Source organism: Rutidosis leptorrhynchoides, chromosome 5 (assembly GCF_046630445.1).
Source record: "Rutidosis leptorrhynchoides isolate AG116_Rl617_1_P2 chromosome 5, CSIRO_AGI_Rlap_v1, whole genome shotgun sequence".
Classification (NCBI taxonomy): Eukaryota; Viridiplantae; Streptophyta; class Magnoliopsida; order Asterales; family Asteraceae; genus Rutidosis; species Rutidosis leptorrhynchoides.
The window spans coordinates 50,917,093-50,989,181 of NC_092337.1; the positions used below are offsets into that span (position 1 = coordinate 50,917,093).

The window sequence follows — 72,089 nt, forward strand, 5'->3', positions numbered from 1 at the left end:
CATTTCTTAATACGCACGTCACCAAACCTTGCTCCAACTTTGAGCATACGAAGGATTATAACCTATCCTTAAATACTCCGAACGAAGAGTTTACCACAAATTTCACAACTTAAACCTTGCAATGCTCCAATTGCTCTAGCTTGTCAAATTTCCACCTAGTCACTCGTGTACCTAAGGGTTTCTCCCCGGTACCCTAAGTACAATGTAACCGCCACACCATCGGAGTCGAACACCACGCCAGTAGGTATGAAAGAGGCACCTAACGTTGCGTCCCGTAGACTCCATTACCAACATTCATCTAGGCCAACACTTGATCTCAAGGGTTCCATCCACCCGACGAGCCTCATGGTTCATCAACTTCAACACGAAAGCGAACACGCGCTAACATTCGAACACCAAAGCCCATTTCCATGGCTTGGTAGAAATATTTCCCAAAACATTAAGGAATGCTTAGTTGCACCAAGTCTTACGCCCTTCGCCGTCCATCAAAAGTCGCCATAGGGTAATTCCATCAGGAATGTCACCCCTAACAATGATACATATGAAGCAAAGCATTCAACAAACCCAAACTCAAATCAGCACGTAATAAATATTTAAAGGACATATTTATTAAAAACGAAAAGTGCCTTAACGCCTTCTCGCTACACCCGTCCCTGCTAACTCGGGGCACTCCGACTTTCGATGTCCCTTTTGTTTCTTCTTGCAATTGAAGCACACCGTGCCATCGCCTTTTGGTAACGAACATTCCCAAAACTTGTGACCTCTCACACCATAATTGTAACACTTAGACACACTAGAACCCGATACGCCTGTCCATATACCACCCGTGTTCACACTTGTAACCTTAGTTTCCTTAATTGGAGCACCATATGAAACAACTCTTCTCTTACTCGAAGGTTCACCAATTATCGATTGCGAATGCGATTCAAAGCCCCTAGCCACGGCGAATAACTCTGCGAACGAGTTCGCTTGACCAATGCTAATTTTGTTCCGCAGGTCATCATTCAAAGTTTGACAGAAATCTTCCATCAACATACGATCATTCCCAATATACTCCGGGCAAAAACGAGCCTTCGCCATAAAGGTCGTCTTGAGAGTATTCAAATCCATAGAACCTTGTTGCATATTTCGCAACTCATTACGCAAATCCGACAAATCAGCTCGAGTCCGGAATTCCTCGAAGAATTCCTTCTTAATATCATCCCACGATAACCCCATAAATGCTTCACCACCCACAATGTTGATCTTACCATCCAACCAATCTCTTGCCCTACCCCGCAACAAACTAGTAGTGAGCCTCGTCCTCTTCTCGGGAGGGCAATCAATAGTACGAAAACACCCTTCGACATCCGAGATCCATGTTGTGCTTATAATAGGATCCGGGTTCCCGTCATACATCGTAGGTTTAGTCCTCATGAAGCTCTTACGACAACGTTCAATTTCACCACTACTTCGAAAATCGGAATACATCCTACCCAATTGCTCCGCAACGGCGGCCGCAACTATAGCATTAAGCTCAACGTCATTCGTCTCGATCTCAATTCCCGTCGCCATTTTAAGGAATGCAAAGATTAGATCATGAACGTATAGAACCATACATGCAACCTCGCCCCATCTTGCTCAATAATCGTCTTACATCACTCGTTAGACACGATTTTCACCCGTATTAATGATAGCTAGTCACTAATACGCGAACACGTCGCATCCACTCGTTATTACCACGACCATCTTGCTCGATGATTTTCGCAAACACAAACATAAACACGAAACAACGCATTAGTATATTAATAACATCCTCATATTAATATAAACGTTAGTCCACCTATAATCTAGGTCACTAACCAAATTCCCATTCCGACCCGTAATCCTACAAGTCCCGCAACAATTAAGCACACACAAAAGTCTAAGTCTAGGCACCTATCTCAAGTCACCTAAATCTCTTAGACCATGCTCTGATACCACTTGTAACATCCCAACCTGTTATCCAACCAAATACGCAGCAATAAATTTTTTTTTTTACACACAGTGTAGTGCGCCGAGCGCACCCCACCCAGTGCGCGGCGCGTACAGTGGCCTGGGACAGGTCTGATCAAATTATTCGTTTTACGCGAAAAGATCTACCACTTCCCGACACTTTTAGACAAAACGCTTTTAACAACATAATACCATAAGTAAAACTAACACGTTTTGATAATAAACAAGTTTTACGACATCGGGCCCACATCGGCCCGTTTTACGAATTAAGTACGAAATACAATTTTCGACCACATGTTTCTAACACAAAATAAAAGCCGAGCATGGCGATTGGGGATACGCTACCCAATCCTAATCAAATCCAAAATCAAGTCCACTAATCCCCGCGCTCACCCGAGCCACCGCCTCCAATGCAAATCTATAAAAAAGTAAACAATGAGAGGGTAAGCTAACGCTTAGTGAATGCAATAATTATACATATACATATATAATATACCTACTTGCAAACACTCACACAAATACCTCATACACGCTAGCAAATTTACATAGCATACCTTCGCAAGTATAACTCTAAATTCTTCAAGACCACAAGCTAGCACAACATCAACATATATATAACTCGAATAATATAATATGCTACACTACAACACACATCCATGATTAACCATTCGTACAAGGGAATGGTACTTCGAATTTCCCATTGGTGTTCCCAACAACCGTTAGTGTACAACGAATTATATCACTAACCCCTGGGTGGTATCGAACGCCCGAACTTTAAACTCACCCGTCACGTGTAATGTGGTATCGAACGCCCGAACTTTAAACCCACACTACACGCCCACACACACATATATAACATGGTATCGAACGCCCGAACTTTAAACCCATGTCATATATTGACCCGAAGTGGTATCGAACGCCCGAACTTAAACCCACATCGAACCTCGTACAAGTAAATACATTATATACACACATGTATAATCATTCCACTCACCTTGTCGCCTTAATGAAATGCTACCGAATAATCCGCAACTCGCTGATGGAATGTACCTATTCCATCATCACAAATACAATAACACACTTAGAGTGGATTTACAAACCAACTCAATTCGACCCCTAGTGCAAATTCGACCAATTGCACTTACAAACCCAAAACGCGCCCAAACTAACCAATAATCACTAACACAAGTGAAAATGGTCTTATTATGCCAATTGAACCCAATTTTAAGTGTTAAACACTTATCATTCTCAAAATCAACCAAAACCCCAATTTTGAATCATTTCCAAAATTAGTCTTTCATATACACAAAATGGGTTCTAACACTTCCATAATCACTAATCCTAGTGATTAAACCCAAATACAAGTCCTAATCATGGCTAATTTGTTCACCAACCCAAAATCCACCAACAACAACCAATAACCCGATTACTAGCATCAATAAACTCACTTCAAGAGTTTAAATGGGTTTCCTAACAATTTAAGTTCAAACCCTAACTTGAACTAGAATGGCGAGAAATAAGAGAGAAAAAGAGTTCGTTGAAAAAGGTCGAAAAAGAAAAATGGTTGAAAAATAAAAGGTGACGAAAAAAAAATAAAAAATAAATAAAAGAAACTTATAAAACTTAAAAATACTTGACTAACCTAACCTTATTACTACAACTAACTTAAAATTATAATCGCAAATTGAAATTACTAATTGGAATGATAATTGATACATAGTAAAAGGTGTCTAAAAATATTAAAGCTTACAGGAAAAACTATATCCCAAATGGAAATAACTTAAAAAGAAACTAAAACTTAAAAAGGCGTCGCAAAACTCTAAAGCATCTAAATCTTAGTCTAAAGAAAAAGCACTTAAGGAATTTTACGGCAAAGCCTAAAAATCTAGAAGTAAAAATAACTATGGCAAAAACTAAGTTTAAAATTAAATATGAGCGAAAAATACAAATATTACGCTACAACGATTAAAAAGGGACAAAATATAAAAATATACAAAAAGTTGTAAAAAGTACAATTTTTATAAAAATATTATTTTTATATTATTTATTTATTAAAACTATTAATTTTACAATTTAATTAAACTAATTTAACTAAAATATAAATTAAATAAAACTTAAATTAAAAATAAACTTAATAATAATAATAATAATAATTAGGGTTAATAATAATAATAATTAATAATAATCCGTAATAAATGCTGAATTAGGGCTTCTGTCGGCGTGTCAGAGCAACTCCGCGAGTTGCGGTAATTTATAAAGAAAACCCCGCGAGTCGCGGGGTTCAGAAATTCAGATGACAGCTTATTAAATTCGACGCGTTTTTCTTTATTTTTTTTTTTTTTCTGTTTTCTGTTTTTATATAAATAAAAGATATTTAAATAAAACTTATATTTTTATACACTAAAATAAAAATAAAGAAACTTATAAAACTTAAATATTTAACAAAATCTTAAAAATACTTATATTTTTGTTTTTCTTTTTATATTTTCGAATATTTAAAACGTATTTTTACAAAAGCGAATTTTAATAAAAGTTAACTAAAAATCTTTTTTTTTTATATTAGCGTTGCGCTTCCGGCGTTTAGAAAGTTCCCCGGCAGCGGCGCCAAAAATACTTGATGTCAAAGCTAAGGGGTATAAAATAGTTATTGAAGTTTACAACGAAACACTATTAAATAGGATACAATTTTACACAAGATATTTATTTATTTATAGAATGGATATACTTAAACCTTGCTACAACACTTATAGGCAGTGTACCTAATCGTAAAGTAGTGTAGTTTTTAGTAAGTCCGGTTCGTTCCACAGGAAAATCTTTAAACAAAGCTTAACGCTATATTAGTTTACTTTTATAAAAATACAAATATATATATAAGTAATATTATTATTATAAAGGGGGGTTTTTACCGTTTAATGACCGGTTTGTCGATTTTAAAACTTTAGTCGCAGTTAAAACCAAATGTAAAATATTAAAAATAAATACAAGACTTAAATTAAAGCGTAAAGTAAATAACGATAATGAAATTGCGAATAATAAAAGTGCGATAAAATAAAATTGCGATAATTAAAAAGTACGATAATTAAAAGTGCGATTAAATAACAATAAATAAAAGTGCGATAATTAGAAGTGCAATTGAATATAAAATAAAGGAAATTAAATATTAAATAAAAGAATTATGCTTATTTAAACTTCCGTAATCATGATGTTTGACGTGTTGATTTTAGTTTTATGCCCATGGGTTAATTGTCCTTTGTCCTGGATTATTTAATCTGTCCGTCTGGTTTTTGTCCATAACAGTCCATCAGTCATAAATATAAAGTGCGAGTGTCCTCGTCAAATTATTATTATACCCGAAGTTAAATATTCCAACTAATTGGGGATTCGAATTGTAACAAGGTTTTAATACTTTGTTTAATGAATACACCAGGTTATCGACTGCGTGTAAACCAAGGTTTTACTACTTTGTTAACAATTACACCAATTACCCTTGAATGTAATTTCACCCCTGTTTTAATTATTCTAGTGGCTATTAATCCATTCCCGTGTCCGGTTAAATGAACGATTATTCGTAGATATAAATACCCCGCCCATCGTGTCCGATCGAGTGTATATGGTAATTTATAGGGACGCCCAATTGTAAATCTTTATATTAACATTAACAAACTATCATTTAGTTAAACAAATATAAAGCCCATTAATAGCTCATAGTCTAATTTCCACAAGTGTCGTTCTTTTGTCCAAACCCCAATTATGGTACAAAGCCCAATTACCCAATTTTAGTAATTAGCCCAACATCATGATTACTTCGTTTTAAATAAGCATAATAATAACTTAGCTACGAGACATTAATATAAAAAGGTTGAACATAACTTACAATGATTAAAAATAGCGTAGCGTTACACGGACAGAATTTCGACTTACACCCTTACAACATTCGCTAACATACCCTTATTATTAGAATTATAATTAAAATTAAAATTAAAATTAAAATATAAATATAAATATATACGATATATTGAGAGAGAGATATATATATTTGGTGGTTTTTTACGATCAGAATGCGCGAGCTTTATAGGGATTTTCGATTTTTGGGGCTCCGCGACTCGCGGCATTTTTGCCTTCAAACTCCGCGAGTCGCGGAGAATGAAATTACAGCTCAGTCCCTTTGGAGTCTTTCTTGCCGACGGTTTTTAATATTTATTATAATATATAAATAATTATAAGAATTATTTAAATATTATATTATATTTATGTGCATAGTTGACTTGTAATTTTTAGTCCGTTGCGTCGAGCGTTGAGAGTTGACTCTGGTCCCGGTTCCGGATTTTCGAACGTCCTTGCGTACAATTTAATATCTTGTACTTTGCGTTTTGAATCTTGTACTCTTGTAATTTCGAGACGTTTCTTATCAATAATTGGAACCTTTTTTATTGTCTTTTGTACTTTTGAGCTTTTTGGTCGTTTGCGTCTTCAATTCGTCGAATCTGTCTTTTGTCTTCACCTTTTATTATTTAAACGAATATCACTTATAAATAGAACAATTGCAACTAAAAGCTTGTCTTTCTTGAGGAATAATGCTATGAAATATATGTTCGTTTTTAGCATTATCAAATATTCCCACACTTGAGCGTTGCTTGTCCTCAAGCAATATCGTCTTGAAATACTAGAATCACTTCTTTATTCTTCACACTTTGTACATCAGTGATTTCTATACGGCGGTATAAACAATGGTAGTAACGATATGGTTTACAGTTCCAAATGACTATAAAAATTTAGATCCATTAAGGAAATTGGATCTTTATGAAAACATTTGATCTTTTGAAAATTAAATCTAGTTTTTACCCTAGATAAGTTTTCCGGGATAACCCTTTACCGGTGTTTGCAAAATATTTTTGTGGGTTTGGTGGGTTTCAGAATTGAAAATTTTAGCTCAAAACTTGCTGTTTTGTGTCACCCACTTGCTAACCTTGTATTTGGAAAGCAACACGTCCAGTTTACTTGTCCCGTATATTACCTTTCGATAAACTACCGTCCGGTTGTAAAGGAAAGCGTTGAATAAGCAACTGTTAAGGCAATGTCCCCTGACATGCTTTTAATTATGGTCTATAACGTGTCGGATGCAATTACTATCCTTGGTAGGAGCAATAGTAAAGCTCACCCTTTTAATTTTTCGGTATGGCACAAGGTCCTGTCTTTGACCACTATGCAACCACCGTTCTTACGGTTGACACCCGATTTAGTTCAGGTGACCTAATGAATTCCAGGTGAATTCCTAGGATTTTACGTTCAATGGTAATGAACGCATTGAAAATAGGGTTTTCAGAAAACAAATCGGTTTATAATTTTGATCAAAATATTTTCTCGTTCAAGCTCGAGTTTAGATATCATTGAATTCCATGAGTTTGAATTCTCAATCTTTAAGGTCAATCTCTAGGATTGAGTAATATCAGTCTTAAAAGCTGATTTTTAATCTTTAAGGAGATTATCCTTTCTGGGGATCTGATTCATTAGTCTTATCCAGCTAATTTGCATGGTGCCCCCCCATTGTACGAGATAAATACTTCTCATGGTTAGGATAAATCTGACCACTTGGCGACCCTGTTTAATGCTGAGGTCCGTGGATTTCCTGCTGATTTTAGTGATGACTTTTCTAGATTTTTCGTCAACCTACAGCTGGTCTGGACGACAACTTCATGACCTAAATCAAGAAGCGCGTTTCTTTTTTCGGAAGACTTTACTTCCTTTTAATGATGGAATTGATTCATCGTGTAGATACATCTCTTCTTTTCTTTCATCGGGTAAAACAGTTTAGTTTAGTCCAAAGCAAAAGTATTTTCAGTTATTTGTTACAGATATATGTGACATATGTTTAAGATAACTTGGTAAATTTTCCCACACTTGGCTTTTATTTTCCTTTTTATCGTCCTCTATTCCATTTTAAATGAATTTTAACATTTTAGTTTGTTTCTCAATTTATGTCCTTTCTGAGGTAACAATAATTTCGGTGTTAAAACCTAGTTTTATCGTTCATAAATATGTATAAACATGATTTTGAATTCATTTAATTGAAAATTTTGAAAAATTTTACTAGAATTGGGTAGTCAGTATATAAGACTAGGGCTGTTCTTTTTTATCAGAGAGCACTAGATTCTAATACAACTACTGCTTTACTAGTATTTTTAATGGTAACCAAGTGTTTAAGATAAAAATTTTAAAATCCGAAAGAATTTAACCCCTTCCCACACTTAAGATCTTGCAATGCCCTCATTTGCAAGAAATCAGTAACAATTTAAATTATTGAGGGTGATTTGTGTGAAAATGATTAAATTTTTACCAAAGTTTCCAAATATATTGGCGTTTGTTTGCTGAATGATAAATGGTGCACATCATTTGTTCATTCCGTCTTGTTGTTATTTCACATATATTTTGCATCTTGTCGTCAAAATTAGTTGCTTTTGCTGAACTTAATGCCAGTCTTTGAAAATGCGTTGTTTTACCCTGTTGTGTACATAAGATAAACTGCAAACATATATACATATTTTTGAAGTTTGGTATATTACCCCACATTCAAAAATTATTAAAATCTAAGAATAAAAGTTAGATAATTATAAAAATGATTACAATATTAACAAAAGTATTAAACGTATCAATAATTACAAATTAAAAAAATAAAAATAAGTATACTAGGGATGATACTGGTACCAATAGGGGTTCCAGGCATAACCATAGGTGCTATAGAATGCTTCGGCAGGGTCATACGTAGGATATGGTGGCTGCATCTCTATAGACCAAGGAGGGAAGATGGGTTTCGGTGTAGGAATATAGTTTCTACCTATATGTTGGCAATGAGCTATGATTTGGTTCTGATGAACTTGCCAATCTTCAAATGCTCTCTGTCTAGCATTTTCGTATTCCTGAGAAGCTATAAACCTATGCATTTCTTGCATCTCATTCCCCCCTCCTACATTACCTTGTTGTTGGTTTCTCTCCACCTGTGGATGTCTACCATGGTATCGTACTGCGGCGTTATTTCGCCTCTTCAAAACTTTCGCACCATGGTATACATTTAAACCTATAGTATCGCGGGGTTCCGGTTCTTCTACTAATAATCCCCCCCGACTTATATCCACACCGAGATATTCACCAATCAAAGTAATAAAAATACCACCTCCTATTATGCTATGCGGTCGCATCCCCCGAACCATAGCTGATAAATAATAACCCACACAATACGGTATACTTACAGCGCTTTGTGGGTCTCGAATACACATATGGTAAAACAAATCCTGTTCATTTACTTTTTCCTTGTTCTTACCCCTTTGTGTAATCGAATTAGCTAAAAACCTATGTATCACTCTTAATTCTGCTCTATCTATATCCAAATAAGAGTAATTTCCCCCTTTGAAATGGTGATGGCTTGTCATTTGACTCCACACACCGTGTGTATCAAAATTTTCATCTATCTTTCTACCGTTTAGTATCAATCCTCTACAATCGGCAGACGCTAACTCCTCAGGCGTATATATACGTAAAGCCTGAGCCATGTCCAGTAAAGACATGTGGCGCATCGAACCGCCTAACAAAAATCTAATAAAAGAACGATCGGTTAAACTAGCTACCCGATCATTCAACTCTATACTACATAACAATTCTTCACACCATACTTTATATACAGGTCTACGCATGGTGAATAAACGTACCCAGTCATTAAAAGAAGAATTACCATACCTCTGTACAAGTAATTCCCTAATTGGCCCGGCCAATTCTACAGCTTCTAAGGGTCCCCATTCTATGACCCTCGGTACCTCAACAACCTTAGAATGAAGAGTATGCAAACCCCTTTGATATTTTGGATAATCTATCCAAAGTCTGTCAAATCTCAGGTTCGGGTGCAACTCTTCCAAGTGCATATCGGAAAAGGTCATGACTGGATGAGGTATATCCTGCTTGTAGTAGTTATCCACCTCCTGTTGTTCCATATTCTCAGCAGGAGCATTGCGGGCTTGGGATGAAGATTCACCCCTTTCATTCTGCAAAACACATCAAACACAATTTTTGTGCATCCAAATATGCATTAGTGTCAGCAAAATCATTAATCAAAATAATTACAATGACATTATCAATTTATATCAAACTTAAGCTCATTTTCACATTTTTATCAAATCTACACTTTTTCAAATAAGCATATACGAAAATGTTCGCCAAGTTCATAAGCATTTAACTCAAATAACATGTCAAAATAATCATTACTAGCAATTAAACAAGTCTCAAATGGCATTATCTTTCAAAAATCAAGTTCATGAATTTTAGACTTGAAAAAGTCCACTTTAATTCTCAAAATCATATTTAGGCTCAAAGTTTGGATCATTTAACTACCTAAACATGTTACACTACTTAATTTAGCAACAATTCATGACAAAAATCGGCCATAACCTGTTTATATCAAAAAGCCCCAAATTTGCTCAAGAACACAAACCCTAGATTATTCAAAATTTGAAGTTTAAGGCTTCTAATCATGTTAAACAGCATCAATCTAGGTTATACAAGCATAATACATAAACAATTTAAGCCTAATTACACTAAAAAGCATCAAAATTAAATTGTAAAAAAAATGACTCAAGAACACCAAATTTCGGATTAAATGGTGTTTAGGTGTAGAAATTTACCGTTTTTCTTGAGTAATTCTTAGATAGCATCCTTCTCAACATGATTTTAGCAAAAGATTTGATGATTAACGGTTAAAAATTGTGATTTTGGGGTGTATTTTTCGGGTTTTTCGGGGTTTTTTTCGCTGTGTTCTTCGCAGTGTGTTTTTGTGGGGAGTGAACTGATCTGTTTTTACGTTTTATTTTTTTTCTGGGTTTTGGTCCCTCCGCGACTCGCGGCATTTAACCCTTCAAACTCCGCGAGTCGCGGAGTTTGGTATTTTTTTTTTAAATAACTTATTAAAACAATTAATTAATTAATTTTAAAATTTTGTTTCCTTTGTTATTTAGGACGAGGTCGTTTCGGATCGATGTCCTAGTCCGTCCTTCGACAAAATTTTAAAATTTGTCTTTTTGTAGCGATTGTTTTAAAAGCTAAGATTTTTGGGTTTTTTAATGTTTTTGGCATACTTTAAATCAATAAGATTAAAAATAATGATAATAAAAGTTCTCGTCCCTCTCTTGGGTAAAGCAATTTCGGTTCAAAGACCTAGTCTTCAACTTACGAAGAATTTTAAAAATCATATTTTTAACTTAATGAGATAGAGTAAATTTTTGTTTTTAAATTCACACAACTTAAATATAAAATTCAAAATTTATATTAAAAATTCACACCAAACTTAAAATTTAAAATGCATAAAATTAAAAATTTATATTTTAAAAATTAAAAATTCACACCAAACTTAATTTAAAAATTCATATTATAAATTCATACCAAACTTATATTACTTTTTCAAATATTTACAATTTTAAATATATTGTTTTTACAAAGTTTACAATATTAATTTAAGATTTAAATATTAATATTAAAAACATGGTAAGAATAAAATTAAAAATCTTTTTGTCTTTTTATCCCACTTTAATCAATCAAATATTATCAAAAATATGCGCCCCTCTTTTCGGTAAAGTAATTTCGGTTCCAAAACCTAATTTAACTCATGACGAATTTTTGAAATATTTTGGGTTGATTGATTAAAGATATTTATACCTTAAGAATAAACGTTAAATTTCGCAGTGATGTAATAAATTTTTGAATGATATCAATAATTTCGGTCGCCAAACCTAATTTTATTCAATACCAATTTAATACTTTTTAGCAAACAAATTAGCATTTATTATCAAAAGGTTAAAAATAAAAATAAAAATAAAAACTGTACAGACATACCTGTGAAATAGATTTCTTAGTTATATGATCTATCCCATTCATAAGATAGTCGGTTTAATTGGTTTTCCATGGCTACATAGGCGTAACCTCGAGCATTCAGTGTCTTTTCTTCTAAACATATGAATGGTCCGTCTCTGCATAAAGTAACAAATTCGGTATTTGAATAGGTTTGATTATTTGAACATTTACCTCCATGTGACCATTTTCCGCATTTGTGACATCGTTCTAGGTGTCGTGCACTTCTTTTCGCTGCGGATTTTGATTTTCCTTTACCAAATTGTAACTTATTATCTTCGCATCTGGATTCTTTTCTAACTCCGTCCATTCTTTCTCTGATTACTGATACTATTTCACTTGGTAGTATGTCATTATTTCTTTTAGTGATCAAAGCGTGTAGCATTAGACCATGGTTTAGTTCACAGGCAGTCTTCATTTTGTAAAAACCTAAAAAAAATAAAAATTCAGAATGGGGGGAGAAGACTAGTTCTTTAGGGTCTGCTAGGGAAAGACCATTCGGGTTCCATTTTCGAGATTTACACGAAAACAGACAATCTAACTCTAACAGAAATACATATTATCCTTTAAAGACTTGATTCTCCCCACACTTAGTTAGCTGTGGTGTCGAAATTATGATTAACTTCGTTGTCGACTTCCATCGGACCATGTATGTAATGTTTAACTCTGTGACCATTAACTTTAAATTCAATCCCATTTGAATTTATCAATTCTATCGTTCCGTATGGGAAAACTCTTTTGACTATGAATGGTCCAGACCATCTTGATTTCAATTTTCCAGGAAATAGCTTGAATCGTGAATTGAAAAGAAGAACTCTGTCTCCTTCTTTAAATTCTTTTGAACTTCTGATTCTTTTATCATGCCATTTCTTCGTTCTTTCTTTATAGATTAACGAATTTTCGTATGCTTCATGTCTTAATTCTTCTAATTCGTTTAGTTGACTTAATCGTAGACGTCCGGCTTCATGTAAATCAAGATTACATGTCTTCAAAGCCCAAAATGCTTTGTGTTCAATTTCTACTGGAAGATGACATGCTTTTCCATAAACAAGTCTAAAAGGTGTGGTTCCAATTGGAGTTTTGTAGGCTGTTCTAAAAGCCCAGAGTGCATCCTCCAATTTAATGGACCATTCCTTCGGATTTGATCCTACGGTTTTCTCTAGAATACGTTTTAAAGCTCGGTTGGTATTTTCAACTTGTCCACTTGTTTGTGGATGATATGCGGTGGAGATTTTATGAGTTACTCCATATCTTTTAAGGACTTTCTCAAGTTGATTATTACAGAAATGAGTACCCCGATCACTTATTAAAGCTTTCGGTGTTCCAAACCTTGCAAAAAGACGTTTTAAAAAGTTGACTACAACTCGTGCATCGTTAGTTGGGAGAGCTTGTGCTTCCGCCCATTTAGATACATAATCAATGGCTACGAGTATATATAGATTATTATGAGATTTTGGAAATGGACCCATAAAGTCAATACCCCAAATGTCAAATACTTCACATACTTGGATGACATTTTGTGGCATTTCATCACGTTGACTTATTTTTCCGGCCCTTTGACATGCATCACAGGATTTGCAAAGAAGGTGTGCGTCTTTGTAAATTGTAGGCCAATAGAATCCAGCTTCATAAACTTTTCTTGCTGTTAGTTGAGGCCCATAATGCCCTCCTGTTGGTCCTGTGTGACAATGGTTTAAAATTTTACTAGCTTCATCTCCAAATACACATCGGCGTATTATTCCATCGGGACAACTTTTAAACAGATGTGGATCTTCCCAGAAATAGTATTTTATATCACTGAAGAATTTATTTCGTCTTTGGTACGATAATCCTTTTTCAAGGAATCCACAAACTAAGTAGTTTGCATAGTCTGCAAACCATGGGATTTCTTTATAATCTATCTTCAATAGATATTCATCAGGAAAGTTGTCTTGTATGGCTGATTCATTTAGAACTTCTAATTCGGGATTTTCAAGACGAGAAAGATGATCAACGGCGAGATTTTCTGCTCCTCTTTTATCTCGGATTTCAATATCAAACTCTTGTAAGAGTAAGATCCAACGGATTAATCTTGGTTTAGCATCTTGTTTTGAAAATAGGTATCTAAGAGCAGAATGGTCGGTATAGACTATCGTTTTGGATAGAACGAGATATGATCGAAATTTTTCAAAAGCAAAGACAATAGCAAGGAGTTCTTTTTCAGTAGTTGTATAGTTCGTTTGTGCTCCTTGTAATGTCTTACTAGCGTAATAAATAGGTTGAAATCGTTTTTCAATCCTTTGTCCTAAAACGGCTCCCATTGCAAAATCACTTGCATCGCACATTAGTTCAAATGGTAGATTCCAATTTGGTGTTATCATGATCGGCGCATTAGTGAGTTTCTCTTTAAGAATATTAAAAGATTTGATACACTCATCTGAAAAGATGAATAGAGCATCCTTTTCTAGGAGTTTATTCATAGGAGTGGCAATTTTAGAAAAATCTTTTACGAAACATCGGTAAAAACCGGCATGCCCTAGAAAACTCCTAACTCCTCTAACATTGGTGGGATGTGGAAGTTTAGCAATTACATCTACTTTGGCTCTATCCACTTCAATTCCTTCTTTTGAAATTTTATGTCCAAGAACGATGCCTTCTTTAACCATGAAATGGCATTTCTCCCAATTAAGTACTAGATTTGATTTTTCGCATCTAATTAGCATTCGTTCCAGATTAACTAGACATGATTTAAATGTATCACCGAAGACTGAAAAGTCATCCATGAATACTTCCATGCATTCTTCAATCATGTCGTGAAAAATCGCCATCATACACCCTTGAAAGGTTGCAGGGGCGTTGCAAAGTCCAAATGGCATGCGTTTGTAAGCAAAAGTACCATAAGGGCACGTAAATGTGGTTTTCTCTTGATCTTCGGGTGCTATTGGAATTTGAAAATATCCGGAAAATCCATCTAGAAAACAATAGTAACTATTTCCGGCTAATCTTTCCAACATTTGATCTATGAAAGGTAAGGGAAAGTGATCTTTTCTGGTGGCGTCATTTAATTTTCTATAATCAATACACACACGCCATCATGTTACAGTCCTAGTAGGAATAAGCTCATTTTTCTCATTTGTGATGACAGTCATGCCACCCTTCTTAGGTACACATTGAACTGGGCTTACCCATGGACTATCGGAAATTGGATAAATTAAACCTGCATCTAGCAGTTTAATAATCTCTTTCTTAACTACATCTTGCATATTAGGATTTAGTCTTCGTTGGCGTTGCACATACGTTTTATGACCTTCTTCCATAAGGATTTTATGTGTGCAATACGAAGGACTTATTCCTTTAATATCATGAGTCTTCCATGCAATGGCTGGTTTATGAGCTTTCAACACAGAAATGAGTTGTGATTTCTCATTTTCAGTAAGAGAAGACGATATTATTACAGGTAATTCAGATTCACCATGTAAATAAGCGTATTCCAAATGGTTTGGAAGTGGCTTTAACTCTAATTTCGGAGGTTCTTCTATCGATGATTTGTATCGATATCTGTCTTCTTCTTTTAGCATTTGAATTTCTTCTGTTGTTGGTTCATATCCATTAGCTATAAGTGTAGCTAACATTTCAGCTTCATCAATTGGTTCATTACCTTCTCCTAAAGAACATTCTCCTGTTCCTTGTAATTCTGGAAATTCTTTTAATAATTCTGCATGTGCATCTATAGTTTGAATATAATAACATGTATCATCTGCAGATTGTGGTTCTTGCATTGCTCTATCAACAGAAAAGGTAACACTCTCATCCTCTATACTTAGGGTCAGTTTCTTACCGAACACGTCTATCATTGCTTTAGCCGTGTTTAAGAATGGTCTTCCTAATATGAGAGGAACTTGAGAATCTTCTTCCATGTCCAGAACAACAAAATCTACTGGAAATACTAAAGTACCAACTTTAACTAGCATGTTCTCCATTATCCCTCTAGGATATTTTATTGATCTATCGGCTAGTTGTATGCTTATTCTGGTTAGTTTCAATTCTCCAAGGTCTAGTTTAGTGTATAGTGAATACGGCATTAGATTTATACTAGCACCTAAGTCTGCTAATGCTTCTATTGAACTAAGACTACCCAGAAAACATGGAATTGTGAAACTTCCTGGATCAGATAATTTTTCTGGTATCTTATTCAACAGCACTGCTGAACAATTTGCATTCATAGTAACAGCCGAGAGTTCTTCCATTTTCTTTCTATTTGAGATTAGATCTTTCAAGAATTTAGCATATCTAGGCATTCCTGAAATCACATCAATGAAAGGAAGATTTACATTTATCTGTTTAAATATATCCAAGAATTTGGATTGCTCGGCTTCAAGTTTCTCTTTCTTCATTTTACTCGGGTAAGGAAGTGGTGGTTGGTATGGTTTAACATAAGGTTTATCCTTAACTGTGTTATCTTCATTAACATTTTCAACTACCGGTTCTTTTTCCTTATCTTGATCAGGTTGTGGTTCTTGTGGAGTAGGAATAGCTTCATCAGAAGTTACAGGTATTTCAGGTGGTTTAAGTGTTGTACCACTTCTTGTGGTAATGGCTTTAGCTGTTTCATTCCGGGGGTTAGCATTTGTATCACTAGGTAGACTTCCCGGTTTTCTTTCACCTATTAACCTTGCTAGGTTACTTACTTCTTGTTCCAGATTTTGAATAGAAGCTTGTTGATTTCTAAATGCTTGAGCATTTTGTTCATTGGTTTGTTTCTGAGATGTGAAAAACTGCGTTTGAGTTTCAACTAGCTTCGTCATCATATCTTCTAAATTCGGCTTTTTATCATCGGTTTGTTGTGGTGGTTTGTTTTGAAAATTAGGTCTTTGCTGATTGTAAGCATTATTGGATACTTGTTGATTGCTAGGACCTTGTTGGTTGTTGTATGGAATATTTCGGTTATAATTCTGGTTTTGATTGTAAATCGGTCTTGGCGGTTGATAATTATTCTGATAACTATTTCCAGGCCTTTGGTTTATGTATGAAATATTCTCTCTTTGTTCCATTGTTAATTCAATACTGAGACAATCTTTTGTCAAATGTGGTCCTCCACACTGCTCACAACTAATTCGTATTGAGTAAATATCTTTAGTCATCTTTTCCATTCGTCTCTCCACAGCATCTATCTTTGCTGAAATGGAATCTAAGTCATGGCTAGAATCGGCTCTAGCTGCTTTAGATGATCTAACGATATCTTTTTCTTGGTGCCACTCATGTGAGTGGGAAGCAGTGTTATCAATAATTTTGTAAGCATCAGTTTCGGTTTTCTTCATAATAGAACCACCAGCTGCTATATCTATGTCTTTCCTTGTAGTGATGTCACATCCTTGGTAGAATATTTGTACTATTTGACAGGTGTCTAAACCATGTTGCGGACATCCTCTTAACAACTTTCCATATCTAGTCCACGCCTCATATAGAGTTTCATTTGGCTTCTGTGTGAACGTAACAATTTCTGCTTGAAGTCTTACGGCTTTAGATGCAGGAAAGAATTGTTTAAGAAATTTGTCAACTAAAACGTCCCATGTATCAATTTCCCCTTCAGGTAATGATTCCAACCAATCTTTGGCTTCTCTCTTTAAAGTCCAGGGAAATAACATGAGATATATCTGTTCATCCTCCACTTCTCGAATTTTAAATAGTGTGCAGATCCTATTAAAGGTACGTTGATGTTCATTTGGATCTTCCTTCAGCGCACCACTAAATTGGCATTGATTAGTCACCATGTGTAGAATTTGTCCTTTGATTTCATAATCTGGCGCATTAATGTCTGGATGAGTAATTGCGTGACCTTGGCCAGTGCGTTTAGCTCTCATTCGGTCTTCCATACTTAAAGGTTCCAGATTCTCCATAATTGAATTTGTTGAATCGGTATCACTAGATGATTCTGATTTAATGGTTCGTTCCTCAACAATCTCTGTTTGAATGATTGGTGGCTCCGGAGGAAAGTTTAATGGTTCAGGATCTACGAACCGTTCCTGAATATTTTCCGAATTCTCAATTGTGAGGTCGGGTTCAAAAAATGGATTATCGGAAATTTGAACTGAAGTACTTGGTCGACTGGATGATGATTCTAAAGAAAAATCAACGGCGGTTATATTTGCTAAATGTCTTGATCTAGTTACAGGTGGTGAACGTACAAAAGGTGGTGAACGTCTTGCTCGGTGCATTCACTGAATATCCTATTAGTTTTTAAAAGGAAAGAAAAATTATAATAAGTTATCCAATCAATAGACTTTTCTGATTTTGCCCACGTTTCGAATAGCCAAAAGATGCAGCAGAGGGGCAGGATTCGTTTGGTCTCAATATAATTGAGGACTGTTTGGCTCCAATAACCCGGTCCACGTACAAATCCAACTATTACTACGAACCAGAAAATTTTGATGTCTATTAATTTAACCACTTAAAATAAATTTTCGTAATTTTAAGAAAATTTAGATAAGAAGTAGAAAAAATTCTAAGTCCTAAAAACTAGAATGGCGAGAAATAAGAGAGAAAAAGAGTTCGTCGAAAAAGGTCGAAAAAGAAAAATGGTTGAAAAATAAAAGGTGACGAAAAAAAAATAAAAGAAACTTATAAAACTTAAAAATACTTGACTAACCTAACCTTATTACTACAACTAACTTAAAATTATAATCGCAAATTGAAATTACTAATTGGAATGATAATTGATACATAGTAAAAGGTGTCTAAAAATATTAAAGCTTACAGGAAAAACTATATCCCAAATGGAAATAACTTAAAAAGAAACTAAAACTTAAAAAGGCGTCGCAAAACTCTAAAGCACCTAAATCTTAGTCTAAAGAAAAAGCACTTAAGGAATTCTACGGCAAAGCCTAAAAATCTAGAAGTAAAAATGACTATGGCAAAAACTAAGTTTAAAATTAAATATGAGCGAAAAATACAAATATTACGCTACAACGATTAAAAAGGGACAAAATATAAAAATATACAAAAAGTTGTAAAAAGTACAATTTTTATAAAAATATTATTTTTATATTATTTATTTATTAAAACTATTAATTTTACAATTTAATTAAACTAATTTAACTAAAATATAAATTAAATAAAACTTAAATTAAAAATAAACTTAATAATAATAATAATAATTAGGGTTAATAATAATAATAATTAATAATAATCCGTAATAAATGCTGAATTAGGGCTTCTGTCGGCGTGTCAGAGCAACTCCGCGAGTTGCGGTAATTTATAAAGAAAACCCCGCGAGTCGCGGGGTTCAGAAATTCAGATGACAGCTTATTAAATTCGACGCGTTTTTCTTTATTTTTTTTTTTTCTGTTTTCTGTTTTTATATAAATAAAAGATATTTAAATAAAACTTATATTTTTATACACTAAAATAAAAATAAAGAAACTTATAAAACTTAAATATTTAACAAAATCTTAAAAATACTTATATTTTTGTTTTTCTTTTTATATTTTCGAATATTTAAAACGTATTTTTACAAAAGCGAATTTTAATAAAAGTTAACTAAAAATCTTTTTTTAATATATTAGCGTTGCGCTTCCGGCGTTTAGAAAGTTCCCCGGCAGCGGCGCCAAAAATACTTGATGTCAAAGCTAAGGGGTATAAAATAGTTATTGAAGTTTACAACGAAAAACTATTAAATACGATACAATTTTACACAAGATATTTATTTATTTATAGAATGGATATACTTAAACCTTGCTACAACACTTATAGGCAGTGTACCTAATCGTAAAGTAGTGTAGTTTTTAGTAAGTCCGGTTCGTTCCACAGGGAAATCTTTAAACAAAGCTTAACGCTATATTAGTTTACTTTTATAAAAATACAAATATATATATAAGTAATATTATTATTATAAAGGGGGGTTTTTACCGTTTAATGACCGGTTTGTCGATTTTAAAACTTTAGTCGCAGTTAAAACCAAATGTAAAATATTAAAAATAAATACAAGACTTAAATTAAAGCGTAAAGTAAATAACGATAATGAAATTGCGAATAATAAAAGTGCGATAAAATAAAATTGCGATAATTAAAAAGTACGATAATTAAAAGTGCGATTAAATAACAATAAATAAAAGTGCGATAATTAGAAGTGCAATTGAATATAAAATAAAGGAAATTAAATATTAAATAAAAGAATTATGCTTATTTAAACTTCCGTAATCATGATGTTTGACGTGTTGATTTTAGTTTTATGCCCATGGGTTAATTGTCCTTTGTCCTGGATTATTTAATCTGTCCGTCTGGTTTTTGTCCATAACAGTCCATCAGTCATAAATATAAAGTGCGAGTGTCCTCGTCAAATTATTATTATACCCGAAGTTAAATATTCCAACTAATTGGGGATTCGAATTGTAACAAGGTTTTAATACTTTATTTAATGAATACACCAGGTTATCGACTGCGTGTAAACCAAGGTTTTACTACTTTGTTAACAATTACACCAATTACCCTTGAATGTAATTTCACCCCTGTTTTAATTATTCTAGTGGCTATTAATCCATTCCCGTGTCCGGTTAAATGAACGATTATTCGTAGATATAAATACCCCGCCCATCGTGTCCGATCGAGTGTATATGGTAATTTATAGGGACGCCCAATTGTAAATCTTTATATTAATATTAACAAACTATCATTTAGTTAAACAAATATAAAGCCCATTAATAGCTCATAGTCTAATTTCCACAAGTGTCGTTCTTTTGTCCAAACCCCAATTATGGTACAAAGCCCAATTACCCAATTTTAGTAATTAGCCCAACATCATGATTACTTCGTTTTAAATAAGCATAATAATAACTTAGCTACGAGACATTAATATAAAAAGGTTGAACATAACTTACAATGATTAAAAATAGCGTAGCGTTACACGGACAGAATTTCGACTTACACCCTTACAACATTCGCTAACATACCCTTATTATTAGAATTATAATTAAAATTAAAATTAAAATTAAAATATAAATATAAATATATACGATATATTGAGAGAGAGAGAGATATATTTGGTGATTTTTTACGATCAGAATGCGCGAGCTTTATAGGGATTTTCGATTTTTGGGGCTCCGCGACTCGCGGCATTTTTGCCTTCAAACTCCGCGAGTCGCGGAGAATGAAATTACAGCTCAGTCCCTTTGGAGTCTTTCTTGCCGACGGTTTTTAATATTTATTATAATATATAAATAATTATAAGAATTATTTAAATATTATATTATATTTATGTGCATAGTTGACTTGTAATTTTTAGTCCGTTGCGTCGAGCGTTGAGAGTTGACTCTGGTCCCGGTTCCGGATTTTCGAACGTCCTTGCGTACAATTTAATATCTTGTACTTTGCGTTTTGAATCTTGTACTCTTGTAATTTCGAGACGTTTCTTATCAATAATTGGAACCTTTTTGATTGTCTTTTGTACTTTTGAACTTTTTGGTCGTTTGCGTCTTCAATTCGTCGAATCTGTCTTTTGTCTTCACCTTTTATTATTTAAACGAATATCACTTGTAAATAGAACAATTGCAACTAAAAGCTTGTCTTTCTTGAGGAATAATGCTATGAAATATATGTTCGTTTTTAGCATTATCACTACCGTTTTAGCTATCCTCGGTGAGAAATTTTTGCATTGCACGATGCATTAGCTACTGAAATGGTTCGATTTATTAGCTACTATCGGTGAGAAATTTTTGCATTGCACGATGCATTAGCTACCGTTTTAGCTACTATCGGTGAGAAATTTTTGCATTGCACGATGCATTAGCTACCGAAATGGTTCGATTTATTAGCTACTATCGGTGAGAAATTTTTGCATTGCACGATGCATTAGCTACCGTTTTAGCTACCCTCGGTGAGAAATTTTTGCATTGCACGATGCATTAGCTACCGTTGGTGAGATTGTTTTGTAAATTTCTGCTGTTCTTCATATGAATGATTTTTACAGCAGTGAGCAGACCTGCACAGATTGTTTTTGAAATATGAGTATCTTGTGGTCTATTATATTATTGAAAATGATTGATTACGATAAACTAATGAACTCACCAACCTTTTGGTTGACACTTTAAAGCATGTTTATTCTCAGGTATTAAGAAAATCTTCCGCTGTGCATTTTAAAGATATTACTTGAAGACATTCATGGCATATTTCAAAATACGTTGCATTCGAGTCGTTGAGTTCATCAAGATTGATAATAAGTCATTCTTAGTTTGGATATATTATGAGATAGTATGCATGCCTGTCAATTTTTGTTGAAATGAAAGTTTGTCTTTTAAAAACGAATGCAATGTTTGTAAAATGTATCATTTAGAGGTCAAATACCTCGCAATGTAATCATATGTTATTGTATTCGTCCTTATGGATTAGGACGGGTCGTCTCATCGTGTAGGTTTTCCCTCTCAGTCGTGCTTCATCTGCAGGCAAACAGCCATAACCACCCTACCGAGATTGTCATCTCGGCTAGGGCTATCATGGTAACCGGACCGAAGAGTTAACGCCGTTAGATCTAAAAAAACCACCCTTATTGCACTTAAGGCGTGTTTTCACCATTCGGTGAAAATATGCTTGATCAAGTAGATCTTGTCTTGCTAAATTACATAGAGACTATCACAAGGTGCCATGCACCTCCGTACAAGTGCTGCGTACAAGTTCCGGCTAGGATGTTTGGTTTGATTGGGAAAGATTAGACCAATTTGAACCGTTGATGTGCTATCTTATTTTCCAGTAATAAGGTCGATGCTTTTGAAGGGTTATGCATAGTTGATATTAGCCTTGGATGGAGGTATATACTTTTTATGTAAGGAATGACCAACTGGATAACCAAACCAACTTGTAGCATTCTTCTTTCGTATGACCTTACAGTCCCTAAAAAAATCCCTTTCTAAAAAGGGCTTTTCCTTTCATAAGTTCTGTTGTTAGTAGTGAACTTCGAATTATTCCTTTTATTGTATTTCCAAAAGTTTCTCATTGTTGTATTGTAAATATGAATGCATTTAGAGTAGCAAGTTCCATGATGCTATGGTAAATTTGCCTTTCTTGTCTAGTCATACCATATGTCTTAGCAGTAGTAGCTAATTCAGCATTAGTAAAATCTGATCTTTAATTCATCTAAACCCATGAGAAATTGTTTTAAACGCTTTCTTTGATCCCTTTCATCATCGATCTTCCCAATTTCACAATTAGATAAACGTGTACACGTATATGGAGCTTCTAAACAGTGGGGGAACTAGGATTTTTTTCACCGATGGAAAAAAAAAAAGTTAAAACCGTAGCAATTTTTTTAGGCAAAATATGGAGGTTTTGGGGAAAAAATTTGAGGTTTCTAGGCAAATTATGGAGGTTTATGGACAAAATCTGAAGGTTTTTGGGCAAATTTGAGAGTTTTGGGGCAAAAGTTGGAGAAATTTGGGCAAATTTTGAAGGTTTTGGGGCAAAAAAAATCCACTGTGGGCAAAATCGAAAAGCTCAATAATTTTACACTGAAAATTGCAAATCCACTGGGGGCGGGCGCCCCACCCTGCCCCCAAATAGTTTCGCCCCTGCTTCTAAAGCATCTATTTCATCCCAATATCCCTTTAGTTTCTGATAATAGATTTCTATAATGCAATTATCTGGTTTCAAATCAGTAATGTATGTCATTTGTTAATTGATAGATCCTATGCCCATCTAATGCCCATCTAGTTGAGAATAATGTTTCTGCAGTTCTTTCCATAAATATGATATGTTCATATCATTTGTTCTTTCCCGTAGTGCTCTAATGTTCGAATTCACATCAGGTTCTATAAGCTCACTAGTAACAATTTGCAAAGAATTCATTGCTATCATCAAAGATCTTCTCCACGAGTTGTAATTATCAAAACTTGTGAGCTTCTTAGAAATGAGATTCAGACCGGGATGATCGTGTTGATGAAAGAATAATGAATGATTTGGTGAATTGAGATCTTCTTTCATTGCAGCAGGTTTTGATTTGATGATGCACTGATTCTCATTGATAATGAGTTGAATAAGGGAATTTTGAGAATTCTAGATTAACAGATTGGAGAATTCAATCTTTGACGATTGACGATTGATCAGAAAATTAAGACGGAATCAAAATCAGTAATCTGATTTTTAAGCTAGAGTTTGATGTTTTAGTATTTAGATGATCAAAATCTTGATCGGAGTTCTGATATTGTAAAACTAAATTGAATGTAGCTAAATATATTTCATTTCATCAGATTAAGATTCATTACAATGTCTTGAGGCAGCTAACTGATTTATATATGTACATTAAAAACAATATTAACTAAAAGTTCTAACAACTTTTCTAATAGACTAACTAAATAATAGTTAAATAATATTCTTTGATACGAAATGTACTTTATGCCTTGTATGCTGGGATGATACTGATGACGTAGCAGTAGTATTGGTTCCGTTAAACTTCAGCCAGATTACGATTACGATTCTCCTCAACCGCTTTTCGAAATAGTCTCGCAAAGTTGAAAAGGATGAGAGTAGCTGCAAAAACACAATATACCGACGTACTGAATAAACAATAGACAACTATTTTAGTGAGAGGTGGCAAAATGGATGGGTCCGTAAGGTTGGGTCAAATTGATTTATTTATGGTGTGGGCTGAATGAGTAGGGTCGAAACCAGATATGTTAACAAGAAAAGCTTTTCCTACGAATGTACAATAGGACAACCAAAATATGTTATTCCGATAATAATGCTATCTTTAGTTAACATATTTTAGGAGGTTGTGTGGATTTATAATACACTTCGAGTGGTTCATTTAATTTCATCGGGATTTAATCATGCAAAAACAAAGTTGAAGGACTTTATTGCGCCAAACGTTAAAACGCATAGGATATTTTTTCGAATATCCCCAATAATTATAAGCATGTTACCTTGTTCAAAAGGGCAACGAGCAGGGTCTTCACCAAAATAACAAGCTAACGCATCAGCGTTCCTTCTCTGTGTATCAGAAACAGTTCAATTAGAAATACCCGAAAACGCGAATAATACTGATAAAAAAAACTACCGGCATGAGATAATATCGAATTGCACAAAAAATAACTTTCAACCAATTCCTATTTTAGAAAATGTACTTTCAATCAGCATTTATAGACGATAAGTACATTCCCAATAATAGAAAATGACTTAACATTCGTAATAATGCAATTTGTCTAGACTTTGTAGCGAGCTTAGTAAAAATTTACCACGACGGAATAGAAATTTGTTACGCTAGTCACTTCTGCGTCAGCATCATCAATAAACTCCTTCAATGCCTAACAATGTGAAATAAATAATTCATCAAAATTTATAGTCAAAACCATTAAATGAGTGGTTTATTAAAAAAGTTTATTATTTTGTAGTTAAAAAAGTTGAGGTGGCGCTAATGTGACACAATGTGATTGTGAAGACATATGTCATGGATAAGAATATTCTTAGTGTGGTGTGATTTTTATGTTGTAAGAGTTGTGACTTTTGAATTCATATAGATGTTAGAATTGATGTAATAAGGGCGTTTGGTTTATTGTACTTGCTAGCTTATGATTAGTCTTTTAATTTATACATTTTCTCTCAAGAAAAAAAACAAACATATATAACTGATTAGGCAAACCACCACAATTGCCCATTTTACCTCCAAATTTAGCCAAAGACAAAAAAAAAAAAAAAAATATACATTTTTTTAATGAGAAATTGTGTAGAAACTATGAAGTCTACCTACCTGGTGAAAACCCTCGGATACTGGACCGTCATTTGCACATGCTTCTAGTTCCTGTTTGACTTTTTCCAGTCCACTAATAAGGGCTTCCATTTCTTCTGCTAAGATTTTCAATTGTATCTGAACGCTAATCCCGTACGTCATCAGTATTTATAATAAATTAAACTACGAATACAGAATATTAAAGATCAAAGATCAATCTTTGCAAATCAGATTTACTTAAACCTTTGTTGCAGCTTCTAGGCTAACAAGGTCCTCGTAGAAATGTGGTTGAGTGGTAGTGGCCTGCCTCTAATACACTTGAGGTCAGGAGTTCGACTCCACCCGGCTACAACAATTACTTAAATGTAAATGCAACTCTATCCTGCCCGTCCGGAATCACCCGGGGCACCCCTAAGTGGGGTAAAGGGATGGGGGGTTTTACTTGGCCGTGCCCTTGGATCGGTTTCAAGGTTTCCTCCCGGGCAGCGATGGGGGCGGGGTTATTATCGCTGCATCGGCATAGTCGAAACGGGAGATGATCGCAACGGGTGGTTTAGTCCCCCTCGGGTGATCCCAATTTCGCTGTCCTAAAAAAAAAGACTAGGTTGCTTTTGATCAATAACCTGTAGACATAAACAACATATACGGAGTATAATATATACTAACAAGTATAGAAAACTGTTTCAGAATTAATGAAATAAATTCAATATAAGCCTTACAAAATATTGTACCTTGCATAGATAATGCATTAAAGTTATCCTTCTAGTTGAAGATTGTGTATCGTTCAGGTTTAAAAGACTATCTAACTTGAAACCAACAACGGGACCTGCAAAATTTTGAATATCATGATGACTAGAATCTAAAAAAACACTCTTACAGTATCTTCTTTTACGATTTAAAAAGACGTGTAAATAAATACTAATGAATTTTTTATTGATGCACGTCTAATTGTAATTACCTCTCCCAGTTCCTTGATTTAATATATTCCCCAAATGTAAAATTTTCTTCACAATTTCCCTTAATTTTGTTGAATTTCGAACCTAATAAACCAACAAGAGAACTAAATTAGTACATAATAATCAATAGATAAACAATAGATGAGATTATTATTACATAATACACATCGAATATAAATATGATAACAGTAAAAGTACCTCGTCACAAGCAGAGTTTATGATGTTTAGACTCTTCTTAAACTCTGCAAGCTGAAAGAAAAGCCAAGTGAGATACAAAAAAAAAAAAAAAAAAAAAAAAAAAAAAAAAGTATTAGCAGCGCCATTACAAACCTGAGTATTAAAATGAATTTTGAACCAATAACAATTTAATTTTGTCTCCATGCGTGGGACATTCATGAGCTCTAGGAAATACTGCGAGATAGTTAAGAAATTAAAACACCATTCATTGATATAGACATAGACATAATAATAATAATAATAATAATAATAAAAACAATAAGAATTAATATTATTATTATTATTATTATTATTATTATTATTATTATTATTATTATTATTATGGTGATAGTGTTAAAATGCAATGCAAATTTAGATAATATGGAATTAGTAATGTATGTAAATATCTAGATATTAAAATGTAAAAGAAATATCTAGATATTAATGAGGAAAAATCTAGATGTTAAAATGTAAAAATCTAGATATTTTTATGTGGTAAAAATATCTAGATATTTATCCATGAAAAAATCTAGTGTGTAGAAGTTTCCATGGAGTAGTATAAATATGGGTGGTGATTTCATTTGTGAGTAAGTTGTGAGAGTGAAATAAGAAGTGAGTTGTAGAGTGTGAGTTAGCGAAAGTAGAGAAGAGAAAGCTTGTAAGTAATATTATAATTGTAATTTAATATAAGTGTTTTTATTAAGTTTCCCGATCAAGCATTAGTTTATGTTTAAGTTCTTAGTGCACTTTTGTTGTTCTTATTATATGGTCGGCTATGCCGCCTAAGTAATACATGGTCGGTTATACCGCCTAAAGATATATGGTCGACATTGTCGCCTAAGTACATTGTGCACTAAGGATTTATAAAATTAAAGGCTAACCAACGTCAAAGTGTTGGTGTAGTGAGTCTAGTATAGTCTAGGTCCTCTATAGTGGGTGTGTTGGGCTCGTCGAAGCTTCCAACAATTGGTATCAGAGCGGGTCGTTCGGGACCATTTCTAGTGGAGGAAATCGTTAAACGTTGGACGTTTACATCGACTTGTTTTCACCAAGGCTCTAAGGGAGATTATGTCGGAGCACAGTTAGGAACTGTGAAAGCTCATCGGTCAGGGACCAAGCTTATTGGACGTTGGACGTCATGATGGCAGATCTTGCAAGTACGAGCAGTGGAATCAAGAGTCTCAATAACAACAACTATGGTTATTGGCGAACTTGTATAGAATCCTATCTACAAGGACATGATTTATGGGAAATAGTTGCTGGCAGTGACACAGCGCCTCCACCGAAAGAAAATGCCGAAGCCTTGAGAAAATGGAACATCAAGGCCGGGAAGGCTTTATTTATATTGAAGACTACAATCGAGGAGGATCTATTAGAGCACATCTGTGACGAGAAAACACCAAAGGCAGCTTGGGAAACTTTTGATAAATTATTTTCAAAGAAGAATGAAGCACGCCTCCAGCTCTTGGAAAATGAGCTCGCGGGTATCTCACAAGGTAGTGTGTCTATTTCTCAGTATTTCACCAAGGTGAAATCTATTTGTCGTGAGATATCTCAACTTGCTCCTGAAGAGAAAGTGAGTGAAGCAAGGATGAAGAGAATTATCATCCACGGCCTAAGATCCGAGTATAATGGATTTATAGCCATTGTGAGAGGATGGTCTACTCAACCATCATTAATAGAGCTGGAGAATTTATTGGCTAACCAAGAGGCATTAGCCAAGCAGATGAATGAAGTGAGCATAAAAGGCGAAGAAGAAGCACTCTTCACCAATAAGAAGAAAACTATGTCTCGAAGACAAGAAGTGACGAAAGAAAGACATACATATGGAGGCAAAAGTCATCTAAAACCAAAAATCAATGCTTCAGGGGGAGCTCAACAAGGAAGAAGAGATCATCGCCAACAATACGGGGAAAATGATAAGAGAAAGAATGGTGACTGCTTCAATTGTGGCAAGAAGGGTCATTTTGCTCGAGATTGTAGATTCCCCAGAAGGCGAACTTTCTAAGGAAATGTGTCTGTGGCAAGAGATGAGAAGAAAGAGGTCACATTCGAAGCAACCATTAATGAGGAAACATGGGATGCAGAAGCTGGACCCTCTGTTGAAGCTGACATAGATGATCAAGCTCTTGCAGCAACCTTAAAGTCAACAATAAACTACAAAGATGATTGGATCATCGATTCTGGGTGCTCAAATCATATGACCAATGATGAGACGAAGCTGCAAGAAATGGATGATTACAAAGGAAAGAGAGTCGTTTTGACAGCCGACAATTCAAGGTTGTCTATTTCTTACATTGGAAAGACAATAATTCCAAATGAAGGCGGCTCTCATAAGCTCCAACTCGAGAAAGTGTATCTTGTCCCTGGTCTAAAGAAGAATTTACTGTCAGTACCACAATTGACAGCAGGAGGGAATTATGTGCTCTTTGGACCAGAAGATGTGTCCGTATTCAAGTGAGTGAAGGTGGTTGGCAATCCAATTATGCAAGGAAGAAGAATAGAGTCGGTCTATGTACTATCTGCTGAAACAGCATATGTGGATAAGACTCGAAAGAATGAGACGGCTGATCTTTGGCATGAACGTCTTGGGCATGTGGGCTACAACAAGTTAAAGGAGATGATGGTGAAACACATAGTAAATGGGCTTCCTCAAATTGATATCCAAACAGATACAATATGTGCTGGATGTCAATTTGGAAAAGCTCACCAATTGCCATTCAAGGAGTCACAACATCAGTCCAAGACACCACTAGAGCTCATACACTCAGACATCTTTGGCCCAGTGAAACAAACATCACTTGGAGGAATGAAGTATATGGTGACATTCATTGATGACTTCTCAAGGTATGTGTGGGTTTACTTCATGAAGGAAAAGTCGGAGACTTTTCAGAAGTTTAAAGAGTTCAAGAAGAAGATAGAAAGTGAGCTCAATAATAAGATTAGGTGCTTACGCACAGATAATGGAGGAGAATATTTATCGACTGAGTTCAATATCTATCTTGAGAAGCACGAGATTAGAAGACAATTAACTTTTCCCAATACTCCACAACAGAATGGAGTCGCAGAACGCAAGAATCGTCACCTTGCCAAAACTTGTAGAAGTATGCTTCATGGTAAGAATGTGCCAGGAAGATTTTGGGCTGAATGTATGAGAACGGCATCATACGTGATAAATAGGCTTCCACAAACAAAGTTGGGGCATATTTCACTGTATGAAAGATTATGGAAGATCAAGCCAACTGTCAACCATCTCAAAGTTTTTGGATGTGTATGCTACGTCTTCGTACCAGATCACCTACGAAAAAAATTTGATAAGAAGGCAATCCGATGCATTTTTGTCTGTTATGATGAATCAAGAAAAGGATGGAGATGTTGTGATCCAAATACTGGAAAATGCCAAACTTCAAGAAATGTGGTATTTGATGAAGCTTCTTCATGGTGGTCACCTCAAAAGATAGAGCTTCCAGAATCTCATGGATCAGAAGAAGTTCTATAAGAAATAGAAGAACGTAAAGAGCAAATAGTAGATCCAACTAAAGAAGGAGAAGAGTCGTACTCTAAGGAAACGAGTCCGTGGAAAACTGTTGTGCATCAATCTGTATCCAAGGAGGTTCGTCCAAGCCAAATGGATGTCGAGGAGCATGTACAAGAATTACGGAGATCAACAAGACCGAGGCAACCTAATCTGAGGTATGTCAATGCTGCTCATGTGGATGAATCAATACCTATTGAGCCTTCTACTTATGAAGAAGCAGCACAAAGTCGAGAATGGCAGAAAGCGATGGAAGAAGAAATTAATGCACTAAAAGAAAACCAGACATGGAGTTTAGTTCCAAAGCCAAAAGATGTAAAACCAATATCTTGTAAATGGGTTTACAAGGTGAAGACTCGATCAGATGGCTCCATTGAAAGGTATAAAGCTCGACTTGTTGCTAGAGGTTTTTCTCAACAATATGGGCTAGATTATGAAGAAATGTTTAGTCCAGTGGCGAAGATCACAACAATTCGAGCTCTACTAGCTTTAGCCGCTAGCAAATCTTGGAAGCTGTGGTAGATGGATGTCAAGAACGCTTTCTTACACGGAGAACTTGACAAAGACATTTATATGGATCAACCAAGAGGCTTTGAGAACAAAATCCATCCCGAGCATGTCTGCAAATTAAAGAAAGCACTATATGGCTTGAAGCAGGCTCCAAGAGCTTGGTACGAGAAGATTGGCGAGTTCTTGGTACAAAGTGGTTTCACAGTTGCTCCTTCAGATTCTAGTTTATTTGTAAAACAAGATCAAGGAAAACTAGCCATAGTGCTAGTATATGTGGATGACTTAATCATTACGAGAGATCACTATGAGGAGATCCAAAGGACAAGAGAGAATCTGTCTATCAGATTTCATATGAAGGAGCTTGGAGAACTCAAACATTTTCTTGGACTCGAAATAGAGCAGAAAAGAGAAGGATTATTTCTGGGACAACAGAAATATGCGCGAAATCTTTTACAAAAGTACGGAATGCTTAATTGCAAACCTATCTCAACTCCGATGGATCCGAATACAAAACTACGAGCAGATGAAGGAAAAAGTCTTCAAGATGTTACCATGTATCGAAAGATGGTCGGAAGTCTTATTTATCTCACACTAAGCCGGCCAGACATATCTTATGCAGTTGGAGTGGTTAGTTGATACATGAGCAATGAGAAGAAGCCTCACCTTGATGTTGTACGACGCATCTTAAGGTATGCTAAAGGCACTATTAACTTTGGTATTTTATACAATAAAACAAAAGAATGTCACGTGACTGGATATTGTGACGCCGATTATGCTGGAGATTATGATACACGACGGTCAACAACTGGATACATGTTTAGTCTTGGATCGGGAGTAATATCATGGTGCAGTAAGAGACAACCAACTGTATCCTTATCAAGCACTGAAGCAGAATATCGATCGGCATCATCAGCAACACAAGAAATTACTTGGTTGAAGCAACTAATGGAAGATCTTCATCAATCAACAGATTATCAAGTAAAACTTTTCTGTGATAATCTATCAGCTATTCGATTAGCAGAGAATCCAGTCTTCCATGCAAGAACAAAACATATAGAAGTGCACTATCACTATGTTCGCGAGAAGGTCCTTGAAGGGGAGATCAAGATGGTGCCAACAAAGACAGATGAACAAGTTGCAGATATATTCACCAAGAGTCTAAGTAAACCAAAGTTTACAAAATTCAGAGAAACACTAGGAATGGTCTGCAAGTCATCGTTGGAAGAAAATTTGCATTGAGGGGGAGTGTTAAAATGCAATGCAAATTTAGATAATATGGAATTAGTAATGTATGTAAATATCTAGATATTAAAATGTAAAAGAAATATCTAGATATTAATGAGGAAAAATCTAGATGTTAAAATGTAAAAATCTAGATATTTTTATGTGGTAAAAATATCTAGATATTTATTGATAATGCTAAAAACGAACATATATTTCATAGCATTATTCCTCAAGAAAGACAAGCTTTTAGTTGCAATTGTTCTATTTACAAGTGATATTCGTTTAAATAATAAAAGGTGAAGACAAAAGACAGATTCGACGAATTGAAGACGCAAACGACCAAAAAGCTCAAAAGTACAAAAGACAATCAAAAAGGTTCCAATTATTAATAAGAAACGTCTCGAAATCACAGAAGTACAAGATTCAAAACGCAAAGTACAAGATATTAAATTGTACGCAAGGACGTTCGAAAATCCGGAACCGGGACTAGAGTCAACTCTTAACGCTCGACGCAACGGACTAAAAATTACAAGTTAACTATGTATATAAATATAATATAATATATAATTAATTATATTAATTATATATATATTATATATATATATTTAAAACCGTCGGCAGCAGGAAACTCCAAGGGTGTAAAATGTAAATACCTCTCCGCGACTCGCGGAGTTTTAAGGGTATTTGGCCGCGAGTCGCGGAGCCCCAAATTTCATTTCTGGCTATAAAGCCAACCGAATTCTGATCGAATTAAACATCTTTTTTCTCAATCTCTCTCTCAATATATACGTAATATATTTATATTTATAATTTATATTTTAATTTTAATTATAATTCTAATAATAAGGGTATGTTAGCGAATGTTGTAAGGGTGTAAGTCGAAATTCTGTCCGTGTAACGCTACGCTATTTTTAATCATTGTAAGTTATGTTCAACCTTTTTATATTAATGTCTCGTAGCTAAGTTATTATTATGCTTATTTAAAACGAAGTAATCATGATGTTGGGCTAATTACTAAAATTGGGTAATTGGGCTTTGTACCATAATTGGGGTTTGGACAAAAGAACGACACTTGTGGAAACTAGACTATGGGCTATTAATGGGCTTTATATTTGTTTAACTAAATGAAAGTTTGTTAATGTTAATATAAAGATTTACAATTGGGCGTCCCTATAAATTACCATATACACTCGATCGGACACGATGGGCAGGGTATTTATATGTACGAATAATCGTTCATTTAACCGGACACGGGAATGGATTAATAGCCACTAGAATAATTAAAACAGGGGTGAAATTACATTCAAGGGTAATTGGTGTAATTGTTAACAAAGTAGTAAAACCTTGGTTTACACGCAGTCGATAACCTGGTGTATTCATTAAACAAAGTATTAAAACCTTGTTACAATTCGAATCCCCAATTAGTTGGAATATTTATCTTCGGGTATAATAATAATTTGACAAGGACACTTGCAATTTATATTTATGACTGATGGACTGTTATGGACAAAAACCAGACGGACATATTGAATAATCCAGGACAAAGGACAATTAACCCATGGGCATAAAACTAAAACCAACACGTCAAACATCATGATTACGGAAGTTTAAATAAGCATAATTCTTTTATATCATATTTTATTTCCTTTATTTTATATTTAATTGCACTTCTAATTATCGCACTTTTATTTATTGTTATTTCATTTTATCGCACTTTTAATTATCGTACTTTTTAATTATCGCAATTTAATTTTTATCGCATTTTTATTATTCGCAATTTCATTATCGTTATTTACTTTACGCTTTAATTTAAAGTCTTGTATTTATTTTATATTTTACATTAGGTTTTAACTGCGACTAAAGTTTTAAAATCGACAAACCGGTCATTAAACGGTAAAAAAACCCCTCTTTATAATAATAATATTACTTATATATATATTTGTATTTTTATAAAAGTAAACTAATATAGCGTTGAGCTTTGCTTAAAGATCTCCCTGTGGAACGAACCGGACTTACTAAAAACTACACTACTGTACGATTAGGTACACTGCCTATAAGTGTTGTAGCAAGGTTTAAGTATATCCATTCTATAAATAAATAAATATCTTGTGTAAAATTGTATCGTATTTAATAGTATTTTCTAGTAAAATAATAACTATTTTATATACACCTCGCGAAACATCAAGTATTTTTGGCGCCGCTGCCGGGGAAATTCTATCTTAAAAGCCGGAAGCGCAACGCTAATAATAAAAAAAAAAAAAAAGATTTTTTATCTACTTTTATTAAAAGTCATTTTTGTAAAAATTACGTTTTAATCATTCAAAAATATAAAAAGAAAAACAAAAATATTAGTATTTTTAGGATTTTGTTAAATATTTAAGTTTTATAAGTTTCTTTATCTTTATTTTATTTTATAAAAATATAAATTTTATTAAAAATCGTTTATTTAAATTAAAAACAGAAAACAGAAAATAATAAAAAAAAAAATAAATAAAGAAAAACGCGTAAAAAGTTAAACCTGTCAGCTCAAATTCTGAACCCCGCGACTTGCGGGGTTTTCCTCTTTATTTGCCGCGACTCGCGGAGGTCTTCTGACACACGGACAAAACCCTAAAGTTGCATTAATTACGGAGTTTTAATTTATTATTATTATTATTTAACTTAATTATTATTATTATTATTATTAATTTTAGTTTTATTTTTACTTTTTACTTTATATTTATGTATTTTGTTTAATTAGTTTATTAAAATTGTAAAATTAATAGTTTTATTAAATAAATAATATAAAAATAATATTTTTATAAAAATTGTACTTTTTACAACTTTTTGTATATTTTTATATTTTGTACCTTTTTAATCGTTGTAGCGTAATATTTAGCTCATATTTAATTTTAAACTTAGTTTTTGCTATAGTTATTTTTACTCCTATATTTTTAGGCTTTGCCGTAGAATTCTTTAAGTGCTTTTTCTTTAGACTAAGATTTAGGTGCTTTAGAATTTTGCGACGCCTTTTTAAGTTTTAGTTTCTTTTTAAGTTATTTCCATTTGGGATTTAGTTTTTTTTTCTTGTAAGCTTTAATATTTTTAGACCTTTTACTATGTATCAATTATCATTCCAATTAGTAATATCAATTTGCGATTATAATTTTAAGTTAGTTGTAGTAATAAGGTTAAATTAGTTAAGTATTTTTAAGTTTTTATAAGTTTCTTTTATTTTTCCGTCACCTTTTATTTTTCAACCATTTTTTCTTTTTCGACCTTTTGCGACGAACTCTTTTTCTTTCTTATTTCTCGCCATTCTAGTTTTTAGGACTTAGAATTTTTATTCTACTTCTTATCTAAATTTCTTAAAATTACGAAAATTTATTTTGAGTGGTTAAATTAATAGACATCAAAATTTTCTGGTTCGTAGTAATAGTTGGATTTGTACGTGGACCGGGTTATTGGAGCCAAACAGTCCTCAATTATATTGAGACCAAACGAATCCTGCCCCTCTGCTGCATCTTTTGGCTATTCGAAACGTGGGCAAAATCAGAAAAGTCTATTGATTGGATAACTTATTATAATTTTTCTTTCCTTTTAAAAACTAATAGGATATTCTGTGAATGCACCGAGCAAGACGTTCACCACCTTTTGTACGTTCACCACCTGTAACTCGATCAAGACATCGTTTAACAAATATAACCGCCATTGATTTTTCTTTAGAATCGTCATCCAGTCGACCAAGTACTTCAGTTCAAATTTCCGATAATCCATTTTTTGAACCCGACCTCACAATTGAGAATCCAGAAAATATTCAGGAACGGTTCATAGATCCTGAACCATTAAACTTTCCTCCGGAACCACCAATCATCCAAACAGAGATTGTTGAGGAACGAACTATTAAATCTGAAGCATCTAGTGATACCGATTCAACAAATTCAATTATGGAGAATCTGGAACCTTTAAGTATGGAAGACCGAATGAGAGCTAAACGCACTGGCCAAGGTCACGCAATTACTCATCCAGACATTAATGCGCCAGATTATGAAATCAAAGGACAAATTCTACACATGGTGACTAATCAATGCCAATTTAGTGGTGCGCCGAAGGAAGATCCAAATGAACATCTACGTACCTTTAATAGGATCTGCACACTATTTAAAATACGAGAAGTGGAGGATGAACAGATATATCTCATGTTATTTCCCTGGACTTTAAAGGGAGAAGCCAAAGATTGGTTGGAATCGTTACCTGAAGGGGCGATCGATACATGGGACGTTTTAATTGACAAATTTCTTAAACAATTCTTTCCTGCATCTAAAGCCGTAAGACTTCAAGCAGAAATTGTTACGTTCACACAAAAACCAAATGAAACTCTATATGAGGCGTGGACAAGATATGGGAAGTTATTAAGAGGATGTCCGCAACATGGTTTAGACACCTGTCAAATAGTACAAATATTCTACCAAGGATGCGACATCACTACAAGAAAAGACATAGATATAGCAGCTGGTGGCTCTATTATGAAGAAAACCGAAACTGATGCTTACAAAATTATTGATAATACTGCTTCCCACTCACATGAGTGGCACCAAGAAAAAGATATCATTAGATCATCTAAAGCAGCTAGAGCCGATTCTAGCCATGACTTAGATTCCATTTCCGCAAAGATAGATGCTGTGGAGAGACGAATGGAAAAGATGACTAAGGATATTCACTCAATACGAATTAGTTGTGAGCAGTGTGGAGGACCACATTTGACAAAAGATTGTCTCAGTATTGAATTAACAATGGAACAAAGAGAGAATATTTCATACATAAACCAAAGGCCTGGAAATAATTATCAGAATAATTATCAACCGCCAAGACCGATTTACAATCAAAACCAGAATTATAACCGAAATATTCCATACAACAACCAACAAGGTCCTAGCAATCAACAAGTATCCAATAACACTTATAATCAGCAAAGACCTAATTTTCAAAACAAACCACCACAACAAACCGATGATAAAAAGCCAAATTTAGAAGATATGATGACGAAGCTAGTTGAAACTCAAACACAGTTTTTCACATCTCAAAAACAAACCAATGAACAAAATGCTCAAGCATTTAGAAATCAACAAGCTTCTATTCAAAATCTGGAACAAGAAGTAAGTAACCTAGCAAGGTTAATAGGTGAAAGAAAACCGGGAAGTTTACCGAGCGATACAAATGCTAACCCCCGGAATGAAACAGCTAAAGCTATTACCACAAGAAGTGGTACAACACTTAAAACACCTGAAATACCTGTAACTTCTGATGAAACTATTCCTACTCCACAAGAACCACAACCTGATCAAGATAAGGAAAAAGAACCGGTAGTTGAAAAGGTTAATGAAGATAACACAGTTAAGGCTAAACCTTATGTTAAACCATACCAACCACCTCTTCCTTATCCAAGTAAAATGAAAAAAGAGAAACTTGAAGCCGAGCAATCCAAATTCCTGGATATGTTTAAACAGATAAATGTAAATCTTCCTTTCATTGATGTGATTTCAGGAATGCCAAGGTATGCTAAATTCTTGAAAGATCTAATCACGAATAGAAAGAAAATGGAAGAACTCTCGGCTGTTACTATGAATGCTAATTGTTCAGCAGTGCTGTTGAATAAGATACCAGAAAAACTATCTGATCCAGGAAGTTTCACAATTCCATGTTTTCTGGGTAGTCTTAGTTCAATAGAAGCATTGGCAGACTTAGGTGCTAGTATAAATCTAATGCCGTATTCACTATACGCTAAACTAGACCTTGGAGAATTAAAACCAACCAGAATAAGCATACAACTAGCCGATAGATCAATAAAATATCCTAGAGGGATAATGGAGAACATGCTAGTTAAAGTTGGTACTTTAGTATTCCCAGTAGATTTTGTTGTTTTGGACATGGAAGAAGATTCTCAAGTTCCTCTCATATTAGGAAGACCATTCTTAAACACGGCTAAAGCAATGATAGACGTGTTCGGTAAGAAACTGACCCTAAGTATAGAGGATGAGAGTGTTACCTTTTCAGTTGATAGAGCAATGCAACAACCACAATCTGCAGATGATACATGTTATTATATTCAAACTATAGATGCACATGCAGAATTATTAGAAGAATTTCCAGAATTACAAGGAACAGGAGAATGTTTTTTAGGAGAAGGAAATGAACCAATTGATGAATCTGAAATGTTAGCTACACTTATAGCTAATGGATATGAACCAACAACAGAAGAAATTCAAATGCTAAAAGAAGAAGACAGATATCGATATAAATCATCGATAGAAGAACCTCCGAAATTAGAGTTAAAGCCACTTCCAAACCATTTGGAATACGCTTATTTACATGGTGAATCTGAATTACCTGTAATAATATCGTCTTCTCTTACAAAAAATGAGAAATCACAACTCATTTCTGTGTTGAAAGCTCATAAACCAGCCATTGCATGGAAGATTCATGATATTAAAGGAATAAGTCCTTCGTATTGCACACATAAAATCCTTATGGAAGAAGGTCATAAAACGTATGTGCAACGCCAACGAAGACTAAATCCTAATATGCAAGATGTAGTTAAGAAAGAGATTATTAAACTGCTAGATGCAGGTTTGATATATCCAATTTCTGATAGTCCATGGGTAAGCCCAGTTCAATGCGTGCCTAAGAAGGGTGGCATGACTGTCATCACAAATGAGAAAAATGAGCTTATTCCTACTAGGACTGTAACAGGATGGCGTGTATGTATTGATTATAGAAAATTAAATGACGCCACCAGAAAAGATCACTTTCCCTTACCTTTCATAGATCAAATGTTGGAAAGATTAGCCGGAAATAGTTACTATTGTTTTCTAGATGGATTTTCCGGATATTTTCAAATTCCAATAGCACCCGAGGACCAAGAGAAAACCACATTCACGTGCCCTTATGGTACTTTTGCTTACAAACGCATGCCATTTGGACTTTGTAACGCCCCCGCAACCTTTCAAAGGTGTATGATGGCGATTTTTCACGACATGATAGAAGAATGCATGGAAGTATTCATGGATGACTTTTCAGTCTTCGGTGATACATTTAAATCATGTCTAGTTAATCTGGAACGAATGCTAATTAGATGCGAAAAATCAAATCTAGTACTTAATTGGGAGAAATGCCATTTCATGGTCAATGAAGGCATCGTTCTTGGACATAAAATTTCAAAAGAAGGAATTGAAGTGGATAGAGCTAAAGTAGATGTAATTGCTAAACTTCCACATCCCACCAATGTTAGAGGAGTTAGGAGTTTTCTAGGGCATGCCGGTTTTTACCGACGTTTCATAAAAGATTTTTCAAAAATTGCCACTCCTATGAATAAACTCCTAGAAAAGGATGCGCCATTCATCTTTTCAGATGAATGTATCAAATCTTTTAATATTCTTAAAGAAAAACTCACTAATGCACCGATCATGATAACACCAAATTGGAATCTACCATTTGAACTAATGTGCGATGCAAGTGATTTTGCAATGGGAGCCGTTTTAGGACAAAGGATTGAAAAACGATTTCAACCTATATATTATGCTAGTAAGACATTACAAGGAGCACAAACGAACTATACAACTACTGAAAAAGAACTCCTTGCTATTGTCTTTGCTTTTGACAAATTTCGATCATATCTCGTTCTAGCAAAAACGGTGGTCTATACCGACCATTCTGCTCTTAGATACCTATTTTCAAAACAAGATGCTAAACCAAGATTAATCCGTTGGATCTTACTCTTACAAGAGTTTGATATTGAAATCCGAGATAAAAGAGGAGCAGAAAATCTCGCCGCTGATCATCTTTCTCGTCTTGAAAATCCCGAATTAGAAGTTCTAAATGAATCGGCCATACAAGACAACTTTCCTGATGAATATCTATTGAAGATAGATTATAAAGAAATCCCATGGTTTGCAGACTATGCAAACTACTTAGTTTGTGGATTCCTTGAAAAAGGATTATCGTACCAAAGACGAAAGAAATTCTTCAGTGATATAAAACACTATTTCTGGGAAGATCCACATCTGTTTAAAAGTTGTCCCGATGGAATAATACGCCGATGTGTATTTGGAGATGAAGCTAGTAAAATTTTAAACCATTGTCACACAGGACCAACAGGAGGGCATTATGGGCCTCAACTAACAGCAAGAAAAGTTTATGAAACTGGATTCTATTGGCCTACAATTTACAAAGACGCACACCTTCTTTGCAAATCCTGTGATGCATGTCAAAGGGCCGGAAAAATAAGTCAACGTGATGAAATGCCACAAAATGTCATCCAAGTATGTGAAGTATTTGACATTTGGGGTATTGACTTTATGGGTCCATTTCCAAAATCTCATAATAATCTATATATACTCGTAGCCATTGATTATGTATCTAAATGGGCGGAAGCACAAGCTCTCCCAACTAACGATGCACGAGTTGTAGTAAACTTTTTAAAACGTCTTTTTGCAAGGTTTGGAACACCGAAAGCTTTAATAAGTGATCGGGGTACTCATTTCTGTAATAATCAACTTGAGAAAGTTCTTAAAAGATATGGAGTAACTCATAAAATCTCCACCGCATATCATCCACAAACAAGTGGACAAGTTGAAAATACCAACCGAGCCTTAAAACGTATTCTAGAGAAAACCGTAGGATCAAATCCGAAGGAATGGTCCATTAAATTGGAGGATGCACTCTGGGCTTTTAGAACAGCCTACAAAACTCCAATTGGAACCACACCTTTTAGACTTGTTTATGGAAAAGCATGTCATCTTCCAGTAGAAATTGAACACAAAGCATTTTGGGCTTTGAAGACATGTAATCTTGATTTACATGAAGCCGGACGTCTACGATTAAGTCAACTAAACGAATTAGAAGAATTAAGACATGAAGCATACGATAATTCGTTAATCTATAAAGAAAGAACGAAGAAATGGCATGATAAAAGAATCAGAAGTTCAAAAGAATTTAAAGAAGGAGACAGAGTTCTTCTTTTCAATTCACGATTCAAGCTATTTCCTGGAAAATTGAAATCAAGATGGTCTGGACCATTCATAGTCAAAAGAGTTTTCCCATACGGAACGATAGAATTAATAAATTCAAATGGGATTGAATTTAAAGTTAATGGTCACAGAGTTAAACATTACATACATGGTCCGATGGAGGTCGACAACGAAGTTAATCATAATTTCGATGCCACAGCTAACTAAGTGTGAGGAGAATCAAGTCTTTAAAGGATAATATGTATTTCTGTTAGAGTTAGATTGTCTGTTTTCGTGTAGTTCTCGAAAATGGAACACGTATGGTCTTTCCCTAGCAGACCCTAAAGAACTAGTCTTCTCCCCCCATTCTGAATTTTTATTTTTTTTAGGTTTTTTACAAAATGAAGACTGCCTGTGAATTAAACCATGGTCTAATGCTACACGCATTAATCACTAAAAGAAATAATGACATACTCCCGAGTGAAATAGTATCAGTAATCAGAGAAAGAATGGACGGAGTTAGAAAAGGATCCAGATGCGAAGATAATAAGTTACAATTTGGTAAAGGAAAATCAAAATCCGCAGCGAAAAGAAGAGCACGACACTTAGAAAAATGTCACAAATGCGGAAAATGGTCACATGGAGGTAAATGTTCAAATAATCAAACCTATTCAAATACCGAATTTGTTACTTTATGCAGAGACGGACCGTTCATATGTTTAGAAGAAAAGACAATGAATGCTCGAGGTTACGCCTATGCAGCCATGGAAGACCAATTAAACTGACTATCTTATGAATATAATAGATCATATAACTAAGAAATCTATTTCACAGGTATGTCTGTACAGTTTTTATGTTTATTTTTATTTTTAACCTTTTGATAATAAACGCTAATTTGTTCGCTAAAAAGTATTAAATTGGTATTAAATAAAATTAGGTTTGGCGGCCGAAATTATTGATATCGTTCAAAAATTTATTACATCACTGCGAAATTTAACGTTTATTCTTAAGGTATAAATATCTTTAAACAATCAAACCAAAATATTTCAAAAATTCGTCATGAGTCAAATTAGGTCTTGGAACCGAAATTACTTTACCGAAAAGAGGGGCGCATATTTTTGATAATATTTGATTGATTAAAGTGGGATAAAAAGACAAAAAGATTTTCAATTTTATTTTTACCATGTTTTTAAAATTAATATTTAAATCTTAAATTAATATTGTAAACTTTGTAAAAACAATATTTTTAAAATTGTAAATATTTAAAAAATTAATATAAGTTTGGTGTGAATTTATAATATGAATTTTTAAATTAAGTTTGGTGTGAATTTTTAATTTTTAAAATACGAAATTTTAATTTTATGCATTTAAAATTTTAAGTTTGGTGTGAATTTTTAATTTTTAATATTAATTTTGAATTTTATATTTATGTTGTGTGAATTTAAAAACAAAAATTTACTTTATCTCATTAAGTTAAGAATATGATTTTTAAAATTCGTCGTAAGTTGAAGACTAGGTCTTTGAACCGAAATTGCTTTACCCGAGGGAGGGACGAGAACTTTTATTATCATTATTTTTAATCTTATTGATTTAAAGTATGCCAAAAACATTGAAAAAAACCAAAAAAATCTTAGCTTTTAAAACAATCGCTACAAAAAAAAAAAAAAAAGACAAATTTTAAAATTTTGTCGTGGGACGGACTAGGACATCGATCCGAAACGACCTCGTCCTAAATAACAAGGGAAACAAAATTTTAAAATTAATTTCTTAATTGTTTTATAAGTTAAAGATTATAAAAAAAAAAAAAAAAAAAAAAAAAAAAAAAAAAATATAAACTCCGCGACTCGCGGAGTTTTCAGTGAAAACCTCCGCGACTCGCGGAGGGTCCAAAACCCAGAAAAAAAAAATAAAAGAGCTGCTCGACTGATCACTCACACACACACAAAAACACCCAAATACAGCTCGAAAAAACCCGAGAAAACCCACGAAAATCATCCCAAAAACTCGATTTTTCACCGTTAATCTTCAAATTTTTCACTACAATCATGTTGAGGAGGATCTTATCTAAGAATTACTCAAGAAAACAGAATGAAAGGGGTGAATCTTCATCCCAAGCCCGTCATGCTCCTGCTGAGAACTTGGAACAACAGGAGGTAGATAACTACTACAAGCAGGATGTACCTCATCCAGTCATGACCTTTTCAGATATGCACTTGGAACAGTTGCACCCGAACCTGCGATTTGACAGACTTTGGATAGATTATCCAAAATATCAACGGGGTTTGCATACTCTTCACTCTAAGGTTGTTGAGGTACCGAGGGTCATAGAATGGGGACCCTTGGAAGCTGTAGAATTGGCCGGGCCAATTAGGGAATTACTGGTACAGAGGTATGGTAATTCTTCTTTTAATGACTGGATATGTTTATTCACCATACGCAGACCTGTATATAAAGTATGGTGTGAAGAGTTGTTATGTAGTATAGAGTTGAATGATCGGGTAGCTAGTTTAACCGATCGTTCTTTTATTAGATTTTTGTTAGGCGGTTCGATGCGCCACATGTCTTTACTGGACATGGCTCAGGCTTTACGTATATATACGCCTGAGGAATTAGCGTCTGCCGATTGTAGAGGATTGATACTAAACGGTAGGAAAATAGATGAAAATTTTGATACACACGGTGTGTGGAGTCAAATGACAAGCCATCACCGTTTCAAAGGAGGAAACTACTCTTATTTGGATATAGATAGAGCCGAATTAAGAGTAATACATAGGTTTTTAGCTAACTCGATTACACAAAGGGGTAAAAACAAAGAAAAGGTAAATGAACAAGATTTGTTTTACCATATGTGTATTCGAGACCCACACAGCGCTGTAAGTATACCATATTGTGTGGGTTATTATTTATCAGCTATGGTTCGAGGGATGCGTCCACATAGCATAATAGGAGGTGGTATTTTTATTACTTTGATTGGTGAATATCTCGGTGTGGATATAAGTCGGGGAGGATTATTAGTAGAAGAGCCGGAACCCCGCGACACTATAGGTTTAAATGTATACCATGGTGCGAAAGTGTTGAAGCGGCGAAATAACGCCGCAGTACGATACAATGGTAGACATCCACAGGTAGAGAGAAACCAGGAACAAGGTAATGTAGGAGGGGGGAATGAGATGCATAGGTTTATAGCTTCTCAGGAATACGAAAATGCTAGACAGAGAGCATTTGAAGATTGGCAAGTTCATCAGAACCAGATCATAGCGCATTGCCAACATATAGGTAGAAACTATATTCCTACACCGAAGCCCGTCTTCCCTCCTTGGTCGATAGAGATGCAGCCACCATATCCTACGTATGACCCTGCCGAAGCATTCTATAGCACTTATGGTTATGCGTGGAACCCCTATTGGTACCAATATCATCCTTAGTTTACTTATTTTTTTTTTATTATTATGTAATTTGTAATTATTGATGTATTTAATATTTTTGTTAATATTGTAATCATTTTTATAATTATCTAACTTTTATTCTTAGATTTTAATAATTTTTGAATGTGGGGTAATAAACCAAACTTCAAAAATATGTATATATGTTTGCAGTTTATCTTATGTAAACAACAGGGTAAAACAACGCATTTTCAAAGACTGGCAGTAAGTTCAGCAAAAGCAAGTAATTTTGACGACAATGATGCAAAATATATGTGAAATAACAACAAGACGGAATGAACAAATGATGTGCACCATTTATCATTCAGCAAACAAACGCCAATATATTTGGAAACTTTGGTAAAAATTTAATCATTTTCACACAAATCACCCTCAATAATTTAAATTGTTACTGATTTCTTGCAAATGAGGGCATTGCAAGATCTTAAGTGTGGGAAGGGGTTAAATTCTTTCGGATTTTAAAAATTTTTACTTTATACACTTGGTTACCATTAAAAATACTAGTAAAGCAGTAATTGTATTAGAATCTAGTGCTCTCTGATAAAAAAGAACAGCCCTAGTCTTATATACTGACTACCCAATTCTAGTAAAATTTTTCAATTAAATGAATTCAAATCATGTTTATACATATTTATGAACGATAAAACTAGGTTTTAACACCGAAATTATTGTTACCTCGGAAAGGACATAAATTGAGAAACAAACTAAAATGTTAAAATTCATTTAAAATGGAATAGAGGACGATAAAAAAGAAAAATAAAAAGCCAAGTGTGGGAAAATTTACCAAGTTATTTTAAACATATGTCACATATATTTGTAACAAATAACTGAAAATACTTTTGCTTTGAACTAAACTAAACTGTTTTACCCAATGAAAGAAAAGAAGAGATGGATCTACACGATGAATCAATTCCATCATTAAAAGGAAGTAAAGTCTTCCGAAAAAGACACGCGCTTCTTGATTTAGGTCATGAAGTTGTCGTTCAGACCAGCTGTAGGTTGACAAAAAATCTAGAAAAATCATCACTAAAATCAGCAGGAAATCCACGGACCTCAGCATTAAACAGGGTCGTCAAGTGGTCAGATTTATCCTAACCATGAGAAGGATTTATCTCGTACAATGGGGAGGCACCGTGCAAATTAGCTGGATAAGACTAATGAATCAGATCCCCAGAAAGGATAATCTCCTTAAAGATTAAAAATCAGCTTTTAAGACTGATATTACTCAATCCTAGAGATTGACCTTAAAGATTGAGAATTCAAACTCATGGAATTCAATGATATCTAAACTCGAGCTTAAACGAAAAAATATTTTGATCAAAATTATAAACCAATTTGTTTTCTGAAAACCCTATTTTCAATGCGTTCATTACCATTGAACGTAAAATCCTAGGAATTCACCTGGAATTCATTAGGTCACCTGAACTAAATCGGGTGTCAACCGTAAGAACGGTGGTTGCATAACATGGTCAAAGACAGGACCTTGTGCCAAACCGACAAATTATAAGGGTGAGCTTTACTATTGCTCCTACCAAGGATAGTAATTGCGTCCGACACGTTATAGACCATAATCAAAAGCATGTCACGGGACATTGCCTTAACAGTTGCTTGTTCAACGCTTTCCTTTACAACCGGACGGTAGTTTACCGAAAGGTAATATACGGGACAAGTAAACTGGACGTGTTGCTTTCCAAATACAAGGTTAGCAAGTGGGTGACACAAAACCGCAAGTTTTGAGCTAAAATTTTCAATTCTGAAACCCACCAAACCCACAAAAATATTTTGCAAACACCGGTAAAGGGTTATTCCGGAAAACTTATCTAGGGTAAAAACTAGATTTAATTTTCAAAAGATCAAATGTTTTCATAAAGATCCAATTTCCTTAATGGATCTAAATTTTTATAGTCATGTGGGACTGTAAACCATATCGTTACTACCATTGTTTATACCGCCATATAGAAATCACTGATGTACAAAGTGTGAAGAATAAAGAAGTGATTCTAGTATTTCAAGACAATATTGCTTGAGGACAAGCAACGCTCAAGTGTGGGAATATTTGATAATGCTAAAAACGAACATATATTTCATAGCATTATTCCTCAAGAAAGACAAGCTTTTAGTTGCAATTGTTCTATTTACAAGTGATATTCGTTTAAATAATAAAAGGTGAAGACAAAAGACAGATTCGACGAATTGAAGACGCAAACGACCAAAAAGCTCAAAAGTACAAAAGACAATCAAAAAGGTTCCAATTATTAATAAGAAACGTCTCGAAATCACAGAAGTACAAGATTCAAAACGCAAAGTACAAGATATTAAATTGTACGCAAGGACGTTCGAAAATCCGGAACCGGGACTAGAGTCAACTCTTAACGCTCGACGCAACGGACTAAAAATTACAAGTTAACTATGTATATAAATATAATATAATATATAATTAATTATATTAATTATATATATATTATATATATATATTTAAAACCGTCGGCAGCAGGAAACTCCAAGGGTGTAAAATGTAAATACCTCTCCGCGACTCGCGGAGTTTTAAGGGTATTTGGCCGCGAGTCGCGGAGCCCCAAATTTCATTTCTGGCTATAAAGCCAACCGAATTCTGATCGAATTAAACATCTTTTTTCTCAATCTCTCTCTCAATATATACGTAATATATTTATATTTATAATTTATATTTTAATTTTAATTATAATTCTAATAATAAGGGTATGTTAGCGAATGTTGTAAGGGTGTAAGTCGAAATTCTGTCCGTGTAACGCTACGCTATTTTTAATCATTGTAAGTTATGTTCAACCTTTTTATATTAATGTCTCGTAGCTAAGTTATTATTATGCTTATTTAAAACGAAGTAATCATGATGTTGGGCTAATTACTAAAATTGGGTAATTGGGCTTTGTACCATAATTGGGGTTTGGACAAAAGAACGACACTTGTGGAAACTAGACTATGGGCTATTAATGGGCTTTATATTTGTTTAACTAAATGAAAGTTTGTTAATGTTAATATAAAGATTTACAATTGGGCGTCCCTATAAATTACCATATACACTCGATCGGACACGATGGGCAGGGTATTTATATGTACGAATAATCGTTCATTTAACCGGACACGGGAATGGATTAATAGCCACTAGAATAATTAAAACAGGGGTGAAATTACATTCAAGGGTAATTGGTGTAATTGTTAACAAAGTAGTAAAACCTTGGTTTACACGCAGTCGATAACCTGGTGTATTCATTAAACAAAGTATTAAAACCTTGTTACAATTCGAATCCCCAATTAGTTGGAATATTTATCTTCGGGTATAATAATAATTTGACAAGGACACTTGCAATTTATATTTATGACTGATGGACTGTTATGGACAAAAACCAGACGGACATATTGAATAATCCAGGACAAAGGACAATTAACCCATGGGCATAAAACTAAAACCAACACGTCAAACATCATGATTACGGAAGTTTAAATAAGCATAATTCTTTTATATCATATTTTATTTCCTTTATTTTATATTTAATTGCACTTCTAATTATCGCACTTTTATTTATTGTTATTTCATTTTATCGCACTTTTAATTATCGTACTTTTTAATTATCGCAATTTAATTTTTATCGCATTTTTATTATTCGCAATTTCATTATCGTTATTTACTTTACGCTTTAATTTAAAGTCTTGTATTTATTTTATATTTTACATTAGGTTTTAACTGCGACTAAAGTTTTAAAATCGACAAACCGGTCATTAAACGGTAAAAAAACCCCTCTTTATAATAATAATATTACTTATATATATATTTGTATTTTTATAAAAGTAAACTAATATAGCGTTGAGCTTTGCTTAAAGATCTCCCTGTGGAACGAACCGGACTTACTAAAAACTACACTACTGTACGATTAGGTACACTGCCTATAAGTGTTGTAGCAAGGTTTAAGTATATCCATTCTATAAATAAATAAATATCTTGTGTAAAATTGTATCGTATTTAATAGTATTTTCTAGTAAAATAATAACTATTTTATATACACCTCGCGAAACATCATTTATCCATGGAAAAATCTAGTGTGTAGAAGTTTCCATTGAGTAGTATAAATATGGGTGGTGATTTCATTTGTGAGTAAGTTGTGAGAGTGAAATAAGAAGTGAGTTGTAGAGTGTGAGTTAGCGAAAGTAGAGAAGAGAAAGCTTGTAAGTAATATTGTAATTGTAATTTAATATAAGTGTTTTTATTAAGTTTCCCGATCAAGCCTAAGTTTGTGTTTAAGTTCTTAGTGCACTTTTGTTGTTCTTATTATATGGTCGGCTCTGCCGCCTAAGTAATACATGGTCGGTTATACCGCCTAAAGATATATGGTCGACACTGTCGCCTAAGTACATTGTGCACTAAGGATTTATAAAATTAAAGGCTAACCAACGTCAAAGTATTGGTGTAGTGAGTCTAGTATAGTCTAGGTCCTCTATAGTGGGTGTGTTGGGCTCGTCGAAGCTTCCAACAGATAGTGATAGTGATACTAACACTAAGTATTAATGTTAATATATTCCAATTTTTTGATATCTGAAAACCGGATATCCTATTTTTCGGATATATTCAGATTATTCGGGTTAGGAATTCGGATTTGAATATTATGAACACCCCTAATGCATTTTATTAAGTTACGATGGCTTCACCTTAAGTTGCTCCATCTCTTCTTCTTCGACTTGATTGATATTTAAAATTGTTGGAAATTTAGTGTAATTGAGGGATTTAATCGACACTTGTAAACGGGTTAGGAGGTACGGAGTGTACACCCATTAAGTGATAGATTGCCCGGACCCGAAAGTGGTTTTCCATTATCACAAATTTGAGTGATTACGGAAGTATTATTCCTGCACTAGGTGAAACATCTCCATCGTGAAAATAAAACAAACAACTTTATGTAAAGGATTTGTTTTAGATTTGAAAACGATTTCCTTGATTTGGTTGTTGGAAATAAAACAAACAACTTTATGTAAAGGATTTGTTTTAGATTTGAAAACGATTTCCTTGATTTGGTTGTTGGAAATAAAACAAACAACTTTATGTAAAGGATTTGTTTTAGATTTGAAAACGATTTCCTAGATTTGGTTGTTGGAAATAAAACAAACAACTTTATGTAAAGGATTTGTTTTAGATTTGAAAACGATTTCCTTGATTTGGTTGTTGGAAATAAAACAAACAACTTTATGTAAAGGATTTGTTTAGATTTGAAAACGATTTCCTTGATTTGGTTGTTGGAAATAAAACAAACAACTTTATGTAAAGGATTTGTTTTAGATTTGAAAACGAAATTAGTTAGTGAAACATCTCCATCGTGGAATAATACTTATTTTTGGATGCCTATAAATAAGGACTATCATTTATGAGAATAAGATATACGAAAAACACCTTAATACTCTTATGCAAAAGAGTTCTTGTTTACTGCCAATAACAAGAACTAATCTCTGTCTTATCCCAAAGTGATATTCGTGTAACCCAGGCAATAAGGGTCGAATAATTACTTTCGGAAAGTGATACCACGATTCAGTGATTTATCCGGCTATCGATTATTTTACCCTACACGAAATTTCAATAAAACCTCCAACAATCGAAAGTAATTATTCGTTATAATCGATGGCGGCTACGATGAAACACATGACGGCGAATTTCTCCAAACTTGATAAGTTTGAGGGAATTGATTTTAGGAGATGGCAAAAGAAGATGCACTTCTTTCTGAGCGGCATGAGTGTGGTGTACGTACTCAGCACACCAATTCCTGAAGATCATGGTGATGATGCCACTATTGAACAAATTCGGAAAAGGTGCAAGTGGGAGAACGATGACTACATCGCTAGAGGTTTAATCCTCAATGGTATGGCTGATTCCCTTTTTGATATTTACCTAAATGTTGAATCTTCTAAAGAACTATGGGACTGTTTAGAAACCAAGTATATGTCTGAGGATGCTTCTAGTAAAAAGTTCCTTGTGAGTAATTTTAATAATTACAAGATGGTCGATTCTAGACCGGTCTTGGAACAATACAATGAGCTCATTCGTATACTTGGTCAATTCACACAACATAAGATGAACATGGATGAGTCTATTCAAGTCTCAAGTATAATTGATAAACTACCACCATCTTGGAAAGAATTTAAACATTCTTTGAAACATAAGAAGGAGGAGTTAACTCTTGTTGAGTTGGGTAGTCATCTGCGTATTGAGGAATCCCTCAGGTTGCAGGATAATGACAAGCCAAAGAGCAACGAAGTTGCTGGTACGTCTGTTGTCAATATGGTGGAACATAAAAAGTTCACTAGTAATAATGACAAAAAGGGCAAACTTAAACATCAAGGTTATAACAAGGCTAATCCGAACAAGAAGTCTAAATTGACTTGTTGGAAGTGTGGTAAAACTGGACACATGAAAAAGGATTGCAATGTTATTTTTGGTAATAATAATGCCAAAGGATCTAGCACAAGCGGTTCGGGAAATGGTTTAAACAACCACAACTCGAAAGGTCAGAATATATTTAATAATTCAAATGAGAATTATTATGTTTCATATATATCTGAGGCTTATTTTGTGCAGGATGATGATGTCGCGTGGTGGGTTGACTTGGGAGCCACCACCCATGTATGCAAGGATAGATTTTGGTTCAAGACTTACGAGTCCGTGACTGATGGATCAATTCTTCATATGGGAAATGAGTCAACAGCCTCTGTTCATGGACGTGGAAGTGTGGATTTGTGTTTTAGTTCTGGAAAAACTATTTGTTTGTTTGATGTTTTGCATGTACCACAAATAAGAAAAAATTTGATTTCCAGTAGTGTGTTAAATTGTTGTGGTTATAAACAAGTGATTGAATCTGATAAGTTTGTTTTGTCAAAACATGGTATGTTTGTTGGTTTTGGTTATTTATGCAATAGAATGTTTAGACTTAACATTAATCACTTGAATGTTAATTTTGCTTTTATATCTACTTCTAGCATAAATAATTCTACACTTTGGCATGCTAGACTAGGACATATACACTTTAAAAGAATGCAAGATATGTCTAAAGATGGATTAATACCGGTTTTTGACATGAACAATGAAAAGTGTAAAACGTGTATGTTAACAAAGATCACTAAGAAACCATTTCAAAATGTACATCGTGATACTGAAATTTTGGAATTAATACATAGTGATTTATGTGATTTGCATGCTACTCCCACTTTAGGGAACAAGAAATATTTTGTGACTTTTATTGATGATGCTTCTAGATTTTGCTATGTTTATTTGTTACATACTAAGGATGAAGCATTAGATAAATTTAAAATATTTAAAACTGAAGTAGAATTACAACAAAAGGCTTTGATTAAAAGACTTAGAACAGATAGGGGAGGTGAATACATTGACCAATCGTATTTCCAATCCATTGGTATTATCCATGAGACCACAGCTCCTTATACTCCACAACAAAATGGTATATCTGAAAGGAAGAATAGGGTCCTTAAGGAAATGGTTAATTCCATGTTATCCTATTCGGGTTTAAGTGAAGGATTTTGTGGGGAAGCTATGTTAACAGCTTGTTATTTGCTTAATAGAGTTCCTAACAAAAGAAACAAGATTACACCTTATGAACTTTGGAATAAAAGGAAACCTAACTTGAATTATCTTCGGGTATGGGGCTGTAGGGCGGTTGTAAGACTACCTGATCCCAAGAAGAAAAGTTTAGGTGAAAGAGGTATAGATTGCATATTTGTTGGATATGTTGAACATTCCAAGGCATATAGGTTCTATGTAATAGAGCCTAATGAGTTTGTCTCAATCAATTCTGTGATTGATTCAAGGGATGCAATCTTTGATGAAAATCGATTTTCATCTATACCTAGACCAAAGGATATGATTCCAAGTAACAATGGAATCAATAAGGACTGTAATGATGAAGTCTCTGAAAAGGCTGTTGATCAGTCACTTGAGCTTCGAAAAAGAAAAAGAAAAAGGAAACCTAAATCATTTGGACCAGATTTTCAACTATACTTAGTTGAAGGTTCTAGGGATGATGTTTCTACCCAATATTCGTATTGTTTCAATGTTGATGATGATCCTAAAACATATGATGAAGCAATGAGGTCTCAGGTGTAACGACCCGGATTTTTCCGATCATTTTATACCTATGAGATTAATATTTACATAAATTAAACCTTACCAACATGATAAGTAATCTAAATTGTTGAGATTTATGTTTTTAAAAAGAGTTTTACACAACGTTTGACCGTTCAATTTGACCGATGATATCACGAACTATATAACATACGATAATTATATGTTTGTATATATATATGTATTTTTATATATTTAACATGATCTAAGAATGTTTTAACATCTCATTGTGTACTAATAACAATGAGTTATAAGTATATTTTGAGACTACTAACTTAAGTTTTCAAAACGATAACTATATGTGACGTTCTTCGACTTAAATACTTAAAACTTATAATGCTTATACATGTATCGTATAGATATGTATTTTATCACTTTTAAAGGATTTATATACATAAAACAATATAAGTATATTTACAAAAGATAGCTATATTTGAATCCTCGTTCCGTTTTCTCAAGATTTTTATACGTATATCTAGGATATATGTACCCGTATCATACCCAGCTTCTATACGTATTTACTATTGGTATATACACATCACAATCACTTTATTAGCAGCCATGAGTCAGCCAATTTTGGATCTTAGCATGCATGATTAATCAATTTGGCATATTACAAGACTTTTGCACAATATTACAAATTTATACATCTTTTCACCACCATTTATACTCCATTCCATTTTCATTTTTACTACACATTTTCTCTAACCAAAAACACACTCTTAGGAACCTTAAGTGTTCTTCACAATCTCAACAAATAACCATGAAGATCTAGCTTCAAAAACAACCCTTAATCATCATAAGAAAATCCATTCAAGAACACTTCAAAAATCCTTTCAAGTAAACAAGTTTACTTCCAACCTTTCAATCCAACTCCACCACTCTTTTGGTTCTAGGATTTTACTCATCTTTTACAGCAACTTTTTCCAAGTAACTTTAGGTAGTAACCTTGTTCATAACCTTATTCGATTCATATTTATATAGCTATCTTATTTTGTGTTGTAAAATTTTAACAACAAGAACATAGTTTGAATGATTTCAAACTTGTTTGCAAACTAAATAGATCCTTCTAACTTGACTTTTAAAACACTTCAAGACCTGTAATATATCATAATGATATGCTAACTTAACAAGATACAACTTGATTTTACAAAGAACACCTTAAAATTGAATCTACGTCGTTGGAGTGCAACCGGGGGATGTTTTGGGTTGGATAATTAAAAACTATCTTGAACTTTGAATTGGAAGTTTATGTTCTGGAAAAAATGATATTTATTATGAATATGTTACCACATAAAAATTTCATGGTTTAACTCAAAGTGTAAGTATTTTTAGAAAAATGATCATTAAATGTTGTTTTTATGATGGAAAACGATCACTTTCATAAGTTTCACCAAAGTTTGACCTATAACCTGTGATTTCGAATAGAAACTAAGGTATTATCAGTTCATATTCTTAAAATTTGACTCGATCCAAGGAAGTGTCAAGTTGAACCAACAAAAACGGAGTTGTAATGAAGAAACTACGACTAAAACAAGATCGGGTATCCGAAGCTAGTTTAGCTACGAAAATATTTGGAGAAAAATTAAATTAATCATATATTTTCTAATTAATATGATATTTTATATATATTTACTTATGATTTGATTTTATATATTTCAGGACCACCCGTAAACAACACGAGAAGATTAATCATAAGACCTCATGATTGTACGCAACACGTCATTTGACAACACGGTACTTTATGTACGCAACACGTCACTTGACAACATGGTACCATGGGTCGAGATTAATTCTGATCAATACGAATACGATGGGGTCTTTATTTATTTTATTTAAGCAACTAATTGTGGACCACTAACATCGGACTGCTAACTACGGACTAAGAAAATATTAAAAGTATTAAAAGTATATATATATATATATATATATATATATATATGTAACGATTACTTGAAAAGAAAATATGTTGATATATTATATATATGGTTAGGTTTGTGATATCTATCGGAGACCAAGTCGTGATAAATACCTTCAAGGCAAAAGTGAGTATATAGTCCCACTTTTAAACTCTAAATATTTCAGGATGAGAATACATGCATTTTATGATTTACGTTATGGACACAAGTGATTAAAAATATATATTCTACGTTGAGTTGTACCACTGGCATACTTCCCTGTAACTTGGTAACTACTATTTACATGAGGTATTGTAAACGCGAATCCTGTTGATAGATCTATCGGGCCTGACAACCCCAACCGGACTGGACGACCAGTATTCAACGGTTGCACATACTTCGTTTTGGTGACTACACTTGGTACGGTGTAGTAAGATTTCATAATAAAGGGAATATGCGACGTTGATTAAATGTTAAGTATGGTTATCAAGTGCTCAACAACTTAGAATATTTTTATTAGAACGTTTATATATGAAATCTTGTGGTCTATATTTATAACGCTGCCGGCATTAAACCTATATCTCACAAACTTTATGTTAACGTTTTAAGCATGTTTATTCTCAGGTGATAACTAAAAGCTTCCGCTGCAACATGTTGAATTTAAGCAAGATCTTGAGTATGCATATTTGTGTCAAAAATAAAACTGCATATCGGAGGATTTGTAATGTAAAATATGTTGGAAGTCGTATTGTTATTATCACATGTAAAGTTTGTAAGTCTAAGATTATCGCTAAACGATAATCATTATTAAGTTGTTTAAACCTTGTATTTGTAATAAAAGCTATGGTTTGTATTGTAAAAACGAATGCAGTTTTTGAAAAATGTCGCATATAGAGGTCAATACCTCGCGATGAAATCATATGTTATTGTATTCGTCCTTATGGTTAAGGTCGGGTTATGACATGAGGATGTTGCATTCTAGAAAGAGGCAATTAATGATGAGATAGATTCTATCATGGGCAATAACACTTGGGTGTTAGCTGATCTACCTCCTGGTTGCAAACCATTGGGTTGCAAATGGATTTTCAAAAAGAAGATGAAGGTGGATGGAACTATTGAAAAGTTCAAGGCAAGGTTAGTCATTCAAGGCTTTAGACAAAAGTCTGGAATTGACTATTTTGATACTTATGCTCCCGTGGCACGTATCACTACCATTAGACTGCTGATTGCTTTGGCTACGATTCACAATCTAGTTATTCACCAGATGGATGTGAAGACAGCATTCTTGAATGGTGAATTGGATGAGGAGGTTTATATGAACCAACCTCAGGGCTTTGTCATGCCAGGAAATGAAAGCAAGGTGTGCAAACTTGTGAAATCCTTATATGATTTGAAACAAGCACCTAAGCAATGGCATCAAAAGTTTGATGAAGTGATTTTATCTAGTGGTTTTAAATTAAACCAAGCAGATAAATGTGTATATAGTAAATTTGATGATTCTGGTAAAGGAGTTATAATTTGTCTATATGTTGATGACATGTTAATCTATGGGACTGACCAAAGTCAGGTTGATTTAACAAAAGAATTTTTGTCATCAAAATTCTCCATGAAAGATATGGGGGAGGCTGACGTTATCCTTGGCATTAGGATCAAACGTGAAAGCAAAGGAATTTCGATTTGTCAATCTCATTATATTGAGAAGGTGTTGAAAAAGTTCAATTGCTTTGAATGTAATCCTGTGAGTACCCCTGTTGATCCAAGTGAGAAGCTTATGCCTAATCAAGGTGAAGCTGTATCACAACTTGAGTATTCTCAGGTGATTGGCTGTTTGATGTACGCCATGACTTGTACAAGGCCGGATATTGCTTTTGCTGTGGGAAAACTGAGTAGATATACTAGTAATCCTAGTACTCATCACTGGCAAGCAATTAGGCGGGTACTGAAGTACTTGAAGAAAACTATGGACTATAGTTTATCTTATAATGGGTTTCCTCCGGTAATAGAAGGATATTCTGATGTGAGTTGGATAACCAATATTGAAGATCATTCTTCAACGAGTGGTTGGGTGTTCTTGCTTGGGGGAGGTGCTATTTCATGGGCTTCTAAGAAGCAGACATGTATTACCAACTCAACGATGGAATTTGAGTTTGTTGCTTTAGCTGCTGCTGGTAAAGAAGCAGAATGGCTTAGAAACTTGATCCATGAGATACCATTATGGTCTAAACCTATAGCACCCATATCTATCCATTGTGATAGTGCTGTGACATTGGAAAAGGCTTATAGCCAGATGTACAATGGAAAGTCTAGACACTTAGGTGTCAGACATAGCATGATTCGTGAACTCATCATGAATGGGGTGATTTCTATAGTGTTCGTGTGGTCACAACAGAATTTAGCTGATCACTTGACGAAGGGATTGGCAAGAGACTTGGTGAACAAGTCTGCTGTGGGGATGGGTTTAAAGTCCACATAAATTTCTAATTATAAGATACCCAATTCCCTTCTGATGAAAATTAGAAGTTGAATTCAATGTGGAAGGCTTATACTTAGAAATTTGGAGTACAAAATTTTGTATCATCCCAAAGTAAGGTATGTACTCGGACCTGTTGAAGGTGAGGATGAAGTTTAGCTTCTTAATGGTTTATTTGAAAAAGTGCAATAGCAGGTGCATGACTGAAATGAACTACCTATGTGAATGTGAAGTTTTGCCGCTTCAACAAAGCTTGGACTTTTGCTTTAGATACATTCATAAATGGATATGGACACATGGCTTGTAAAGTGTCAGGATAGCTTTAGAGTATTTGAAAACTTATGTGTATGTTATTTTCAGTTATTCAAATGGGTTGAAGGGTTCAATTCTTAGAACACCCCGATTCTCGAATATTTGGAATGTGTAATGTACTAAGGTGAAAATTCAATCTTCAAGATATTTTCATTTATGCATAAGTTTTTGTTTTAATTTGTTTAATTCTCATGAAACGAATTGCACTAAATTGGGGAGGATTGTTGGAAATTTAGTGTAATTGAGGGATTTAATCTACACTTGTAAACGGGTTAGGAGGTACGGAGTGTACACCCATTAAGTGATAGATTGCCCGGACCCGAAAGTGGTTTTCCATTATCACAAATTTGAGTGATTACGGAAGTATTATTCCTGCACTAGGTGAAACATCTCCATCGTGGAAATAAAACAAACAACTTTATGTAAAGGATTTGTTTTAGATTTGAAAACGATTTCCTTGATTTGGTTGTTGGAAATAAAACAAACAACTTTATGTAAAAGATTTGTTTTAGATTTGAAAACGATTTCCTAGATTTGGTTGTTGGAAATAAAACAAACAACTTTATGTAAAGGATTTGTTTTAGATTTGAAAACGATTTCCTTGATTTGGTTGTTGGAAATAAAACAAACAACTTTATGTAAAGGATTTGTTTTAGATTTGAAAACGATTTCCTAGATTTGGTTGTTGGAAATAAAACAAACAACTTTATGTAAAGGATTTGTTTTAGATTTGAAAACGATTTCCTTGATTTGGTTGTTGGAAATAAAACAAACAACTTTATGTAAAGGATTTGTTTAGATTTGAAAACGATTTCCTTGATTTGGTTGTTGGAAATAAAACAAACAACTTTATGTAAAGGATTTGTTTTAGATTTGAAAACGAAATTAGTTAGTGAAACATCTCCATCGTGGAATAATACTTATTTTTGGGTGCCTATAAATAAGGACTATCATTTATGAGAATAAGATATACGAAAAACACCTTAATACTCTTATGCAAAAGAGTTCTTGTTTACTGCCAATAACGAGAACTAATCTCTGTCTTATCCCAAAGTGATATTCGTGTAACCCAGGCAATAAGGGTCGAATAATTACTTTCGGAAAGTGATACCACGATTCAGTGATTTATCCGGCTATCGATTATTTTACCCTACACGAAATTTCAATAAAACCTCCAACAAAAAGTGTCTCATCCATAGCTAATAATGAATCCTGCACATGACATCTTCATAGTTAAACCACTTAAAATGATAATGATAAAGTTAAAAGGTTACTGAAAATGAGTCTAGTAGATCAAGACAGTGTTTTAAAACTTGTGCAGTAGCAGTTGTATTTTGAATTATTATGAATCATATTGTTGGTGTCATATGTTGTTTTGAGTTGGAGTCGTTGTGATGTAAATGTTGAAATATGTTGTTTTGAATTGGAGTCGTGATCATTATAATGAAATGTTGAAATCTTGTAAAGTTGTATTTTGGAAACAATTCGTGAGACTGAATGCATAAAGTGTGAGGTTTGATAATTGGGGTAAATGTCGTAAGATGTTGAGTTCGGAAATCCAAGTCTAGGATGATTTGTTTGAATCCTCTCTTGTTAAGTTCTACACATCTTGGTGCGATGCGGTTGTTTTTCTTAATTTTCGAAAACAAAATGGGTCAAGTGTCAAGATGGCCAAACGAGGCTTGCAGGCGCGTGATCTCACCTCGCGGTGGCGAGGTATTCACAGAAACCCCTAACCCCTCACGGTCACGATAAACACTTCCCAGTGGCGAAACTGATTTCGCGGTCGCAAGAGGCAGCTTCCAGTGGCAAAAATTTATTGGAGGTATCTTTAATTCTCTCATCTCTTGAACCTATTTTGTCCTAATCCAAAACAGAAAAGACCCTCTGGATTATTCTTGGTTGTGAGACACATTCACGCGGTCACGAAAATTGCTAATCCTATTGCTAGCCATGTCTAGAAAAAAGAAGAAAATTATTGTATTTTCGAGTGTTGTAAATTGCTATTCCTTGCGTTAGCCATGTCCAGAAAACGAAACGGGTCATTTCAAATGTGAACTCACATGGATAAACATGCACGCAGATTCACAATTACCCTACAAAAATGCATCCTACAAATGTGTGATGGCGTATCACCCATCCTACTAAAGCCAACAAATTCCTACAAATGGTGGAAGTGAACAACTATTCGACTTTGGTGTGCAATTGTTATTCGCAACACTTCAGGTTTACTTCTTTTGTTAGGTCTCGACTTTTTCGCTATGATCTGGTGCCGGTAGGATTGAGCAAAGGCCATAGCTAGTATAATCATTGTCAGCAACACAACCGTTGACAAATCTGCCTTAGCCTAAGTAGTTGAAACTTTCAGGCATGGGATGCCCGGAGGGGAGCAACCCGATTGACCGCTCGGGGCACATGGGTTTTCAGGGGGCCAATTTTTTAATTCATACAGATACAATCAGAGATTTGAGAAACAGGAGAACTAGGGAAACACAACTAAAACAGCGAAGGTGAAAGACAATAGGCCCAAAAACAACAATCAAATGCCGCAGAAGGAAAAGAAATCAAAGTTCACTAACATTCTAGCAAGGCCGAAAAGACCTTTTTTGAATAGTGTATATTATTCGTGAATATCTAAGGACTTTTTTTTAGATTACTTATATTATTCGTTAAAGCCTAAGGGTCTTTTTTCCACATCATTCTAGGTACTTAAAATTTCGGAACCGACCCTGCTTTCTGGGGTTAGGATAACGAACTTGATACGCGGAGCCCAAGCGTCCGGCGAGCGATGTCGGTTAGTCAAGAAATCCAGAGGTAGGTTCAAATAGTCACACATAATGTCGCATCCCAAAGCTCCAAAAAGATTTGATTAAAAGCTCAAGGTAACTCAAATCAAAATCATATCAATAACCAATCAAAAAATAGTTTCATAAGAATGAATAAATAATTGATCCAAGAATTATAAATCAAGCGTTGAAGTATATAAAACACAATTTAATAATTAATATTCGAGTAATGCTTAAATGATTATGGGAATTTAAAAATGAGTTTTAATTATGTTGAGAACAAGAACCCAAACCAGAAATTATCAAAATATTCACGTAATGCTCTCTGCAGATAATCTCTTAATTTCAGCCTCTTGATTGGAACGAAAGAACGAAAAGGTTTCGAATTATACTTTCCGTGAGGTTTCAATTATTTGTTATGATTTGCTGTTTATTTATAGGTCGAAGACTACACCGTATTTAACGAAATCTAGCTATCTAAGGTCAAAGGTAATAATGAGCCGTTATATATATATATATATATATATATATATATATATATATATATATATATATATATATAACAACAACAACAAAACCCAATAACACATAGATGGTGTATGGAGGAGGTGAGATGTAGACAATCCTTCCCCTATCCGAGAATAAAGACAAGTCATTTCTCCACCCAGAGTGGAAACACTCTCAAAAGTAGAGAAAGTCATCCCTCTCCCTATTCGACGGATAGAGAGATTGCTTCCGAGTGGACCTCCGGCCAAATATATCTATATATAGTCTATACTATATTTATATTTAGATTTATGTTTTGATTTTATTATATAAACATATTTTTTCTTGAATAGCGAGATTGAAGTTACTGACGGGTACTAATAAAGGAGATCTCACCACCCGATCATATACGTTTCACGTGTCAAGAATGATCCACCGAATAACTGTCATAAGACAGGCTCTGCGTGTAGTCACCCTTGAGAAGCACCTCATAAACAACAATTGTCATAGGACGGGCTCTGCGTGTAGTCACCCTTGGGAAGCACCCCATAAACAACTGACACATGACAGACTCAAACAACGATGCATCCAGAGGACTTCATAACCAACTGCAAAACAAATTGCATTATGAAATCTCCAGATGAGACTCGAACTCGAGACCCCATTATTGACACTCAGAAGGGTGGTAGCCACTAAGCTAAATGATTATGGTTTATTATTTAAACATATTAATTAGTCATTATCTGTTTATGTCCCTCTATTGCATACGCTAGGCTTTGGGTCGATGGTGTACCATTCACTAGCAATTAGCGTTAAATTCTCAAAATCGTCATCATTTTGGTCTTCTGGAATGTCTGGCAACTTCGTAATAGTCACGTCTTCAATGATGAAAAGCTAAAAAAATCCTACGTGTTTGATCGTATAGTAGTCATGGCTTTTGATTGGTTGTATTCTCGCTATCAGTCGTTTTAATTGGACGATGTGGTTGCAAAACTCTATAAACATATTGTAATATTGTGTTTGTTTCTAGCACCTTTCTAGATCGTTAATAAAATTTTTTCCTTTACTTATAAATTTCTATGGCTCTATTAATCGAGCCAACAGTAAGCGTCATTTATTGGCGACTTGACTGTTACTTAGAGCCTAAATTAAACTTCATGCATGTTTAAAACACATGGAAATCTGATTCTACCATTTTTGTAGCGACCCGACCAAATCATGTTTGACGGCGCCGACTACTTAGGTCCCGTTACGTGGTCATAAGTCTTTAACATGACGTTTGACCAAAATATGTCGCATTCATTTCATAAGTAAAAGGATGTTTCAAGTTTACAAAAGTAGTTCAAAGACTAGTTACATTACAAAGTTTAACGTACGAATGAAACCTATGCGACACAATTTAAAAGTTGTCAAAAGACGCTCCAACTGTGCATGTATACTCGACATCCAAGCAAGTATCAAAAAGAGTGCGGAAGCATGTATCAAGTAGCGTTCAAGGACCTGAGAAAACATATAGAAAACTGTCAACGAAAACGTTGGTGAAATCATAGGTGTTTTAGTAAACGTTGCATTTGAACCACAAGATTTAATATAATATGATTATCAAAATCATTTGCATTCCAAAGTTGTTATTTGTTTCGCGGGCACCCAATTATCAAACTTAACTGTTTTGCACCCTTTGCGTAGTGTTAGAACATACACTAGACCCGAAAATATATTTCATCCGCTAACGGTAGCGAACCGTCCGAATGAGGCTCGTCAAGCCCATGTGATCACATAATATAAGTTCACGTTTACACCCTGCAAGACTAACTAATGATAATTGAATTGAGGATTTTCGTTCAAACCCGTACGTGGAATGTTCGTTTTCGTACTTGTGTTCAATGTGAAAAAGTATGATACGTATATGTTTCTCATCCCATAGTTTAAAGCATAAAAGTTGTTTGAAAGATGGGACTATGATCTCACCTTGAGTGCACGTATGAAAAGTACCTCACAGAGTAACGTGTGCAAAGGATAATGCTAGTCTTGACCTAAACTTATAGGTCGTATTAATAACGGTAAACACGATAGGTCAAAGATGTTCAAATAGTCCTATGGCTCGTTACGACTCGATTATGTAGCATGTGAATCAAATTGTCAAGTTTCATGCAAGATACAAATTAGAAAGATTGCATAATCATTTGGTTAAGTTTGACAAAAAGTCAAACTTTGGTTGGTCAAAGTCAACGAAAAAGTCAACACGTTCGGGTCGGGTCCCGAACTATTTTTCTGAGGTTTTTATTCATATATAAGCATGTTAGAACAAGTCTCATGTGAATCGGAGGTCCATAGCGTACCAAACATTTTTCGTATCTTGACCAAGGAGGTCAGAACCTGGCCACACCTTATGTCGCGCCGCGACATAGGCTGGCCGCGCCGCGGCACATAACGTGTGCTGGTGCCTGGTTAGTTTCAATTGTTCAAGTCTTTTTCCGAACTTCGATCAAACACAAATCACAAACCGTAAACACTTATGACACGCATTTTATATCGTTGGAAAGCTAATTTGACAAAGAACACAACTAAACACATTTCATCAACCAAAAACATCATTTGCAATAACCGACTTTCCAACATTTAATGCTCAATTAATACTCAAGTTCATATATGCACAAAATAGGATTCGGGAATTAATTGCATACATATGACAAGCCGTTTTGTAGGTAATCAAGCATACAATCTAACTAACCACTTACCAACCACAATTCATGGCATTCAATACATTAAATGTTCACATTCAATTCTATCAAACCCTAACCGACAACATCAAAATCACTAATCATGTTTATGAAGTTTTCTAAAACAACCTACACATCAAATTGAAGCTAGTGATGTTAGGAACACATTTAATACATGCATTTATAACATTTAACATCATCCACACAACCAAATCACCAAATCAAACACACCGAAGTTTATGTTCATGCTAGTTACTTCAAATAACAAAATCGAACATATAAATCATATATTCATGTTAGACTTGAGCCATAGACACTAATTAACAACTTTATAAGTTAAAAACATCAAGAACACAAAATCTAGTGATTTTAGAAAGTTACCCAAACTTGATGAAATCGGTATGGAATCGAAGAGGAAGTTGCATGGATTCCAAATATGTAATTTGTTTTGCAAGATACCCGCTAGCTTGGATTTAGATGGTGATTCTTTGAAATGGATAATTGAAAGAAAATGGAGAAGTAGTGAAAGAAAAGGAAAAATGAAAATGAAAAAGAAAAGAGGTGGGGTTGACTAGTCAAATGCTAGTCACCTCTTTGGCTCTTTGGCAAAACTAGTCCCTCGAGTTCGGTTGCGGGTGCGTGAATTACCTAAACGAGATATTTTTAAAACGCGTATCAACGGGAGATGTTATAAACATATAACGGAATTTAAATAGTTAAACGGAAAAGTAAACGGAAAAAGGCGGGATGTTACATTACCTACTCCTTAAAAGAAATTTCGTCCCAAAATTTAAGTAGGCGTAGTAGTCGTTGTTTCTTCTTCGAAATTTTGCGTTTCCGAAATTGGGAATAAGTGAGGGTATTTCTTTTGCATTTGATCTTGCCTTTCCCAAGTAAACTCAGGTCCTCTTTTGGCATTCCAACGAACCTTGACAATCGGGATTCGGCTTTGTTTTAAAGTCTTGACGGAGGTGTCCACAATTTCAACCGGTTCCTCCACAAAATGAAGTTTGTCATCAATAGTAAGTTCCTCGAGAGGGATGACGATATCGGGCTCGGCAAGACACTTTTTCAAGTTAGATACATGGAAGGTAGGATGAACGGAGCTCAATTGGGGCGGAAGATCTAAACAATAAGCAACGGTTCCATTACGTTCCAAGATTTCGAAAGGACCAATATACCGCGGATTTAATTTCCCACTTTTTCCAAAACGAATGACACCTTTCCAAGGTGCGACTTTTAACATGACGCGGTCACCGACTTGAAATTCAAGGTCGTTGCGTCTTTTGTCGGTATAGCACTTTTGACGACTCCGGGCCATCCGAAGCCCATCTCGGATTTAAACGATCTTCTCGGTGGTTTCGTGAATGAGTTCGGGTCCGGTGATTTATACGTCGCCTACTTCGGCCCAACAAAGAGGGGAACGACATTTTCGGCCATATAACGCTTCGAATGGGGCGGCTTTTATACTCGCGTGATAACTATTGTTGTAGGAGAATTCGGCGAGAGGTAAGTGCTTGTCCCAAGCTTTTCCAAAATCAACAACACAAGCCCGTAACATGTCCTCTAAGGTTTGAATTGTGCATTCGCTTTACCCATTGGTTTGAGGATGATATGCGGTGCTCATGTCTAAACGCGTTCCCAACGCTTCTTGCAAGGTACGCCAAAATCTAGAAACAAAACGACCATCTCGGTCGGATATAATCGATAAAGGTATACCGTATCGGGCTACGATCTCCTTGATGTAAAGTTGTGCAAGTTTCTCCATTTTGTCGGTCTCCTTCATGGCGAGAAAGTGTGCGGATTTGGTGAGACGGTCAGCAATAACCCAAATGGTATCATAACCGCCCGTCGTTTTTGGTAGTTTGGTGATAAAATCCATCGTTATCCTTTCCCACTTCCATTGCGGGATCTCGGGTTGTTGGAGTAGTCCGGACGGTCTTTGGTGTTCGGCTTGTAACACCCTAGGCAAATCCCACATCGCCCACGGACATGAGTGATCATGGGATTATAAGGTAATACTCACGCTTAAATGATACAACGCGTTTTGGGATCACAAGGTTGAGTAGAAGTGTGAGTACGTTGTGGTTAAGCGTGCTCGGGCGAGAGCACTACCAGGATGGGTGACCTCCTGAGAAAGTGCTTCTCGTGTGTGATCGCCAAGGAAAAGCCGTGCGCCTGCGGGCAAAGCGGACAATATTGTGGTCATGTTAAGCTGGGGTGTTACAGAATGGTATCAGAGCCACTCATGTACCGTTGGGGGTGGTGGGGCAAACCTCATCGAGGACGATGAGTCCCTAAGGGGGGTGAATGTAACACCCTAGGCAAATCCCACATCGCCCACGGACATGAGTGATCATGGGATTATAAGGTAATACTCACGCTTAAATGATACAACGCGTTTTGGGATCACAAGGTTGAGTAGAAGTGCGAGTACGTTGTGGTTAAGCGTGCTCGGGCGAGAGCACTACCAGGATGGGTGACCTCCTGGGAAAGTGCTTCTCGTGTGTGATCGCCAAGGAAAAGCCGTGCGCCTGCGGGCAAAGCGGACAATATTGTGGTCATGTTAAGCTGGGGTGTTACACGGCTTTGACTTTAGAACATGTCAAACACTTGGAAACATAAGTAGCTACGTCCCTTTTGATGTTCGGCCACCAATATTGTTGTTTAAGATCGTGGTACATCTTATTGGCACCGGGGTGAATTGAGTATCATGACTTATGGGCTTCATCTAAAATAAGACTTCGTAGGTCCCCATAACTAGGCACCCAAATCCTTCCGGCGAAATATCGGAGTCCGGTTTCCTTAGTTTCGAATCGAGAGACGAGAATCTTCAAGAGCTCGTGTGAAACGTTTTCATCCTTGAGAGCTTCATCTTGGACTACCCGAATTTGGCTATTAAGGTTTGTGTGGATGGTGATGTTTAAGGCTCGGACACGAAGAGGCACCGCTCTTTCTTTTCGACTTAAGGCATCAGCTACTACATTTGCCTTTCCGGGATGGTAACGAAGCTCACAATCGTAATCGTTTAAGGTTTCAATCCACCTTCGTTGTCTCATGTTTAGTTGCTTTTGATCGAAGATGTGTTGGAGACTTTTGTGATCGGTAAAGATTGTACTCTTGGTTCCATAAAGATCGTGTCTCCACATTTTAAGTGCAAAGACAACGGCTCCGAGTTCGAGATCATGTGTCGTGTAGTTTCGTTCGTGAATTTTGAGTTGTCGAGAAGCATAAGAAATGACTTTCGTTCGTTGCATCAACACACACCCAAAACCATGTTTCGAGGCATCGCAATACAAAACAAAATCACCGTTGCCTTCGGGAAGTGACAAGATAGGAGCGGTGGTTAGCTTTGTTTTCAAGATTTGAAATGCGGATTCTTGTTCGGTTGCCCAAACGAATTTTCTTCCCTTATGAGTTAACGCGGTTAGAGGACGAGCGACCAAAGAGAAATCTTTGATGAATCTACGATAGTATCCGGCGAGACCCAAGAATTGACGAATGTGAGTAGGAGTAGTAGGAGTCTCCCATTTACTAATGGCTTCGATTTTCGTTGGATCGACTTTAATACCTTGGTCACTTACAACATGACCAAGAAATTGAACTTCCTTTAACCAAAATTCACACTTGGAGAATTTGGCATAGAGTCGTTCTTGTCTTAAAAGTTCAAGCACAAGTCAGAGATGTTCCTCGTGTTCTTCTTTGCTTTTAGAATAAACCAAAATATCATCGATGAACACGATAATGAATTTGTCAAGATACGGTTTGCACACGTGGTTCATAAGATCCATGAACACCGCCGGTGCGTTAGTGAGACCAAATGGCATGACAAGGAATTCATAACTACCATAACGAGTTCGGAAAGCGGTTTTGGAGATATCTTCCCCTTTAACCCTTAGTTGATGATAACCCGAGCGGAGATCGATTTTTGAATATACACAAGACCCTTGTAGTTGATCAAAGAGGTCATCGATGCGAGGAAGAGGATATCGGTTCTTAACCGTCAATTTGTTTAGTTCACGATAATCAATGCACATTCGTAGGGATCCGTCTTTATTTTTAACAAACAAAATCGGAGCGCCCCAAGGTGAATGGCTAGGTTGGATAAAACCACGATTAAGTAGTTCTTGGATTTGACTTTGCAATTCTTGCATTTCGGATGGAGCGAGTCTATATGGAGCACGTGCTACGGGTGCGGCTCCCGGAATAAGATCGATTTGGAATTCAACTGGTCGATGAGGTGGAAGACCCGGCAATTCGTCGGGAAATACATCGGAATAGTCACTAACAATTGGCACATCATCGATGTGCTTCTCATCGGACTCGACTTTCTTAACGTGAGCAAGGATCGCAAAACAACCCTTACGGAGTAGTTTTCTAACTTTAATGCATGAAACGAGGTTGAGTCCGGTGCAACTCTTATCGCCATAGACGATCAAAGGTTCACCATTCTCGATAGGAATTCGGATTGCGTTAAGATCACAAAGAATGTGAGATTTCGTTTTGGCTAGCCAATTCATACCGATTATTACATCGAAGCTTCCTAGTTCCATGGGTATCAAGTCAATTTCAAACTCATTACCCAAAATGTTTAACGTACGCCCCCAGTAATATGTGTCGGCACTCAATAGTTTCCCGTTGGCCACTTCAATGGTATAAGTGGTATCTAGTGGAAGTGGTGGAGTGCTAAAAGAATGAGTCAAAGTCTTTGATACAAAACTCTTATCGGCACCCGAATCGAATAAACAAGTAACATAAGTGTTGTTGAGGAGAAACGTACCCGTGACTAATTCATTGTCATCTCGGCCTTCCTCGGCGTTGATGTTGAAAGCTCGTCCGCGTGTGTTGGTGTTGGCTTTCTTCTTTGGACATGCATTTCTAAAATGACCCGTTTGGCCACATTCATAACAAGTACCCGGTTTTGGTGCATTGGGCACCTTTTGAGCGACGGGGGCGGCACTTCTACAATCGTTGGCCACATGACCACTCCTTTGGCACCGGTGAAAAAATAGATTGCTACATTCACCATAGTGGTGTTTGTGGCATTTGTTGCAAAAGGGTTTATTTCCGCCATAACTTTTCTTGGCGTCGGAGGTGAAAGGCTTTTTGGTGAAGTTGTTGTAGTTGTTGCTTGATTGGGGGGCTTCCCATTTTCTTTTGTTGCCGCCCGATTTATCCTCGACCTTAGGTGCCGGAACTACGATTTCGTCAACCGTTTCGATCAATTGGCGGGCCATGTTTAAGGCTTGTTGTAGGTTAGCGGGTTTGGATGACATCACTCCTTGTTTGATGCTCTTTGGAAGGCCATCCATGTAGATTTCAACCCTTTGAGATTCGGGGTTCACGAGGTTGGGACACATCAAGGATAGCTCGGCGAATCGTTGATTGTAGGACTTGAGATCGTTTCTAACCGCCTTTAAAGTTCTTAGCTCTTGCTCGAGCTTTCGGGTTTCTTCACGAGGGAAAAACTCAACGATCAACCTTTCCCTTAAATCGGCCCAAGAGAGGGCGTGAGCTTCGTTGGTACCCACCGATTGTACATACGTGTTCCACCACGTGAGGGCGATACCGGCAAAGGTGTGGGTGGAATATTTGACTTTATCTTGGTCCCGACAACCGCTTATGCTAAAAACGGCTTCCGTTTGTTCGAACCATCAAGTGAGTACAACCGTTCCCCCGGTCCCATCAAAGGTGTGAGGTTTGCACCCCATGAAGGCTTTGTAGGAGCACCCTTCGCTTGAGTTACCGGCCCCTTGATTGTTGTTGTTGTTGTTATTGTTATTGTTGTTGGTGGAGTGATCGGCCATGGCCGCCTCTACGGCGGTGGCTACCATTCGTTGTAGAGCTTGTTCGGGTGTCTCATGGCGTGGCACACGACGAGGAGGCATTGTTCCTTCAAAACACAAGAATACCGTTGATTAGTATTCTTAATAATACTAACCATGATATGGAATAAGGATAGAGAGAAATTTTCCTTGACTCTCCTTAAATTCTTTATGTCATAATGTCGGAATGTTCATATGAGTCACCGTAATATAATCCCGGAAATTATATTACCCTAATTCATATGTGCATTCGACACTAATTCATATAGTCAAGGTGGCGCGTCAATTAAATCAAGTAACGTGAGATTAAGTTTGAATAAGAATTAGATATGATAGACGAGTTTTGAGTATAATGCACAAGTAGTCAAGTAATTCCTACTTCAAGTCTATATGCCGGTTGTAGTCTAGACTCACCAATGTACCCTATGACTCGGGGTCGACACCAATGAACTCTAAATCCCTACAACCAACGCTCTGATACCATCTGTAGCGACCCGACCAAATCATGTTTGACGGTGCCGACTACTTAGGTCCCGTTACGTGGTCATAAGTCTTTAACATGACGTTTGACCAAAATATGTCGCATTCATTTCATAAGTAAAAGGATGTTTCAAGTTTACAAAAGTAGTTCAAAGACTAGTTACATTACAAAGTTTAACGTATGAATGAAACCTATGCGACACAATTTAAAAGTTGTCAAAAGACGCTCCAACTATGCATGTATACTCGACATCCAAGCAAGTATCAAAAAGAGTGCGGAAGCATGTATCAAGTAGCGTTCAAGGACCTGAGAAAACATATAGAAAACTATCAGCGAAAACGTTGGTGAAATCATAGGTGTTTTAGTAAACGTTGCATTTGAACCACAAGATTTAATATAATATGATTATCAAAATCATTTGCATTCCAAAGTTGTTATTTGTTTCGCGGGCACCCAATTATCAAATTTAACTGTTTTGCACCCTTTGCGTAGTGTTAGAACATACACTAGACCCGAAAATATATTTCATCCGCTAACGGTAGCGAACCGTCCGAATGAGGCTCGTCAAGCCCATGTGATCACATAATATAAGTTCACGTTTACACCCTGCAAGTGTAACTAATGATAATTGAATTGAGGATTTTCGTTCAAACCCGTACGTGGAATGTTCGTTTTCATACTTGTGTTCAATGTGAAAAAGTATGATACATATATGTTTCTCATCCCATAGTTTAAAGCATAAAAGTTGTTTGAAAAATGAGACTATGATCTCACCTTGAGTGCACGTATGAAAAGTACTTCACAGAGTAACGTGTGCAAAGGATAATGCTAGTCTTGACCTAAACAAATAGGTCGTATCAATAACGGTAAACACGATAGGTCAAAGATGTTCAAATAGTCCTATGGCTCGTTACGACTCGATTATGTAGCATGTGAATCAAATTGTCAAGTTTCATGCAAGATACAAGTATAGAAACAAATTAGAAAGATTGCATAATCATTTGGTTAAGTTTGACAAAAAGTCAAACTTTGGTTGGTCAAAGTCAACGAAAAAGTCAACACGTTCGGGTCGGGTCCCGAACTATTTTTCTGAAGTTTTTATTCATATATAAGCATGTTAGAACAAGTCTCATGTGAATCGGAGGTCCATAGCGTGCCAAACATTTTTCGTATCTTGACCAAGGAGGTCAGAACCTGGCCACGTCTTATGTCGCGCCGCGACATAGGCTGGCCGCGCCGCGGCACATAACGTGTGCTGGTGCCTGGTTAGTTTCAATTGTTCAAGTCTTTTTCCGAACTTCGATCAAACACAAATCACAAACCGTAAACACTTATGACACGCATTTTATATCGTTGGAAAGCTAATTTGACAAAGAACACAACTAAACACATTTCATCAACCAAAAACATCATTTGCAATAACCGACTTTCCAACATTTAATGCTCAATTAATACTCAAGTTCATATATGCACAAAATAGGATTCGGGAATTAATTGCATACATATGACACGCCGTTTCGTAGGTAATCAAGCATACAATCTAACTAACCACTTACCAACCACAATTCATGGCATTCAATACATTAAATGTTCACATTCAATTCTATCAAACCCTAACCAACAACATCAAAATCACTAATCATGTTTATGAAGTTTTCTAAAACAACCTACACATCAAATTGAAGCTAGTGATGTTAGGAACACATTTAATACATGCATTTATAACATTTAACATCATCCACACAACCAAATCACCAAATCAAACACACCAAAGTTTATGTTCATGCTAGTTACTTCAAATAACAAAATCGAACATATAAATCATATATTCATGTTAGACTTGAGCCATAGACACTAATTAACAACTTTATAAGTTAAAAACATCAAGAACACAAAATCTAGTGATTTTAGAAAGTTTTTCAAACTTGATAAAATCGGTATGGAATCGAAGAGGAAGTTGCAAGGATTTCAAATATGTAATTTGTTTTGCAAGATACCCGCTAGCTTGGATTTAGATGATGATTCTTTGAAATGGATAATTGAAAGAAAATGGAGAAAAAAGGAAAAATGAAAATGAAAAAGAAAAGAGGTGGGGTTGACTAGTCAAATGCTAGTCACCTCTTTGGCTCTTTGGCGAAACTAGTCCCTCGAGTTCGGTTGCGGGTGCGTGAATTACCTAAACGAGATATTTTTAAAACGCGTATCAACGGGAGATGTTATAAACATATAACGGAATTTAAATAGTTAAACGGAAAAGTAAACGGAAAAAGGCGAGATGTTACAATTTTGATAGCGTCTCACACTTTTTTTTAACCTACTTATTGGCCGGAGGTTCATTCAGAAACAATCTCTCTATCCATTGAACATTGAGAGGGAGGACTTTGACTACTCTTGGGTATTTCAGTTTAGGTGGGGAAATGACTTCTCTTTATTCTAGGATAGGAGAAAGATTGTCTACATCTTACCTCCTCATACTCCGTTTATGTACGATTGGGTTTTCTTGTTGTTAGAATAGTCATATCGTGCTCCACAAATCAGTAAGGATAGA

At 35.1% G+C, this 72,089-nt stretch overlaps 1 protein-coding gene and 1 long non-coding RNA gene across 2 annotated transcripts; both read right to left on the reverse strand.

Annotated features, from left to right (window-relative positions):
- Positions 1–24,094: 24,094 nt before the first annotated feature.
- LOC139846716 (uncharacterized) lies at positions 24,095–25,123 on the reverse strand. The gene is made up of 3 exons (XR_011759153.1): positions 25,053–25,123; positions 24,741–24,807; positions 24,095–24,348 (listed from the first exon to the last, which is right to left on the reverse strand). It is a non-coding gene; the product is annotated as an uncharacterized lncRNA (long non-coding RNA).
- A 1,007-nt stretch (positions 25,124–26,130) lies between these two features.
- LOC139848613 (formin-like protein 21b) lies at positions 26,131–49,136 on the reverse strand. The gene is made up of 6 exons (XM_071838336.1): positions 49,092–49,136; positions 26,830–26,910; positions 26,698–26,748; positions 26,502–26,583; positions 26,275–26,369; positions 26,131–26,166 (listed from the first exon to the last, which is right to left on the reverse strand). Exons 1-6 carry the CDS (start codon positions 49,104–49,106, stop codon positions 26,131–26,133), a joined length of 360 nt encoding a protein of 119 aa, XP_071694437.1. The 5' UTR covers positions 49,107–49,136.
- Positions 49,137–72,089: the final 22,953 nt, after the last annotated feature.

Bases quoted from the DNA above. Each gene is read 5' to 3' on its own strand.
- LOC139848613 (XM_071838336.1), bottom strand. The intron at 26,749-26,829 runs GTTTGTAATGGC...CTTTTCTTTCAG, and splicing joins AAATTCATTTTAATACTCAG to CTTGCAGAGTTTAAGAAGAG. The intron at 26,584-26,697 runs GTACTTTTACTG...TTGGTTTATTAG, and splicing joins TAAACTCTGCTTGTGACGAG to GTTCGAAATTCAACAAAATT.